Source organism: Lepidochelys kempii, chromosome 9 (genome assembly GCF_965140265.1).
Source record: "Lepidochelys kempii isolate rLepKem1 chromosome 9, rLepKem1.hap2, whole genome shotgun sequence".
In the NCBI taxonomy this organism is placed as follows: domain Eukaryota; kingdom Metazoa; phylum Chordata; order Testudines; family Cheloniidae; genus Lepidochelys; species Lepidochelys kempii.
Genome location: NC_133264.1, coordinates 36719606 through 36791694, shown reverse-complemented (window position 1 = coordinate 36791694; position 72089 = coordinate 36719606). Strand labels below are relative to the sequence as shown.

Sequence of the window (72089 nt, the reverse complement as noted above, 5' to 3'; positions counted from 1 at the left end):
TTTGTTCTACAATGATTCCCGAGTACGTGCTACTGGCCTGGAGTGGTAAAGTGTCCTACCATGGTGGATGGAATAAGGCTGCCCTCCCCAGAAACCTTTTGCAAAGGCTTTGGGAGTACATCCAGGAGAGCCGTGAATGCCAGGGCAAATCAATCATTAAACATGCTTGCTTTTAAACTATGTATAGTATTTTAAAAGGTACACTCACCAGAGGTCCCTTCTCCACCTGGCAGGTCCAGGAGGCAGCGTTGGGTGGGTTCGGGGGGTACTGGCTGCAGGTCCAGGGTGAGAAACAGTTCCTGGCTGTTGGGAAAACCAGTTTCTCCGCTTGCTTGCTGTGAGCTATCAATCATCATCATCATCCCAAAACCTGCTTCCGTATTGCCTCCATCTCCATTGAAGGAGTCAAACAACACAGTTGGGGTAGTGGTGGCTGAACCCCCTAAAATGGCATGCAGCTCATCATAGAAGCGGCATGTTTTGGGCTCTGACCCAGAGCTGCCGTTCGCCTCTCTGGTTTTCTGGTAGGCTTGCCTCAGCTCCTTAAGTTTCATGCGGCACTGCTTCAGGTCCCTGTTATGGCCTCTGTCCTTCATGCCCTGGGAGATTTTGACAAAGGTTTTGGCATTTTGAAAACTGGAACGTAGTTCTGATAGCACAGATTCCTCTCCCCATACAGCGATCAGATCCCGTACCTCCCGTTCGGTCCATGCTGGAGCTCTTTTGCGATTCTGGGACTCCATCATGGTCACCTCTGCTGATGAGCTCTGCATGGTCACCTGCAGCTTGTCACACTGGCCAAACTGGAAACTGAAATTCAAAAGTTTGCAGGCCTTTTCCTGTCTACCTGGCCAGTGCATCTGAGTTGAGAGCGCTGTCCAGAGTGGTCACAATGGAGCACTCTGGAATAGCTCATGGAGGCCAATACCGCCTAATTGTGTCCACAGTACCCCAAATTCGACCCAGCAAGGCCAATTTCAGTCCTAATCCTCTTGTTGGGGGATTTTAAGAGCCCTTTAAGTCGAAAAAAGGACTTCGTCGTGTGGACAAGTGCAGGGTTAAATCGATTTAACACTGCTAAATTCGACCTCAACTCCTAGTGTAGACCAGGGCTTAGGAGCAGTAAAGGTCAATGTGTTCTTCATTGTCTTGCCCTGTAAACCAGCCTCCTTACAAACCCCACAAAAGGAGAGGAAAGGAAGTTTGGATCCAGCTCAACTTCCCAGTTGTGTGAGAGGATGGGAAGAAAGAAGGTCAGTCATTGTCCCACTCCCGACTATTAAGTAGGAGACAGGGCACATCTACACAGGGATAAAAGACCTGCAGAAGAACAGCAGCAGCTGGCCTGGGTCAGCTGACTCGGGCTGACAGGGCTTGGGCTGTGGGGCTCGATTTTTAACCCCTCAGGGAGTCTATAGATCTAAAAGTCCACCCTTGCCTGGTCCCAGAGTTCAGGCTCCCACGCAAACATCTACACAGTGATTTTTCAGCCCCAGAGCCTGAGCCCTGCAAGCCAAAGTCAGCTGACCAGGTCAGTCATGTGTAGATGTACCCAAAGAGGCCAGCCTGACCTCAGACTTTTGAGGGATTTCACAGACCCTTGGGACAGACTGCAGAATTTCAGGACTTCCCACTGCACCAGAGTTATAGCCGCTACAATTTCAAAAGTAACTTTGAACCCAATAGAGGAGGAACCAAGAGATGGGTCCAGTTTAGTCAGGCTGCAGGAAAGACAGTCCTTGAATTAGTGAGCCTCAAGTGACCATATGCGATTAAAGTAGAAGATCTTGTTCTCTAGTGCTTCATGGTTGTCATCATGCTATGTGCCATGGCTGTTTCGAACACCACAGTGACAGTGGGAATAGAACTCAGACCTTGGTGTTCCAAAAGAAAAGGCCTCTGAAGTCATCGGACTTGTTGGCAGAACAGGGCCTATAACCAGAGTCACAGTTGAGCAATTTTCATTCCATTCAGGAGAGCACAGTGGTGTGCACGCATTCACACACAATCCAGTTCGGACATCACATACCATTTTCCTGAGTTTAAACAAACAAAAACAGTATTTGAAGCCAATTTCTGTATATAGCTTCCAGAAACTACAGGGCAGTAAGGCTGTTCAATCTTCCACCACAGGTAACTAGGGGGAAGGATAAGCAGAGGATGAGGAGAAAGAAGTCAACAGAGAAGAGGGAGGATTATTCTTGGTTGGGTCAACAAAACTGTAGAGCCAACTTAGTTTCAGATTATCAGTGGCAGAGTGGTCAGTAATTGCCAACACTGAGTATGGTTTTCAGAACTTTATCAGTCAAGTTTTACTTTGGATCCAGGTTCTGTTTGATCAAACCACAACCTGTCTTCCCTGGGGGCTACAGAGGGAGTGTAATATGCAATCCCCTGAAATAGAGTTAATCTAATAGATTTCTAAAGGTAGTGTAAAAATATTGTACTATTTATTTATAGGTCTTTTCATCCATAAAGCCTACAGCATTTTACAAAGATGAATAAGCATTGTTGATTCCCTTTATTATGAGAGAGGAAACTGAGGCAACAGGAGAGCTGTGGGGCCAGATTTTCAAGTTGTTTTCAGCCCTTGTAACTAGGACCACAGTTTCAAAACTGCTCGGCCCCCAGCAGCTCCCACTTTGACACTTATGGCCAGCACCCAAAACAGTGAACTAAAAGATTTGAAAATTTAGCCCTAAATTTTTGGCCAAACTCAACAAAGAGTCAGTAGCAGTGTTAGAAGTTGAATTCATATTTCGTGACTCAGTCTTCCTCAGACCTAATACCCCTAACTCTTTCATGGGTTTTTTTTATGACCATGCATGGTGAAACTCTCTCCTCTTAATGACATCACTCCCAGCAGCCCAGTGCTCCCAAACTTCAGATTGAGGTGTTAGCTCAGTCCTCAAAGGGAAATGTTCTTAATAGGTCCCCTGTGCAAGGACTAAACGGCGTTAGACTGGGCCAGTTTCCTAGGCCTACAGATGAGCTCTGTGTAAGCTCAAAAGCTTGTCTCTCTCACCAGCAGAATTGCAGAACTACTAACTGTGGTATGTAACTTATGGCTTACATCAGCTTCTGTGCCAGGTGACTTGAGCTAATGTGACACCAATTTTTTTTATAAAGGCTCCAGAGGCAATCCTGGCAATTACAGGCCAGTAAGCCTAACTTCAGTACCAGGCAAATTGGCTGAAATTATAGTAAAGAACAGAATTATCAACCCGATCTGTTGGGGAAGAGTCAACATGTTTTTTGTTAAAGGAAATCATGTCTCAGCAATCTGTTAGAATTCTTTGAGGGGGTCAACAAAGATGTGGCCAAGGGTGATCCAGTGGATGCAGTGCACTTGGACTTTCAGAAAGCCTTTGACAAGGTCCCTCACACCAAAGGCTCCTCAGCAAAGTAAGCTGTCATGGGATAAGAGGGAAAGTCCTCTCATGGATTGGTAACTGGTTAAGATAGGAAACAAAGGGTGGGAACAAATTATCAGTTTTCAGAATGGAGAGAGGTAAACAGTGGTGTCTTCCAGGGGTCGGTTCTGAGACCAGTGCTGTTCAACATATTCACAAATGATCTGGAAAAGGAGGTAAGCAGTCACATGGTAAAATTTGCAGATAATACAAAATTATTCAAGATAGTTGAGGGGTGGGGGGACGGAGAAGCGGGTCCTTGGGTGGAAGGGGCAATGGAGACTTAACATTGTCCATTTCGGACAGGAGCAGAGGTAAGCACAAAGCAGAAGAAACCTCTGAACTTCAGTTACATTACAAAACACAAATCTGGAGGCAGCTGTCTGTCTGCTTCATGGGTACCAAATTTTCAATCACTGGAGGTTATTTACAGGCAAAGACAGAAAAAAGCAGCAGTTCAGATCTGCCCTCAGTTACGCAGGTACTGCATCCTTTGAAGCCAATTCAGTCAAAATAACAATTAACTGTTCATTTTAAAAGTCTACATTAAAAGACATTTGAGGCTGAAAAGTTAGGCGTTTAAGTTAGGGAATGCCCAAATTAATGCCAGAACTTTAATTCTGACCGAGGGAAGCATGTGCATTAACATGTAGTCTCTAATTACATACTATTTTTTCCCCAGGACCTCTGCCTCATTCAGAGCACAGGATGGATGGTGATCATTGAAGGAGCAGCTATTCAATATTTCTTTTGTACTCCTCATTCAATGTGTCCTTCCCTGGGGCTGCACCTTGACATGGTGGAAAGGCCGGTGTAGTCCAGTAATCCTGAGCACTATGCTGGTGGGAGCCCTAACTCCTTGTAGGGTCACCCAAGCCAGACAAGGCAAAGGACAAGGACCAGATGAAAGGCAGTGTGCTGGGATCTCTATAGTGGGGTTGAGGGATAGGTCAAGAACCTGTTGTCAAAAAGTTAAGTTATAGAACACAACAAGATTTTGCCCTCGGCCATGTCTGACAGCACGGGGAGGATTAAGATTCAGGGTGTAGCCCTATGCATTATTTAGTACACACCATCCTGAATTCAGAATTATTCATTTCCCCAAAGGTTTTTCTATGGTGCTGTCATCACGTTACTCAAGTGCTTTACAAACATTGATGAAATTGTCTTCAGGGAGGTGAGTTGAGCTATTCACCTAACTAGAATCTTAATTCAGTCATAAAAGCCCTGTATACACTTTAAGCATCCAGAGCCCTTTCTCTGCTGCACTTTACGTGAAACTGTTTTCAATACTTTAGCAACTAAATATCTGTTTTGGAAGCTGATTAATTAACCAAATACCAGAAATAATAGCTTAGCCTAATGTACTACAGGAATGACGACTGCACATAAATGCATTTGTAAAAGAACAGCCATAGGCCAATTTCTGATATGGTTCTGAACTTCCCCAGGAGCTTCTTGAAAAGTCAATGTTTTTGGGGGCAAATTGTTGGCCTTTAATCCTAGTGGAGCATAGACTGAATCCAGTTTGTGCTACTGATTGAACCAAGATCAAAGGATCAAGAAAATAGCTGATCTGCCCAGTCTCGGTTCTGGTTCTAAGATAGATATGAACTTTAACCATGGGGAAAAAACAGCTGTGGGTTTTTAAAATCTACCAAAGCCCTCGGCTGGAGCTGGGGGTGACCTCTGGTAAACTTTTTGGCATATGTGAATGAATAATGATCAATAACGGCTGTCAAGCAATTAAAAAATTAATCATGCGATTAATTTTTTTAAGACTGTGATTAATTGTGCTGTTAAATAATAGAATACCATTTATTTACATATTTTTGGATGTTTTCTACGTTTTCAAATAGTGATTTCAATTACAACACAGAATATAAAATGTACAGTGTTCAATTATTTTCACTGTAGAAAACAAAATAAATATTTTTCAATTCACCTAAGTACTGTAGTGCAATCTCTATCATGAAAGTTGAACTTACAAGTGTAGAATTATGTACAAAAAACCCCTGCATTTAAAAATAAAACAATGTAAAACTTTAGAGCCTATAAGTACAATCAGTCCTACTTCTTGTTCAGCCATTCGCTCAGACAAACAAGTTTGTTTACATTTGCAGAAGATAACGACGCCTGCTTCTTGTTTACAATGTCACCTGAAAGTGAAAACAGGCGTTCGCATGGCACTGGTGTAGCCAGTATCACAAGATATTTACATGCCAGATGCGCTAAAGATTCATACGTCCCTTGATGCTTCAACCACCATTCCAGAGGACATGCGTCCATGCTGATGACTGTTTCTGCTCAATAATGATCCAAAGCAGTGCACACCAATGTATGTTCATTTTCACCATCAGAGTCAGATGCCACCAGCAGAACGCTGATTTTGGTTTGGGTTCTGTAGTTTCCGCATCAGCGCGTTGCTTTTTTAAGACTCCTGAAAGCATTCTCCACACCTCATCCTCTCAGATTTTGGAAGGCACTTCAGATTCTTAAATCTTAGTTCGAGTGCTGTAGCTATCTTTAGAAATTTCACATTGATATCTTCTTTGCATTTTGTCAAATTTGCAGTGAAAGTGTTCTTAAAACAAACATGTGCTGGGTCATCATCCGAGACTGCTATAACATGAAATATATGGTAGAATGCAGGTAAATCAGAGCAGAAGACATACAAATTTAATTAACGCATTTTTTTAAACGAGCGGCATCAGTATGGACGCATGTCCTATGGAAGGATGGCCAAAGCATGAAGAGGTATATGAATTTTTAGTGCATCTGGCATGTAAATATCTTGTGATGCCGGCTACAATGGTGCCCTATGAATACCTGTTCTCACTTTCAGGTGACACTGTAGTTAAGAAGTGTGCAGCATTATCTCCCGTAAATGTAAACAAACATGTTTCTCTTAGCAATTGGTTGAACAAGAAGTAAGACAGAGTGGACTTGTAGGCTCTAAAGTTTTACATAGTTTTGGTTTTTTACATAATTGCACACAAAAACAAAACAATCATGAAAAAGTGAAATTTACAAATGTAAAGAGATTGCACTACGGTACTTGTAAGAGGTGAATTGAAAAATACTATTTCGTTTATCATTTTACAGTGCAAATATTTGTAATCTAAGATAATATCAAGTGAGCACTGTACACTTTGTACTGTGTTGTAATCAAAATGGATATATTTGAAAATGTAGAAAAATCCAAAATATTTAATAAATTTCAATTGGTATTCTATTAACAGTGCGATTAATCACGGTTAATTTTTTGAGTTAATCACGTGAGTTAACTGCAATTATCGACAGTCCTAATATATAAGTTCATTCATATATTATATATATGCATATGCACACACACACACACACACACTGTAATGCTTTTATCTTAAGAATAAACATGCTTGCTTAGAAGGAGCTGCATGGTAACTAATAACTGTAAGCAATACACTGGTCAGTCTTCAGGGAGAAAGCAAAGCACACAGGCACTGGCATTTTAGGCAGTCTGGCTTGCTGAGCATTTTGCAACGTAAGAACTTTATTATGAGAATAGTGATTGTACCATGATCATCTTTGCTTTATGGTAATAACTGAACCTTTTATCTGTTACCTCCTTTTGCTCGGTGAATTGTCTCTCTCCTCTTTCCTGGTGACATAATCTTTTTTCCTTCTACACTATACTAATATGATTCTCTCCCTACTCTGGCTGTCTGTGTCACTATTTTGGAAATCTGGAACTTTAACATGCACATTTCCAGCCATTGTATATTTAATATAAAAGGACAGACAGCACTTGCTTCCACCACCCTCACCCCTGTAGATATTTCACTGAAACCATGACACATACCAGGCAAAGAATGACACTAACACATTGGTCTATTTTGACATGGTAGTTGCATAAAATACAGAGAGCTGGATTTACCCAGGTTGGCACAGGGCAGAGTCAAACTAGCCTTCTGTCAGCCTAGGAGTCTGTGCCAGAGAGAGCCTCACCCCACACCTACTGCCTTCCCTCAGCATTTCTGCCCATAGCCCTCTTTGTACCTTTGACCTCTTTCCCATGCCTAAACAATTCACCACCCAGTTGACTCTCCTCTGCTACCCCTTGACTCGGTCTTCTGCTCCTGTTCTAGGTCATAGGCTCCAGTCTGCTACTCTCAACTTCCGAATTCTCCCATCGATCTAACTACCAGCTCTCAGGGACGTGGATTTCCTACACCAGTGGGAGAAGCCCTCCCATTGGCATAGGTAGGGTCTTCATTGAAGCATTACAGTGAAGCCAAGCCCTATAACAGCTAAAGATCAATCAGACTTTTTGCTGCTCAACAACTTCCCTAGTCAGGTTAGAACAGCATGGTGAGTAGAGCTAGGCAGAAAATTTCAGTGAAAATAAAATGTGGATGAAAAACCAAGACACAATTTTGGTGTCCTCCTCCTTACATTCTGACCAAATACAGAGAAAAAAATATTTTTCTGGATATTTCTCTGGATAACAAGAATAGCCGAGTTGCAATTGTGACAAAGTGGGAATTTCCTGTAATTTTTTTTATGCATCTTGTGTATGCGCCTCAGTTTCTCTCATATTTCACAGGAGTATCCAGGGTCAGGGGGAAGGACTGTTTGCTCTCTGGGCAGGCTAAAAGACATAGGTATAATTGTCATCTAGCTGTCTGAGCCTGAATGCCTCATTAAAAAAAGGACCGGTCAAGGCAACTCCATATCAATGCAGAATGAGAGAAGACAGTGGCAAATCCAACCAGGAGGCCATAGATACCAAGAGACCAATGACCTAGAGGGATACGGATTTCCCCACTGCTCAGAAAGGAAGTGCAGCAATATCCCCCAGCTGGAGAGGTGTGAAGTTGGGGGCTAAGAGTTGGCTACTGAAAGGAGGCTGGGCTCTCACCTGTGATCTGAGGAAGGAGGTAAAACAGAGAAAGACAGAACTCAGCTGGGTTCCGGGCCAACTAGAAAGGACTTGGGCTATGCTCTAACCTTCCTTCCTCTATGCCAACCTAAGGACTTTCTATCCTGCACTCTGACTTATAGGCACTACTGCTTTGACAACACTGTGAGTGTTGCCGCGAATGCTTCGCGTTAATCCCCAAAGAGTGTACGAGTCTCTTCCAGGAGTCTATCTCAGTTGGCCTTGCTGAACAGAGCTCACAGTGTGAAACAAGAGTGCTGGAGCCCCTGAGCTTCAGTTTAAGGAGGCAGTAAGGCCCTGAAGAGATTCCTCCTAGAGACTGTTCCCCAAAGCTGGGGGCATAGCGCTGATACTATGGCTCCATGACAACAGCAGATAAGAGCTTTGAAACCAATATCCTTCAGGGTAAAAGTCAGCTACTAGCTACTGGGGGTTAGGAGGAACCTTTTCCTGGGGACAGATTACCCCAGAACTACCTGCTGCTAGCTTCTTCCTCAGACAGCTGGCCTGGTACTGTCCACTCTGTCAGAGATAGGATACTAGACTAGCTGTTCCATTGGTCTGATCCATTATAGCAGTTGCACTGCTAACAAAAATAGGATTTTGGCAAAAAATAAAACAAATATTTGGAAAACTGTCACCATTGTTTTTGACCTTGTGCTGTCTCATTCCTTATGGCAGCAGGTACGAATCTCAAAGAGAAATCTAAAAAGTGTTGTGGTTGAATTTTCTTGTATCTTTTTCCTTCTGCACTCATTGTTAGTGCAGAGCAGCTTTAATTTGTGGTTAGGGCTCCATAGGATACAACCCATCAAGGATCTACTATCTATCCTGAAGGATGACCCATCACTCTCACAGATCTTGGGGGACAGGCCAGTCCTTGCTTACAGACAGCCCCCCAACCTGAAACAAATACTCACCAGCAACCACACACCAGAACCACTAATCCAGGAACCTATCCTTGCAACAAAGCCCGTTGCCAACTGTGTCCATATATCTATTCAGGGGACACCATCATAGGGCCTAATCACATCAGCCACACTGTCAGAGGCTCATTCACCTGCACATCTACCAATGTGATATATGCCATCATGTGCCAGCAATGCCCCTCTGCCATGTACATTGGCCAAACTGGACAGTCTCTACGTAAAAGAATAGATGGACACAAATCAGATGTCAAGAATTATAACATTCAAAAACCAGTCGGAGAACATTTCAATCTCTTTGGTCACTCGATTACAGACCTAAAAGTGGCAATTCAACAAAAAAAACTTCAAAAACAGACTCCAACGAGAGACTGTTGAATTGGAATTAATTTGCAAACTGGATACAATTAACTTAGGCTTGAATAAAGACTGGGAGTGGATGGGTCAATACACAAAGCAAAACTATTTCCCCATGTTTATTCCCCCGCCACCTGCTGTTCCTCAGACATTCTTGTCAACTGCTGGAAATGGCCCACCTTGATTATCACTACAAAAGGTTCCCCCCCACACTCTCCTGCTGGTAATAGCTCACCTTACCTGATCACTCTCATTACAGTGTGTATGGTAACACCCATTGTTTCATGTTCTCTGTGTATATAAATCTCCACACTGTATTTTTCACTGAATGCATCCGATGAAGTGAGCTGTAGCTCACGAAAGCTTATGCTCAAATAAATTTGTTAGTCTCTAAGGTGCCACAAGTCCTCCTTTTCTTTTTGCGGACACAGACTAACACAGCTGCTACTCTGAAACCATTTAATTGTAAGTCAAGGCTTTCTTTGAAGTAGTTAAATACAAAGCAAGTTCATACCTTGGCCACAAGAGGGTGCTATAATCATGCCTTGTTCATTATACATACCAAATCTTATAAAGGGTATGTCTCTATACACTTTACAGATGGCAAATTTTATTAGCTCCCTGAAGAGGTGTTAATAAAAGAAGATAATATTAAATACAGAAGTGGATGTTTAAGTACTACCACATGTGATAAAGCCATCAAAGGCCAGGAAATTCACCAACATTATTGGCTCATTGAACCTGGTTCTTGTAGGATGATTTAAAAATAAAAGTTTCGTTCTAAAAAGAAAAAATGAAATGTCACTGAAACTACAGAGCAAATTCTTCAACTTCCCTAGCTCCTTATGTATGCTAGGCATGAGTAGACACTCTGCTATGAAAGATGCTGCTCAGATAGGCATTAATTCTATAAGGAACTAAGCACTATGATCCTGATCCAGCAGAGCCCTTAACCACATGCTTAAAGTATATAATTATTTGTTTCAGCAGAGCTCAGTCCCCAGGAGGATGATCCCATCCTATGGCGATGGGGACCAAAGTTGACAAAATGTGTAGGCTATTAATTGTCAGGTTAATAACTGAAAGGAAAAGGCCAAAACCAGAAAGTGAAAGAGCAGCAGCACTTCAGATATACAGGCAGAGTGGAAATCTGGGGCTGGAGGCAGTTCTGTTACTGTAAAGCCCTCTACAAGTGGTCATCTGACAGGAATTGGATCATGCCCTAACAGTTACAGCCAGGTAGGGTTGGAACAGGGACACTGTAGTGAGGTCTGGCCTGACATGAGTGATTAACACAGGGAGAGAGGCCTCATCTTTTGGAAGACAGGATTAGGGAAGGAAATAAATTAGGCTGAAAACAATATTTGTGTTAAATAAGATAAGTAAATAGGTCGGCATGCTAAGACGACAGAATGTCTGAGCCAACTAAGATAAGAGGGAGAACATGCAGGGATCTATTTATGATGAAATAGATAACAAGGGAAGTTAGGAATGTAGAGATGAGGTAAAGAGCAAGCTGAACCATGGTCAGTGCATGCTGCACAGGGATTGGTTCCTGCCAAGTAACCAAGCCAATCCAAAAATGTGTGATGCAATGTATAGTAAATGCAATGAGATAGGTAATGTATATAAAGGGAGAAGATTTCTGTGCAACTTTGGATCTGTGATGTACCCTGCATCTATCCCCCCTGCGTTTGAGTCTGATCAACTCAGCATAGCATTGCTGTATGGCAAATAAAGATATCTGAGAGATGAAGGCTGGAGTCGAACTGCGTTCTCAGGAAGCAGAGTGGAAAGAGGTCTCACATGGAATCCCAACACGTATCTGGAATGTACTGGTGACAACTTGGCCACTCTGCTCTCACACACTTTTACATTTCATGGGGCCAGACTCTTTCCCCTCATTCTGGTGACCTTTGTGTTTCTCAGATGCCACAAACTGACTAACTGCCCAGCTAAGAATTCCCCTGGAACAAGGGGAGTTCAGGTGGCATAATGCTAGTGGAGCATGTTAGGTATAGAGCAGAGCTGCATTTCAGCAACCCTCAGCTACTGCATGGTACATTAGGGTCTATAGCCAACTGGTGCAAATTATATCAGTGCTGATGCAAATATGGCTTGTAAATCAAGATATCAAAACCAGCTCCTTAGTAGGCACTCCTCTTTCTAGAAAGAAGTGGATCTTGGCACAGGAAATAATCTGGCTCATTAGTATTTGCTTTTGATGTATCCCAAAATGTGTTAAGTGCTTCATAAAAGAAATCTGATGGTCTCATCCTGTTGCATAAACACTCTTTTGGTAGATAGTACACTTGGATTTGATGACTCTGCATTTCAGGGTCACTGAGAAATAGGAATGGAAATGAAAGTTCTGGAAGGTCTTGAAGTCCAGGCAGGTGGAAAAAAGTGTGTGGGAGGATTCCCAGCCTCTCTCACTAAGGAGCTAAAATTGGACCAGCAAGATTTCCAGAGGGATCTGAATGTAGCACGGGCCCACAAGTTTGGGAGGAAAACAATGTTGAGGTACTTTTATTACTCTAGAAGCTAAAAACACCTCACTCAGCCCATAAACACATATCAACAGTGCACAGAGAAGCCTAATCAGCAAACGTACCAATTTAGGGTTGTAGTCCAGAAGTGGTGGTGTCTGGTCTGATCATCTCCATAATGTCACCAGTAGATGGTGCACTTCCCTGGGACTGACAGCGGGATCCCACCAGTTGTATCTCTGATTTGCTATGTGACCTGAGTGATTTCACCTGTCTGTGCCTCTTGTCTCTGCCTAGGTGTGTCTATTTAGACTGAAAGCTCTTCAGAGCAGAGACTATCTTGCACTGTTTGTACAGCGCCTAGACTAATGGCATTCCAGCCACTATGATAATGCAAATCACCACCAGACAAACTGCAACCACTGCCTCAAACCATAAATGAACCATACTTCAGATTAGAGGCCTAAACTTAGAACCTGAATTATTAAACATTTTTTGATTTGCAAGTTTACAGCTAAAGCACTTTCCATTTTTTAAAGTGCGATAAGATGGGAAAATAGTTATTGTTTCCACTCCTTAGTGGAGGTTGCAGCTCTGTTCCTAGATGTGGATCTGAAATTCTTATTCTTTTTAACCTTTATTAGCCTTGGTCTACTACAGTACTATATTGCCAGGTGACAAACAGCATTTTAAGAGAAGTAACTTTCTGAAATTGGTTGCCATGGTTGAACTCTCTGGCCCAGATCCTCAGCATGTGTAAATCAGCATAGTTTCATTGAAATCAATTGAGCTATATCAGATTTACACAGGTTGAGAATTTTGCTTTTTTCCCCATTAATGGCCAAGACTTAAAAAATAAAAATAGAACTAGGTTTAAGTGGGCCAGGCTGATGGCATATGCAGCATGCAAGACCTCAAGAATATTTCAAAAATTTAATAAGATTTAAGAAAAGCATGAGAGAAAATATTTTAAGCCTCTGAAATTATGAAAAACTTTACGATCCACCAGATGAACAAAATTTCCTTTTCAGAAAACAAATGAGTTCATTTCTAGTAGACACATTTAACTATGAGAAATCCTATGTAGCCACCCAGCCTCACTACCTTTAATTGCTTTCTAAAGAGGATGCACTTTCGTATCCAGAGTTTCTTGATTGTAGCCCTTCTTGCAGGAAACAGTCACTGACTGTTCTCCCTCTGTTTCCTTTCTTCTTCCTGCCCCTCAGACTCACCCCAAAAAATGCAGATAAAATTATTTACCCATGTTCATTCCCTGCCCAGCGCACCATCCACATTTGAATAATACCTAGCTCTTATTAAGCACTTTTCATCAGTAGATATGAAAGTGCTTTATAAGGGAACTCTGTATCATCATCTGCATTTTAGAGATGGGGAAAATGGTGGTGAAATATTTGCACAAGGTCACCCCGCCGCAGCACTGGGAATAGAAGCTACATTTCCTGAGGCCCAGGCCAGTGATCAATCCATTACGACACACCACCTCTAAGGAAAATAGTTTCCTTCCTAAAGGATGCCAATAAGAGGTAGGTTGTAATTAAAAGCGCAAGTTCGCTTCCATATGGTCACTCTGTTTCCAACCTCTGTTTTGAATACGGAGGCAGAATTATTTTTCTACCATCACAGGGATGTAGGCAGGCTGGTTATTGTGGGATTGCACACATCTATAGGGCTACAGACAGCGTGGTGCCCCTTGAAGAAAAGAAAATAGGGTACAGAATCCTTTGAGTCTTTTGTGGGGTAGAGATCGAGAATTAGATGGGCTATGGAACAAACAGGGGCAGTGGGAGAAAAAGTGTGATTCGGGCCCAGCCACCTCAATATTCTTCCTTTAAGTGAAGTTAAGATGGATGTCCAGAAACATGAAGGCATCAAAATTCCAATTTCCAGAAGGTCTTGGGTGGATACTCAAAAAGCCTTAAAGAACTGGGAAAACAGCCAGTAGACTGAAGAGACTATGGTGCAATAAGAATTAATGAGAAAAACACAGCACAAAGCACAAGCACAGTTCAGTGCTAAAGCATCACTCTATCAGTGGCCATTTGGATATTTTATATGAAATAACTCACTGAACTCAAAGTCTGTGTTTGTGGGAACAGTATTGTTGCTGTCAGGGGTTTATCATCACAAAAACACCCTTGACTCTGCAGGGATCTATAATCTTTACAGTGGCCAATCCAGCCACTAACTTTTTAGATACATATTTCTCTCCCTTCTCCCAGACCTTCTGCTTATCCCTCTTTTAGACTAAGGGTTTGGAGAAAGTCAATAAACAGAATATATCTTGTTCAGACTCATTTTATCACCTTTGTTAGACATTTCAATCAGCTTTTCAGCCTTGTGTTACTACTGAAACAATTCTACAACGGGGAGCATCAAGAATTGTGGAATTCAAGAAACGAGTCCTAGATACTAAATATTTCGACTGCGGATCCTAAAATTTGTAGGCGGATGGGTAGATTTCACTGACACTGTCTTTGTTTAGCTCTGTGCTGCTGCTTTTACTTGGAAAATTGTTCACTAGTCCCAGTCTGATTCAATAAATGACATGTCACTAAATTATGAACAAAGAGGTCACAGACTCCACAACTAAAGATGAAAAGGTTTCTGTTGAAAATCCAATTTTGACCCCTCTTCTGATTTTCAAAGGAAGCCTTCCGGTGTGCCTGAGGATTCAAATACTTCATCCCATGCCAAGACAAGGGTTTTTTGTTTACTTTTTGCAGTTTTGGAAGGGAAGGATAAAGTAGTTGTTTAAGGGGAGAAGAGGGCTAAGTTAGGACACACAGTAAAGTTGCTGTTTTTCATTTCTGGAGACATGAACACTTTTTTGGTCCCCCCCGTAATTCAAACCCTTCTTATCGTACAAAGTTCATACTGTTTATTCTCACTGATAGCTCCTGCCCAAGTCCTGTTTGATTAAAAAAAAATTGTTTATCTGAAAACCCAATTTATAGCTGAAAAACAGTTTTGATGGAAATTTTTGACCAACTCTTTAACTTCTAGTCAGATGCCTGGAAAAATTGGAAAGTCCCACAGGGAAGAGCAGAGCTAACTTACATTTGTGGGTTTAAAAGGGCTTAGAATTCAATTTTTCCATTTAAGCAACTAACACACGTGAGCCTCATCTGGCTCCTCTCTGTGCTCAGGCTCCTTATTTCCATCCTTACCTTTAGACTGCGTCTAATGGAGGTGAGGCTTGCTGGCCAGAAAGGTTCACCAATACAACAAATTAGGATCAGTTACACAACTAGGCATCTGGAGTAGCTAGACCCAGCTCCTGTAATTCAGTGCATCATGGACAGAGATAGGGAAGAGGATCTGGTTCCTACTGACTTCCCCCTCAACTTCTTTGGGGGTTGTAGGCAACGAGATCTGGCTTCTTCCAAGAGTTATCTACCATCATAGGGCAAGATCTACCTCCTCGCAACATCTTTGGGGTGAATTAAGAGGTGAGCAAAAGAAGGGGCACTCTCTTAAGAGGCAGCTCAGCTTCATTCAGGCCCTCTGGTTTACTGCTCTTAATGTACACAAAAAGAGAACCACATGGGAGTCAAGGTTCAGTGGCACTTGGGGCTGAGCCTAGTTAGCTGCTTTGAGAGCTGTACTAACATACAGGTTTGAAAACAGGTCTGCCTCACTGTAGTATATAGGGACTAAAATTTCAGAGCACTCCTTTCCCCACCCCAGAAACACAGGGCCCTGCCAAAGAGTGAGACTAGTAACAGCTTCAGGGTATGTCTACACTACGAAATTAGGTCGAATTTATAGAAGTCGGTTTTTTTGAAATCGGTTTTATATATTCAAGTGTGTGTGTCCCCACAGAAAATGCTCTAAGTGCATTAAGTGCATTAACTCGGCAGAGCGCTTCCACAGTACCGAGGCAAGCGTCGACTTCTGGAGCGTTGCACTGTGGGTAGCTATCCCACAGTTCCCGCAGTCTCCGCTGCCCATTGGAATTCTGGGTTGATATCCCAATGCCTGATGGGGCTAAAACATTGTCGCGGGTGGTTCTGGGTACATATCGTCAGGCCCCCGTTCCCACCCTCCCTCCCCCCATGAAAGCAAGGGCAGACAATCATTTCGCGCCTTTTTTCCTGAGTTACCTGTGCAGACGCCATACCACGGCAAGCATGGAGCCCGCTCAGGTAACCGTCACCCTATGTCTCCTGGATGCTGGCAGACGCGGTACGGCATTGCTACACAGTAGCAGCAACCCCTTGCCTTGTGGCAGCAGACGGTACAGTATGACTGGTAGCCGTCATCGTCATGTCTGAGGTGCTCCTGGTCGCCTCTGTGAGGTCGATCAGGAGCGCCTGGGCAGACATGGGCGCAGGGACTAAATTTGGAGTGACTTGACCAGGTCATTCTCTTTAGTCCTGCAGTCAGTCCTATTGAACCGTCTTATGGTGAGCGGGCAGGCGATACGGACTGCTAGCAGTCGTACTGTACCATCTTCTGCCGAGCAGCCATGAGATGTGGATGGCATGCAGTCCTTCTGCACCGTCTGCTGCCAGCCAAAGATGTAAAAGATAGATGGAGTGGATCAAAACAAGAAATAGACCAGATTTGCTTCCCCCCCTCCCCTGTCTAGGGGACTCATTCTTCTAGATCACACTGCAGTCACTTACAGAGAAGGTGCAGCGAGGTAAATCTAGCCATGTATCAATCAGAGGCCAGGCTAACCTCCTTGTTCCAATAACGATAACTTAAGTGCACCATTTCTTATTGGAACCCTCCGTGAAGTCCTGCCTGAAATACTCCTTGATGTAAAGCCACCCCCTTTGTTGATTTTAGCTCCCTGAAGCCAACCCTGTAAGCGCCCCTCCCAGCGTCAGAGCAATGGCAAACAATCGGGCATCTGAGAGTGCTGTCCAGAGCACTCACAATGGAGCACTCTGATGGGGCTAAAACATTGTCGCGGGTGGTTCTGGGTACGTGTCGTCAGGCCCCCGTTCCCTCCCTCCCTCCGTGAAAGCAAGGGCAGACAATCGTTTCGCGCCTTTTTTCCTGAGTTACCTGTGCAGACGCCATACCACGGCAAGCATGGAGCCAGCTCAGGTAACCGTCACCCTATGTCTCCTGGGTGCTGGCAGACGCGGTACGGCTTTGCTGCACAGTAGCAGCAACCCATTGCCTTCTGGCAGCAGACGGTGCAATACGACTGGTAGTCGTCCTCGTCGTGTCCGAGGTGCTCCTGGCCACGTCGGCTGGGAGCGCCTGGGCAGACATGGGCGCAGGGACTAAATTTGGAGTGACTTGACCAGGTCATTCTCTTTAGTCCTGCAGTCCTATTGAACCGTCTTATGGTGAGCGGGCAGGCGATACGGACTGCTAGCAGTCGTACTGTACCATCTTCTGCCAGGCAGGCAAGAGATGAGGATTGCTAGCAGTCGTATTGTACCATCTTATGCCAGGCAGGCAAGAGATGAAGATGGCTAGCAGTCGTACTGTACCATCTTCTGCCAAGCAGCCATGAGATGTGGATGGCATGCAGTCCTTCTGCACCATCTGCTGCCAGCAAAAGATGTAAAGGATAGATGGAGTGGGTCAGAACAAGAAATAGACCAGATTTGTTTTGTACTCATTTTCCTCCTCCCCTGTCTAGATCACACTGCAGTCACTCACAGAGAAGGCGCAGCGAGGTAAATCTAGCCATGTATCAATCAGAGGCCAGGCTAACCTCCTTGTTCCAATAACAACGATAACTTTGGTGCACCATTTCTTATTGGAACCCTCCGTGCAGTCCTGCCTGAAATACTCCTTGATGTACAGGCACACCCTTTGTTGATTTTAGCTCCCTAAAGCCAACCCTGTAAGCTGTGTCGTCAGTCGCCCCTCCCTCCGTCAGAGCAACGGCAGACAATCGTTCCGCGCCTTTTTTCTGTGCGGACGCCATACCAAGGCAAGCATGGAGGCCGCTGAGCTCATTTTGGCAATTAGGAGCACATCAACCACCACACGCATTATCCAGCAGTATATGCAGCACCAGAACATGGCAACGCGATACCGGGCGAGGAGGCGACGTCAGCGCGGTCCCGTGAGTGATCAGGAAACAAGCACAGACTGGTGGGACCGCATAGTGTTGCAGGTCTGGGACGATTCCCAGTGGCTGCGAAACTTTCGCATGCGTAAGGGCACTTTCATGGAACTTTGTGACTTGCTTTCCCCTGCCCTGAAGTGCATGAATACCAGGATGAGAGCAGCCCTCACAGTTGAGAAGCGAGTGGCGATAGCCCTGTGGAAGCTTGCAACGCCAGACAGCTACCGGTCAGTTGGGAATCAATTTGGAGTGGGCAAATCTACTGTGGGGGCTGCTGTTATGCAAGTAGCTCATGCAATCAAAGATCTGCTGATATCAAGGGTAGTGACCCTGGGAAATGTGCAGGTCATAGTGGATGGCTTTGCTGCAATGGGATTCCCTAACTGTGGTGGGGCTATAGACGGAACCCATATCCCTATCTTGGCACCAGAGCACCAAGCCGCCGAGTACATAAACCGCAAGGGGTAATTTTCGATAGTGCTGCAAGCTCTGGTGGATCACAAGGGACGTTTCACCAACATCAACGTGGGATGGCCGGGAAAGGTGCATGACGCTCGCATCTTCAGGAACTCTGGTCTGTTTCAAAAGCTGCAGGAAGGGACTTTATTCCCAGACCAGAAAATAACTGTTGGGGATGTTGAAATGCCTATATGTATCCTTGGGGACCCAGCCTACCCCTTAATGCCATGGCTCATGAAGCTGTACACAGGCAGCCTGGACAGTAGTCAGGAGCTGTTCAACTACAGGCTGAGCAAGTGCAGAATGGTGGTAGAATGTGCATTTGGACGTTTAAAGGCGCGCTGGCGCAGTTTACTGACTCGCTTAGACCTCTGCGAAACCAATATTTCCACTGTTATTACTGCTTGCTGTGTGCTCCACAATATCTGTGAGAGTAAGGGGGAGACGTTTATGGCGGGGTGGGAGGCTGAGGCAAATCGCCTAGCTGCTGGTTACGCGCAGCGAGACACCAGGGCGGTTAGAAGAGCACAGGAGGGTGCGGTACGCATCAGAGAAGCTTTGAAAACCAGTTTCATGACTGGCCAGGCTACGCTGTGAAAGTTCTGTTTGTTTCTCCTTGATGAAACCCCCCGCCCCTTGGTTCACTCTGCTTCCCTGTAAGCTAACCACCCTCCCCTCCTCCCTTTAATCACCGCTTGCAGAGGCAATAAAGTCATTGCTGCTTCACAGTCATGCATTCGTTATTCATTCATCACACAAATAGGGAGATGACTACCAAGGTATCCCAGGAGGGGTGGTGGAGGAGGGAAGGAAAATGCCACACAGCACTTTAAGCACAGCACTTTAAAAGTTTACAACTTTAAAATTTATTGAATGACAGCCTTCTTTTTTTTGGGCAATCCTCTGTGGTGGAGTGGCTGGTTGGCCAGAGGCCCCCCCACCGCGTTCTTGGGCGTCTGGGTGTGGAGGCTATGGAACTTGGGGAGGAGGGCGGTTGGTTACAGAGGGGCAGCAGTGGCAGTCTGTGCTCCAGCTGCCTTTGCTGCAGCTCAACCATACACTGGAACATTCTGGTTTGGTCCTGCAGCAGCCTCAGCATTGAATCCTGCCTCCTCTCATCACGCTGCCGCCACATTTGAGCTTCAGCCCTGTCTTCAGCCCGCCACTTACTCTCTTCAGCCCGCCACTTACTCTCTTCAGCCCGCCACCTCTCCTCCCGGTCATTTTGTGCTTTCCTGCACTCTGACATTATTTGCCTCCACGCATTCGTCTGTGCTCTGTCAGTGTGGGAGGACAGCATGAGCTCGGAGAACATTTCATCGCGAGTGCGTTTTTTTTTCTTTCTAAGCTTCACTAGCCTCTGGGAAGGAGAAGATCCTGTGATCATTGAAACACATGCAGCTGGTGGAGAAAAAAAAAAGCGACAGCGGTATTTAAAAAGACACATTTTATAAAACAGTCACTACACTCTTTCAGGGTAAACCTTGCTGTTAACATTACATACATAGCACATGTGCTTTCGTTACAAGGTCGCATTTTGCCTCCCCCCACCGCGTGACTACCCCCTCAACCTTCCCCCCTCCCTGTGGCTAACAGCGGCGAACATTTCTGTTCAGCCACAGGCAAACAGCACAGCAGGAACGGGCACCTCTGAGTGTCCCTGAAGAAAAGCACTCTATTTCAACCAGGTGACCATGAATTATATCTCACTCTCCTGAGGATAACACAGAGAGATAAAGAACGGATTTTGGTTGAATGCCAGCAAACATACACTGCAATGCTTTGTTCTACAGTGATTCCCGAGTACGTGTTACTGGCCTGGAGTGGTAAAGTGTCCTACCATGAAGGACGAAACAAGGCTGCCCTCCCCAGAAACCTTTTGCAAAGGCTTTAGGACTACATCTAGGAGAACCACAAATGCCAGGGCAAAGTAATCCTTTCACATGCTTGCTTTTAAACCATGTATAGCATTTTAAAAGGTACACTCACCAGAGGTCCCTTCTCCGCCTGCTGGGTCCAGGAGGCAGCCTTGGGTGGGTTCGGGGGGTACTGGCTCCAGGTCTAGGGTGAGAAACAGTTCCTGGCTGTCGGGAAAACCGGTTTCTCCGCTTGCTTGCTGTGAGCTATCTACAACCTCCTCATCATCATCATCTTCTTCGTCCCCAAAACCTGCTTCCGTATTGCCTCCATCTCCATTGAAGGAGTCAAACAACACGGCTGGGGTAGTGGTGGCTGAACCCCCTAAAATGGCATGCAGCTCATCATAGAAGCGGCATGTTTGGGGCTCTGACCCAGAGCGGCTGTTCGCCTCTCTGGTTTTCTGGTAGGCTTGCCTCAGCTCCTTCAGTTTCACGCGGCACTGCTTCGGGTCCCTGTTATGGCCTCTGTCCTTCATGCCCTGGGAGATTTTCACAAAGGTTTTGGCATTTCGAAAACTGGAACGGAGTTCTGATAGCACGGATTCCTCTCCCCAAACAGCGATCAGATCCCGTACCTCCCGTTCGGTCCATGCTGGAGCTCTTTTGCGATTCTGGGACTCCATCATGGTCACCTGTGCTGATGAGCTCTGCATGGTCACCTGCAGCTTGCCACGCTGGCCAAACAGGAAATGAGATTCAAAAGTTTGCGGTTCTTTTCCTGTCTACCTGGCCAGTGCATCTGAGTTGAGAGTGCTGTCCAGAGCGGTCAGAATGGAGCACTCTGGGATAGCTCCCGGAGGCCAATACCATCGAATTGTGTCCACAGTACCCCAAATTCGAGCCGGGAATGTCGATTTAAGCGCTAATCCACTTGTCAGGGGTGGAGTAAGGAAATCGATTTTAAGAGCCCTTTAAGTCGAAATAAAGGGCTTCACTGTGTGGACGGGTGCAGGTTTAAATCGATTTAACGTTGCTAAATTCGACCTAAAGTCCTAGTGTAGACCAGGGCTCAGAGTCAGGGAGCTACAACGGCTCTCTGAAGGCCCCCTTCCTACCTCCTGTTCTGCGCATATCTTGGTGCGGGAGAGAACCTGGCCCATGTTGGCAGAAGGGTTACAAATGCTACTGACTATGCCAGCAGTGCTTTATTAAATTTCTTGTATTCTTCTTTAAGCGGACTCTCAGAAGTTACAAGTTTTATTACCCGTTGTCTGCCACACAGCACAGAGCATATAGTGCTACTTCCCTATATAGGTACGACTTCTCCACATAAGATCTCCTGAAAATCACAATCATTTTCTAGACATAAATGATCAGATATTTCCTTATTCCTGCTATTGCAAATAAGCAGTTATCAATGTTGACAGCTTATTTTAATGAGACCCAGTCCTGATATCTCATACTGCTGATAATTTAAATCCGGGACAGATGCAGATGTGCTTGTTATGTGGAACTATCATTTTCTTCAACTGCTAAGTTAACAAACTAGTTCACACAAGTTTTAAATGCTCTTAGGCTTGTGATAAACACAATGGGCCCAACTCTCCACCACTCTGCACCTTATGCAGACAGTTACGCCAATGCACGTGTGTAGGACTCTACTGCAACAGAATGGGAGCATTTTATCCACACTGAGTCTCTGTTGCCTTGCACCAGAGCAGACCCCAAGTCACAGGGATACATTTGCTCACAGAGAGGTGATATGAGGGACTCAAGAATCTGCTCTTTCCATACTTCCAGCCCCACCCCAACTAATTACACAAAAATGCTCTCGAACAAGTAGGAAGGCAACTCAGTGATAAGCAAACCCATCACGTGCTCTTCCTTGGAACACTTTGCTGATACACTGTTCCTAAACGATATCCTCCAGGTGTTGATAATAATACTGTTTAACTTGCATCCTTTGAAGTGTGGGAAAGGACCTCCTAGGGGGGAGCTGAGATCTCCTCCTCCGGTACATTTTTGAAAACACCTGCCATTAGGTGCAATCTGGGGCACTGCAAAGACAAAATATTTGCTTTTCAAACATATTTTTGAAGCCTTAGGGATAAGTCATCCACGGCAGGACTCGTTTAGCAGATTGCAGAGAGGCTTAGCTCCATCAGGCTAGGGAAATCAAGAAAACCATCCTTTCAGTTGGTGGTAGAATTTTAACAAGTGGCTCCCAGGAGTCCTGCCCACAAATGCTCACCAGCACATTGCTGTGATACCTTGGCTTCTCTGACTGTTCATAATGCATTTTATTTTTCCTTTGTACAAAAACAGATATAAAATTTAAATCCAATACAAAGTGAATACTAGCAATGACAAGTTTACATTACAGTAAAATAGGACATCAATGCAAATGTGTTATCAAGACATTAGTTCTTTAAAACTTTACCTCAGTGTTACATGCATTATATAAAATAAACTGCTAGAGCTTTTCATCTAGTTCCACAAAAGATACCCAGTCATCAAGCCATTCAAGGGCAAAAATAGTGTTGAAGGGACATCTACAAACCCAAAGACATTTTCCACAGAAAAATCAATGCTAACAGAAATGGTTTGTTTAGTCATGCTCTTGTTAAAACCCTCCCACAAGAACTATGCATAAAATTCTTAGGACAGAAAAAGCTCAGTAAGTTTGTTAGCATAGGCAACCATTCAGTAGTTCAAAGAATCTTTTAGACATTTTGAAAAGGTATCATAGTTTTCAATTTGTATTTTCCCACAAAACCAGAACTACATTGACTCTTTTTTCAAAATCTAGTCACAGCAGGCTAAAAACTAGTTCTTGAGTGAAGTGAAAGTAGTGTACGAAAATATTTAACGGAACTAGCAAGGATGTATCAAATGAGTCTCTACTTTGCTTCTTAAGGAAAACCTTTTCCGTACTCAAGGTTTGTTTATTTGTCCCATAAACAAGACTGCACCTAAGGGATTAAATAAAGACTAATATTACTACATATATCCAATTTGTAAGTATTGTAGAGCATTCACTGAAAAATACATTTACAGAATGCATTCAAATAAAATCTAGGTAAGAAGGCTGTTTCACACTCCATGAGCTTTCTTTGTTTTGGTTAGGGGAACTGTAGATTAACAAACTATTTGTTTTTAGGTGAGTTTGGAGTGTATACGAATATAGATTCTCCCAAGACCCTCCCATACACTTTAAGGTCAGAACGGACCATCATGATCATCTAGTCTGACCTCCTGTGGAGTAGGTTTTCCAGTTCTTCTGGTTTATTTTAAACAAAGTTAAAAGCATAAGACAGAAGCATCTTTTGTATTTGTTTTAGCAGCACCTACTGGACAGCTTCAAGCTTTCCCACCTAGAAATTACAGTTTGCATGTAGTCATTATACTGTATGAACTCAACTTGCACGCAAAATAATACAAACTTTGCTTACCTGTAGGATTGTGACGGATGAAAAATACAAATGGTCTGTCTACTATAAACCAAGGAGGGGAAGACCTGGCTATTAAAATTGCAGCTTCCAAAGAAAGTGAAAGAAGAGAAAAATGGGATGGAAAATTAAACAAGCCAAACACTATCACACTACAAACAGTGCAAATATGAAGCATCAAACAGGTTTATGATTTGCATTCGATATTTGTTTGCTCCTTTAGATGTTCCATTTCACTATCATGCATCAGTTTATTAATTGTTTTATAATCACCAGTGGCAGCATGGGTCAGCCACAGGAGGCCATTTTATCCAATGCTATCTATTGCAAATGAGCCTTCTTATATTGCTCACCAGAACCACACAATCCATTCAAAAAAGAGAAGAACTAATAATTAACATCAAAATTCAAGATTGTTCCCCTACAGGAAAACCCAGCTGCCATCTTAGAGCAGTGTGGCATAAATGCGTGCCTCTGGAACAGCACAAGGAGGCATATTAGGAGTCAAGGATTTGGCCACTAAATTTTAAACTTGATGCTGTTCTATAGGTAGCTAGTGGAGTGAAGAGACTGTTTACAATTTGTGGAAGGCTATGTTTAACTAATTCTGTATTGACATAAAATTCACTTAAACAAAAACAAAAAACCACCTCTCAATGGTAAAATTCACTTGATTTTTTACTGTCCTTTCTGAGTACGTGCTTCTGCTGAAGTGATCTCAATTTAAGCGTTCACAAAAGGTTTCCCACTTCAGAGAAAATCTAATTAATTTGTTTTAGTATAGTTACTTTTAATTAAGGATTAAATTAAACCAGAGAGAGAACTACATACTTGTTGCTGCAGAAGCTTTGGTTCCATCTTCACTAACTTCAATTTTTGCTTTTTGCAAAATATGAGATACATGAAGGCTCTCTGTTCCTGTGTGACCAAAACAAGAACAGCACTTGTATTAACATGCAGTTATACATTTGTTATACTGTATGTAAAGTTTTCCAAAGTAGTAAGTTTCTTGTATCTGGCAGACCAACTGTATAGCAGAGCATGAGAAGGCTGCTACAATTCTAGCAAAGACTAGGGTTGCCAACTTTCTATTCACACAAAACCAAACACCCTTGCCCTGCCCCGCTGCATGCTGTCTCAGAGGCCCTGCCCCCCCTCTCACTCCATCTCCCCCATTCCTTCTGTCGCACACCCTCGCTCATTTTCACCGGGCTGGGACAGAGGATTGGGGTGCAGGGGATGATGGCTCCAGCTGAGGGTGCAGGCTCTGGTGTGGGGCCAGAGATGAGGGATATAGGATGCAGGAGGCTGCTCTGGGCTGGGACCCAGCGGTTTGGAGGGCGTGAGGGAGATCAGGGCTGGAGCACAGCGGCGGGGGGGCTCTGGGCTGGGACTGAGGGGTTCAGAGGATGGGAGGGGGATCAGGGCTGGGGCAGGCACAGGGGAGGAGGGTCGGGGTGCAGGCTCCCAGCGGCACTTACCTCAATCAGCTCCTGGAAGCAGCGGCATGTGCCCTCTCCGGCTCCTACGCAGAGGTGCGGCCAGGCAGCTCTGTGTGCTGCCCCCTCCTCAGACACTGCCCCCCGCATCTCCCATTGGCCATGGTTCCTGGCCAATGGGAACTGCAGAGCCAGCGCTTGGGGCGCAGACAGCATGCTGAGCCCCTTGGCTGCCCCTATGAAATAGGAGCTGGAGTAGGGACATGCTGCTGCTTCCGGGAGCTGTGTGGACCCATGGCAGGCAGGGAGCCTGCCTTAGCCCTGCTGATCGGACTTTTAACAGCCTGGTCAGCAGTGCTGACCGGAGCAGCCAGGGTCCCTTTTCGACTGGGTGGTCTGGTCAAAAACTGGACACCTGGCAATCCTAGTAAAGATTGAAATCATGGTGTAAGCAAGAGGATTTTGTCCTGTTGTTAAGATGCAGTTGCTGGATCTGATCACTACAGAAGCAGCCAATCTGATGACACCAAGCAGAGAAAGCATACAATATGCTTCATGTAAAGGAATGGATTAGTGGGACTTCTGCGTGACTGTTTCTTATATAACCGTAGTATATCAGTTGTTAAATTGAGAAGTATTAACACAGGCACAATGTTGCTATTAGTTAACACATACATTAGCCAAAGCACAGAAAGAGTGCTAATATGAAATTTAACACACTAAACAAGTCTGCTATGGCATTTGTGTATACATGCCATTGCAGTATTAGCACATGCTTGTGTATATAATTAAAACAAACACATGGTGATGGACAATGTCCAAAATCAGAATCTTTTGCCCTGGCTTTATTTAGTGATGCAGAAATCAGTGGCACAATTCACTCACTGATTAAGTGCATTATGTTTATGATGACAGTAATAAAATAAATGGGATAGAAAATGTCTAGGTGACTGGAGGACATAGTTTACCCTAAAGATGCAGCAACACAAATAATTTTTAAAAACTACTGGTACAATCTTAGATTCTGAGCTTATTTTGTGGTTTTAAAGGTAAAACTGAAAATTTGTAATCAGAGTAATTTTTTCTTAAATACAGAAATTATAGCAACAGGTAATACAATTTAAATTCATCCTGAGTACCTTAAAAACTGTTTAAATAGAACACTTTGCTTCCAATAAAATAAAGGACTAAGGGCTCACAATTAATTGCAGTAAACTCACGTGATTAACTCAAAACAAATTAACTCAATTAAAAAAATTAATCGTGATTAATCAGTTTTACTTGCACTGCTAACCAATACCAATATAAATTATAAATATTTTCTATATTTTCAAATATATTGACTTCAGTTACAACAGAATACAAAGTGTACAGTGCTCACTTTATATTATTTTTATTACAAATATTTGCACTGTAAAAAGGATAAACAAAAGAAATAGTATGTTTCAGTTCACCGCATACAAGTACCGTAGTGCAATCTCTTGATCATAAAAGTGCAACTTACAAATGTAGAATTTTTTTTTTTAAATAACCGCACTCAAAAAAAACAAAACAATGTAAAACTTTAGAGCCTACAAGTCCATTCAGTTCTACTTCTTGTTCAGCCAATTGCTAAGACAAAAAGCTTGTTTACATTTACGGGAGATACTGCTGCCTGCTGCTGATTTACAATGTCACCTGAAAGTGAGACCAGGCATTTGTATGGCACTGTTGTAGCCAGCATTACAAGGTATTTATGTGCCTGATATGCTATACAGTCATATACCTCTTCATGCATCGACTTGTACATTGCACTTTTATTACCGTGCAAATATTTGTAATAAAAATAATGTAAAATGAGCATTCTACACTTTGTATTCTGCGTTGTAATAAAAATCAATATATTTGAAAATGTAGAAAAACATCCAAAATATTTATAATAAATTTAAATTGGTATTGTTAATGTTTAACAGTGTGATTAAAACTGCAATTAATTGCAATTAATTTTTTTAACCGTTCGATAGCCCTAAAAGGAACTTAATCTCTTATTTCAAGTGGAGAAGTGTATAAGAGATATAAATGAGTTGCGTTAACAAGCAAGGTCTTTTTGTTTTGGATGTTTTTTTTTTCCCCCCCGAGTAACTAATCAGAAATCTGATGGTGACATAAAATTCATAGCCACAAGACATCCAGTTCTCTTTTAGAAGTCAGTGCTCCATTGTCAGAAAGAGAAAAAAGTTTATGGATCAATTAGGCAGTTCAATGACTGTTCCATTTTTACTCAACATTACCATCAATTTGGCAGACATCCTTCCTTTCTCTCAAGTCTGTTGATGCAAAGTTTATAGAACAAATTGTAAAAGAAAAAAAGTGCCTCAATTACATCTTCCATTATGGTCTCATCTAACATGATTTTTTTGTAAGCCAAAAGGAAAAATATTGAAGAAAATGTACGACTCTGACTGTGAAAATGCCTCATAACATTTTATTTACTTCTCGCAAGACACACCATATGGTTAACTTTGTTATTAATTTAGATGTTTGCCTTTTGGTGGAAATGTTTCAAAGCAGCAGGTTGTTTTAATAATTGCAATTGTAAAACAGCAGTTCTAGAAAACGTGAACAAAAACCGGAAGAAGAAGAATTTAAACAAGACAACCTACTTGTTATTTTTGCAAAGTTTGCCTTTGACTGCTCAAACATATCTGTAATGCCAAGTACTTTCAGAGGCTCCTTTAAATCTGTTTCTGCTACTGCTGTGAACCTGATTGCAGCATGCAAAATAGAAGAGACATCAGAATTATGACTAAATGTTGCTTTAAGTGCTGAGAAGGACTATAGAAGAATTCCTTATTTTGGGGGTTGGGGGGGGGGGGGGAGAAGAGACTGGAAGATATTAGTACTCACTTGGGTAAAATAACTTGCACTCTCTTTTGTATCATGGTTGTCATCCAGCTCTGTATTGTTTTTGTGCTGATGTGAGGAATGATGGCAGAGAGAGGGGTAGTGCTTTCTGTAGGCAGAGCAATCAACATACTGATGCTTTCGCCATGGTAAGGCAATTCAATTATGTTATACCACAAGTCATTTGGGGTACTTGTTGTGCCTAAGGAGAGGGAGAGAGAGAAGTCATAATTCTCAGTTAAAAGCCTTCAACCTCGGATATTCAAAAGCAGTAGTGAGTAAAAATGTTAAACCTATTGGCAAAGCTTTAATATTATTGTAACTGTAAAGTCTCAATGTCACAGTTGGGTTACCATCTTCCAGTAGAGTTCACTTACATAACAAGCATGGAGTCTATATAAATGTTACATTTGATAATGCAATGCAGATAGAGCCAAAAAATCTACTCTATGGTGTCTCAGATTAGTTTCTACAAGTTACATGAATATTACTTGGTGGATTGTTGGAGTTCCTTTGAAAATATAAATAGCCATGCTGCAGCCTGCTTCAGAGTCTCATCAGCATCTACTGAAACGGTAGTGGGTGGGAGACATGATGGAAATAAAAGACCATCCAAAAGAGAGCACGAGATTCCTTTTGTAAAGCAGGTTTTCTTTTCCTCTAAGGACTATGGTACACTGGGGATCAGAAAGAGTCTTTAACAGTCTCTGCCAACTGCCACAACATCTGCATTTGAACCCCTTTGAATCTTGTGCTGCTTCTGAACTGTGAGTAAAAGAGCCTACTGCTACAGTTCACCAAGGAGACTCCCCTGGAAACAGTAAGGTAGGCAAGTAAAGGACACAGATAACAATAAGAACAGAGGGTAGCAAAAAAAAAAAAAAAAAAAAAAAAAAAAAAAAAAAAGACAAGCTTAGGAACTTAGATATTGCCCAGGATAGGACTGCCAGCAGTTTGTAAGCACATGATGCACAACAGATTGTAGCAGGCCACTGACTATCTGTAATGTGCAGGACCATATTCAGTGGGTAAACATACATGGGGTCTCATCCAAAGGCCACTGAAGTCAATAGGGGTCTTTCCATTATTATTAAAAGATGCAAAATCCTGTTAGTGTTTTAAAAGGCAGTTTTCAGTATGTGATCGTTCAAAAGATTATTGGATTTTTTTGTCCCATGTGATGCTACTTTAGCAGCAGTTTATTGTGGCTAGACATAAATCCAATGGTGCATCCTAATAAAACTTTCCAGCATAAACACCTACATACAAATTATGCTAGCATTCAAACTGCTGCTGGTAATCCACCAGGGACCATAACTACTTTAGTTAAAGACCATAATTACATCAGTAGCATACTATTATGAGCATAGTAGCATACTATTTCCATACCACTTGGAAACAAACAAAAAACCCAGACTATCCTCTTCCTTGTTCTGTTATGGGATATTAGGACATGAAACTGAAAGTACTATGCAATAACACTAACAGGGCTGATGAAAAGCACAACAGGCTTGTTTACCAGTTGGAAAAGAAAGTAGAAAAAAAAAGTCTAGCTACTTGAATGGATCTTGATCAGCAAAGAATACATATGGAGACAGAGTTACAAGAAAATAAGTGGTCAAAAAGGCTAAGGGAACTGAAAACCATTTTATATGTTCCAGGACACAATCTATCTGGGAAATGGACTAAAGTTCTCCTTATTTTATAGTTAACAGAAAAAAGGAAGAAGTTAACAAATTAAGTTAATCACAAACTTGTTTCACAATAACATCTCTTCTCACAAAAAGAAAGCAATAAAAAGACATCCTGAAATTTATTCAAGAGTAAAGAGATTTCCACAAGTAGCTCCTATTGCTGGTAAAGCATTACACACCATAATAGGCCTCCAGCCAGCTCAGCTCATGCTAAGATTCTTAAAAGACCCTTTTAACTATCAAGACACTAACTGGTACTTTAACAAAACATCACAGGTGTTAGTCATGGAGGATTACAGCTAGCAGTTTATCTATAGATGTCCCATCTCAGAGGACTGCATTGCAACTTGAAGATCCATTAGCAATCTGAGAGTCTTTCCTATGTCTAATTACTAGCATTTTATTTAAATTAAATTAAATAATTAAAGCTAATTATTTTCTTTACTTTTCTGGAGACACGTTGGAGGCTGATAGACTCTAATAGGTTGGTTTCCTAATCAAAGAGATTCCTTTTTGTGACAGGGAATCCTTTATCAACTAGAATTCTTACCATCATCAGCTGGGTGGACAGCATGCTGCCTACATATTTAGCTGAAAAGCACTTACTTGTAAGACCACGAAGGAAACTCTTCCCTCAGTGTTATGCTCTATGCATTTAGATTCTGTTGTAACATTGTCTTGAGTGGACAGTCCCTTTATAGGGTTGCCAACTTTGAAATATTTAAAAACTAGACACACCAGTAGGAGTGCCAGAACCTCCTCCGCCCCACCTCTTCCCTCCAAGGCTCCACCCCATTCACTCCTCTTCCCACATCTCCTCATTGTTTGCTGCTTTTCCCCTCTTACCTCCTACTCCCCTCTCCCTAGGTTGGGAGGGACTCGCAGCCATCCGATGCAGGTAGGAGGCAGCCCCAGCTGAATAGGGGTTGGCAAAGGTGATGACCCAGTGCCTCTGCTGCCACCTGTAACTGGACTTTGGGTATCCAGACTGTACTGCTGACTGGACACCAATCAAGTCCCTTTTTCAACTGGATTTTCCAGTCAAAAACCAGGCAGCTGGCTACCCTAGTTGAATAGGGTCCCTCTTCCTGCTCCACCCTTTTTTCAGTTAATATGGCTTTTTAGACAAGTGCCAAAAGAACAAGTTTCATCAGAGCAGACTTAAAGGAGTCTCTCAGATGAGAAGAGCTCGTCTATGTGCACAGATCACAATGTGCTAGAGACTGATATTTGGGACAGAGTCACTACACAGCAGCAACATCTCACTACACTTCCCACTCTGGATCAAAATCCCCATCTGCATGCCAACCCAAATTGATGAGGGATTTCTATACCAGAAAATTAACCTTGTTAGCAGAACTCTGCAACCTTAAGACTGCTTGCATGAAATCAGCTCATTACAGAGATGGTAGAAGGGAGCAGTTACCTTACCTCTTTTTCTAGCTCACCTCCTTTTCCAGCTCAACTAAAGAAAATGTTTTCTGTCTCATTATCTCCTTTACATTAAGCTTGTAGTTCTCAAACTAGTGGTCCGCAGAGAGCCTGGTGATTACATGTTGACAGCTTCCCTCATTCACAATGGCTAAATTACATTTAAAAAGAGCAACACACACTTTACTTTCCCATACTAGGTTTCCAAACAGTTGCTGTAGTTGCCATAGGATGCTGTGATCTTCAGAGCTGAAAATGGGGATGGAGGGTATCTACAAGATGTTTTTGCTCCTCAGATGCTTCTCACACTACTAAGAAATCTGAGAACCTCTGCATTCAACTGTATTAAGACACCTAACCTGAAACATGTGTTTCAATTCTGAAACAGGAAGCTTAATACTTTCCATCTAAAGGCCTTGAAAATAATGGCCTTGATTCTAATCACAGTTACAACAATGTAATAGAAGAGTTACTCCCTATTTACATCAGATTCTGGCCCTATGAATTTTAGGGTAATACAAGAATTGTAAGCAAGACCTGACCGTGACGTGTGGTCATTTGCTGAAGTATAGATCCTAAATATTTCAATACGTGATTTTCATTCACAGCTCTCAAGTTTTATCTGTCTTAAGCATTTAATTTTTGCTTTAATGTGTAAAGATTTTCAGGACATGGCCAAGGTACAAAATAGTTTCATATTTTTTAAACCAGAGAGTGATCTATTTTTAAGCTCCTATGTTGGCTAAACGAGCACATTTTTAACACTGATCACTTATAAGCGAAAAAATAGAGGCAATACATTTATGTTTGCCCTCTTGGCAAGCTGATGGTACATTCCTTTACCAGTAACATTATTTTTTCAGATATATTTCTACATTTATTCATTGTAACTGTGTTTAGTGCATACAAAAGCAAGTTACAAATAGCATGTCTCTCATCTTAGACCACAGGCAGAAAACATGCATACACACTTCTAAAAATGCTGCCAATGCACTGTGAGCCTGACCAGCAAAACCCATTTCAGTACTCAGGTTTCAGAGTAACAGCCGTGTTAGTCTGTATTCGCAAAAAGAAAAGGAGTACTTGTGGCACCTTAGAGACTAACCAATTTATTTGAGTATGACCTTTCGTGAGCTACAGCTCCGATGATGCATCCGATGAAGTGAGCTGTAGCTCACGAAAGCTCATGCTCAAATAAATTGGTTAGTCTCTAAGGTGCCACAAGTACTCCTTTTCTCATTTCAGTACTGGCACTCTTGAGTAGAGGCTGCCAGTCATGTGGGCGTCTGTTCTGGTTTTGTGACAGACATAGAAATTAGGCTGAATCCAGTGAACTCCTTTTCACTTGCAACCCAATTTAGAATTTAAATGCTGGCCTCCAGAGGTAAACAACTAAAATACTAACCCTGTGCTACTCAGTCCCTTGATTTAATGGCTATTGTCTGAAAAGCTGTTTCCAGCTGTCCACTACTTCAGAATCTAAAGTGAATTTAAGCATGCTTTGTTTACACTTATTATGGCCTGCTATTAAAGAACTCTGTATTTTAATTTTTATTTGCAGATTTTTAAAGCATATTCCTTCCCACAATATATGGGTAAAATACAATATAAAAACAAAGTAATTCTAAGGTTTTCTACTTTAGATAGGTTTTTGATTAAGGACAGGACACATTTTATTTCTTATCTATTTGGCCAAAGGTTTTGAACAGGAGCATCTAAAACAATGCACCTAAATAAAAGTCACCCGATTTCCAAAGGTGCAGACCATTCACAGTTCTCAAGGTTTAATCCACAGGAGATACGAGTTTAAAAAGTTTTCCCACTTAACCAACAGTAGCTTTCAACACAAATATCTACTCAAACAGGAATGCTATGTATCCCCCCCACAAACACATACATTAACCTTCTTTGCCTACATTTTGAAAGGAGTACAGTGCAAAAAGTTTTGTGTTTCATTTACAAGAAACTAGCTCCTGAGCTTACCACAGCGGAACAGAGACAACTGGGCCAGCATAGGTACTTGGTAAGTCTTCCCATCAGCTCCATTAAATGTGCGTTTCTTTGTATTTTCAGGTTGAAAACGAGATTTCCATAAGCCTTTGAAATACACCGCATTTACCAGCACCAACCTGGTCAAAGCACCATCAATAATGTCTGGAGATAAGAGATTATCAATCATACCTGAAAATAAAATAAAAAAGGAAGTGGGGAAATTGAGCATTTTCTGTCACAATGTAAGCCAGTTGGTCATGAGGAAACAGAAGTGCCAATGTACTTTGTAATTCACTAGGTAACATTCATTCTGAATTGGAGCAAAGATGGCTGCTAACTCCAGCCTGAAGAATTATAGCTCCGCTCATTTCAGGGCCCGCTGACATCAGTGGAGTCATTTTACTGAGTATAGTGGCAGCTGTATTAGGATCTTAGTTTTCACTAGCAAGGGAACACTCTAGCACCCATCTAAGAGTTGTGCTCAGGTAGGGCGTTATTTAGCAACATTTGTTGTGTGCTTAGTTTAGTAAACAATTAAGGCTGAATCAGCCACAGCCTGGAAATGAAAGTTAAAAGGAAAAATCTCCAACACTTGTTGCCACCCATCTATTGCCTTTACCACAATCAATGACACACTGCAAGCATCCCCATGATGTCACTCATCTCCCAACAGATACCAAGATGCAACACAAGCTAATTATGCTGTAATGTAAAACCCGAACTCTGGCCTCAGCAATATGTAGATAATTTTGAATAATGGGAGTGGTAAGTTTTGCAGTTTCTCTTTGTTTATGAAAATAACATCACTGGAATTAGCTTCATAGAAGTGACTCTTAAAGGACAATTGATACCATGCATCTCCAAGTAGTTAGGCAAGGTGCACCCAAGTTAAAAAAAATATATATACTAGGGATAAGTTGAGATGCTGTAGTGTCTTCCCACCACTTTTAAAAAACTTTTTACCTCTCTCTTAACTTTAGTGTGTATATAAAATAAGTGTTTAACATAGTTACACAAAAAATTCAATACCTACCCCTTGTTTCATTTTTCACCCACTGGTTTATGGAACTGCATGCTGCATTTTTGTCCTCGAAATCCACCGTCTTGACACTGCACTGAAACACCTCTTTGTTTCTTGTAACAAAAGGCACTTCCATTTTAAAGCCACTCTTTACAAACACTGCATTAGCAACTGTCACAATGTCTTTATTCTTCTTTGAGACTATGGCCTTGTTTATCTTCTTTAATACTTTACCAACTCCTAGTTAGAAATAACAGCAAGTTTTATTTAGAAAGGAAAATCAAAGAGAAGCTTTAAAGGAGTTAACTTGTACCAGTAATTACGGACATCCACACACACACTAACATGATGGGGTAAAGAAAGAATACCAATGCCATTGACAGACATTCTTAAACACTCATCTGAGCAACAGGATCTCTGACTTATCTGAAGGACACTACTTCACAGCGAAGAATTTGGCTCTTTGTCTAATCCTTGTACTGTACATCAGAGTCCTGATGTGGTATATTAATCAATAACTTTCTGGCATGGACAATACAGTTAAAATGTTTATTCCTGAATAGGTACAAACAAACAAAAACAATCTAGTTAAACTGTCATCAATTACACTAGAGAGCCACAACATAAATTAGGCTGCAACATCCTGACCCTATGCTGACATGTTTACAGCACTGCAACTTAACACAATACTACAATGTTATTTTGTGGATGAGAGTCCTCATCTTCCCAGCAGCTACAACTGAATAGGAATATTCATTCTGGCCACTCAGAGTAGAAGGACCAGGGGAACTACCCTTATTCCTGTGCCTAAGAGGCAGAAGTCATGGGGGGGGGGGGGGACTAGACCATAAACTGAAAAACTAAGGTAGTCATTTTTGATCCCTCCATTCCATTCAGTAAGGAATAGAGTGGATATAAAAAAGTTTTCTGGAAACTGTGTGCTAACCAAAAAAAGAGAGAGAGACCGACCTTTGGAAAGTTTCCGGAACAAACTAAAATTAAATCTGAAGACTAGGCTACACTAGTAAGGAAATTCAGTATTAGACTCCAACATCTAATCAGAAGCAGAGTATTTATCCAAAGGTATCAACTATTAATAGGTTGCAATATGCTCCATAAAAGTCTCTATGAAAGAGTGGTCTTCCAAGGAAGGTGTTATGACCCCCGTAAGTATAGACATGCCCTTAGAGCAGCACAGGAAAACTATTACATTGGTCACACCTCAGTTCGGTCATTAATGCTTCTAAAAAGCCACACAAAAAAGGAGCTGAGAAGGGAAAAAAAGAAAGCAAAAGATTCAACAACCACCATTTCAGCTCCATGTAGGATAAGTCCTCAATAGTTGGCCCTGCTGGTTACATTACTGTGACTCCTTTAGTAAGACAGATCACATGATCTCCGTGTATTCACAGTCTTCAATATTATGGACATATTCTTTTGGTGAGCATACCATAACGGATGTTTTCAAGTTAGTCTGTACCCCACTAGTCATCCACTGAAATTTGCTGGTGGTTTAGGGAGAGCTGGCTGCGCACATGGTACTGGCTCTCCTCCTTGCTTCTAGATACTAAATTGCATTAAAAGATAGCTAAAAATGCTTTAAATACGTCCCTAGAGTTACCTTTCCAAGTAAGCAACTTTTGTAGCTGTCACAGGGTTATTAGGCAATCATGAACAAGAGAAGAGGAGGTCCATGCAAACATAAAAAAGGTGGTGGTCCATGAGACTCTTTATATTAAGATATGGGTCACACTACAGAAAAGTTTGTCTCATGTGTCTAGGATTGTTAGACTAAGTCAACCAAAACTGAATAAATTCATTAATTTTGAAGCATTGAAACTCTTGCAAATAGCTATGTTTAGAAAACTCAAATGCTTTTAAATTCAAGATTACCCCATAAAAGGATTTGAATCTTCAACATTTGGATATTTTATTAAGCAACACTAAATCATTTAGCTGTACACAACACAGAAAACTGCACAGCAAAGCAATTAAGGAGGGGACAGTGTGTTACAGGAAAACATCAACATTGCTCATTCTTTATAGGTCTGAAAATGTACTCACCTTTTGGAAGGTTTCACATTTCATAAACACAGCTCCTTTAAGATTCTGTAAGTGCCAGCATTCTGTGCTGCTGCTAAGCCTCACTGGCATGCTAAGAAGCAGCAAGTACTCTCACCCTACTCTCTAGAGGAAAGGAACTGGTAGAGGAATAACAGGGATTTATGCCAATGTCAGGAACAGAGACTGAAAGAAAGGGATGTTTGAATAGAAAGGCGGCCCGGGAAAGGCTAGAGAGTCTGGGATCTTGACAGAAGAAACAGAAGCAAAGCCAAAAAAGCATCAAAAGATCCAAAAGAGAGCCCGCCAACTAAATGGGCTCAGAGGCCTATAAGAAACTAAATATAAAAATAATTTTATTGCCCAATAATTTCTGAAATCTTAAATTAAAGGCTGTTGTAGTACAACAGGGATAGAGGCATTGCAATCTACCCATACTATGCTGGCATTGGACTTCAACTTTGTGCTGCAGAGATTATCTGTAAAGCTACAAGGACTGTTTAGTCTCATTCATTTCTTGGCCCCTTGGCTGAAACTGCCAACAAGGTCTGTATCCTGGGACAGTCCCAAAACATGTGAGCCAGTGTGGCTCTACGAGACCCAAATCTCCAGCAGAAATATATTTTGGCAAGGCCACACACTGTAACCTACACAGGAACCAGTATGAACAGCAACAACAAAAATGATCACCTACCTTTCGTAACTGTTGTTCTTCGAGATGTGTTACTCATGTCCATTCCATTCTAGGTGTGTCCGCGCCTACAGCTGTCAGACTTTTGCCTTAGCAGTATCCGTAGGGTTGGCTGTGGCGCCCCCTTGAGTGCTGTGCTCATGTGTCAGTATATTAGACACTGCCGACCCGACACCCCCTCAGTTCCTTCTTGCTAGTAACTCCGACAGAGGGGTAGGAGGGCAGGTAATGGAATGGAGATGAGCAACACATTTCAAAGAACAATAGTTATAAAAGGCAGGTAACCGTTTTTTTTCTGCGAGTGCTTGCTCATGTTGATTCCATTTTAGGTCACTCAAAAGCAGTATCTATGGAGGTGGGCTCAGAGTTCACAGTTTCACAGCTTGCAGTACTGCCCTACCGAAGCCAGCATCATCCCAGGCCTGCTGGGTAAGTGTGTAGTGGGATGTAAACGTATGGATGGATGACCAAGTGGTCGCCCTGCAGATGTCCTGGATAGGCACCTGGGCCAGAAAAGCAGCCTAAGAGGCCTGTGCCCTGGTCAAGTGGGTGGTGACAATCGCCAGGGGCAGCACCTTCGCTTGATCATAGCAGAAGCAGGCAGTGATCCAAGAAGAAATTCTTTGGGCGGATACACGGTATACTTTCATACTGTCAGCCACTGCAATGAACAACTGTGTAGACTTATGGAATGGCTTGGTCCTGTTGATGTAGAAGGCTAGAGCCCTCCTAAAGTCCAAGGCATGCAATCTAAGCTCCGTTTCTGACTTATGCGGCCTTGGAAAGAAGACTGGTAAGTAAAGGTCCTGGCTTGAATGAAACAGAGATCACCTTGTGCAGGAAAGCCAGGTGGGGTCTCAACTGGATATTGTCCTTGTAGAAGACCATATAGGGTGGTTCGGAGGTGAGCACCTGAATCTCCGAGACACGGTGGGCTGAAGTCACTGTGGCCAGGAATGCAATCTTCCAAGACAGAAGAAGGAGAGGACAGAAAGCCAAAGGCTCGAAAGGAGAACCCGTGATAGCACTAGGTTCAAGTCCTACAGGGGAACAGGGTCCTCGACATGTGGGTAGAGGTGCTCAAGGCCCTTGAGGAATCTGGCCATCTGGGAGATCCTCTAAGATCAACCAGTTGATCACGATCAACCGGTTGGTGACCACTGATGTACAGATTAGGTAGAACAAAGGTCTATGAAGAACCGCTCGTGCTCTTGCGAATGGCGAGACGAGGCACTCCAACCTCATGGGAGGTAAGAAGGAACTAAGAGGGCGTTGGGTCAGTGGCGCCTAATATACCAATGTATGGGTGCAGCACTCAAGGGGGTGCCACAGCTGACCCTACGGATACTGCTAAGGCAAAAGTCTTCAACAACTGTGCACGTGGGCGCGCACGCACCTAGAATGGAATCAACATAAGCAAGCACTCGAAGAAGAAATAATTTTCTGCTGGATCAGTCTTAACTGTAGATCAATAGTAGAGCTTTTAAATGGTTTGCAAGGCACTTCCCCACAGGCCAGGGGTCAACAACACACCAATCTTTGTTCCAGTCATGGTACAGGCAATCTAAATTCAGGAGGATCTTTTGGGTCAGGAAGACATAACAGGCTACAGATGTTCAGGTGAACCTAGAGAGCTCTCTACACATCACCAATTCTGGAGTCTCCGGTGCTCCCAAGCACATCCGGATCAAATGTGTCCTTCAAGAGATGCTTAAGCTGCACGTAATGCCATGTAGCTGGACCAAGTAGATTGTATTGTTGTTGGAGGAGTACTTGGAATGGCAGAAACTGATTTTCTGAGCTCAAGAGACTCAAATTATCCCCATATATCTTTCCATATCCTCCACATAAATAGTTTATAGGTCACCCCAAAGCATGGCACCAACATCAGTGAGAAGGGATGGAATTTGAATTTTCTACCTAAACTGGGTCCATGTTTATCTGGTAGCCTATATTGTAGGAGACATTTTAGGAGGTATGGCCTTCTCTTCGTGCTGATCATTGTTTACTAAAACTGGCTTGTGATGCAAAGAATGTAGCAGAATTTGAAGAACCCCCCATTAAAATATATTGTCCTTCCAGCCTTAAAAGTTTATGAATCACTGTATAAAAAACCTGCATAACAACAGATAAAAACTGACCATTTACGCTGTATCTCATCACAGTTGTCAGCTGCTTCTTTGTCTTGCCATCAGCACCCAGCTGAAGTATTCCCAGTACAGATGCAATCCCATGTGGAGAAACCACAATATTCTCCTGAGGTCTAGCTTTGACTATCTGATTGAAAACTTGGATTCCAATGTCAGAGCCAAGTTCCTCAAGAGATAAAGGATTGAACTGGGACCACACAGATGTTAAAGTCACAGCGGTGAAAAGGAGAAGGAAGTGCCAGTTCATGATTTCTAAACAAAAATAACCTAAAGGAGACAAAAAAACAAACAAAAACAAAACAAAACAAAAAAGTTAAAGACCACTTTCATGAGCATAAAAATTCTCTGCTACACTTACATGCACTAAATGCAGTGTAGTTGTAGCTGTCTCTCTAACATTAGACAAAGTCAGGCATATGTAGTGGATGTTTTGTGAAAATTTTACATAGCTTTGCCAATAAGCCTCAAACCTCAAGTTCAGTACCCCTACTATTCCAAGTCCAGAGCCTTCCAGAAGCAGAAAGAATGACAATTGTGCTGAGTCATATGCTTATTTTATGCTGCAGGTAAAACTCCACTAAAACAGACTAAGTCCAAGTTCAGTTACCTGTGTCTTAATAGACTCTGATCCCGGTTTTAAGACATCAAACTATCACAACACTCATACAATTGGATTTAGAGTGCACTACTTCTGATTAAGGCAAATACACCATAACATCTTCACAAGGATAGTTGATGCACTTGTACACACAATAGCCAACTGTCCATCAAAAGCAGAGATGCATGTATGCACACAAGAGAAGGAGGACAAGTGATTTGAAAACAGACCTGACACCTGCAGTTAACTCTGAAATACAGTAGTCCAATTTACTTTACATTTTTATTGGTTAACTTTAGGCATAATTGGCATTTTTCACAGAGAAGAAAGATTACTAATATTTGCTAACTTCTCAAAAGCTGGTATTGGGTTTCTAGTTTTTCCAAATATGATTTTCTACTAAGAGTCACCCAGTTAGCTTATAGTAAAGCATAACTGCATTTGAATTATTCTGTATTATAAATACTACCTAGCTTTTATATAACATTTTTCATTTGCAGATCTCAAAGTGCTTTACGAAAGGATGTCAGTATCATCAATCCCATTTTACAGATGGAGAAACTGAGGCACAAAGAGGGCAAGTGCTCCAAGGTCACCAAGCAGGCCAATGACAAGCCAGGAATAAAAACCAGGTTTGAGTTCCAACCAGAGCTCTATTCATAAGACAACATAGCTCTCCTATGAAGCTTTATTTGTAGGAGCACAGAGGTTATAAAATAGATGTGTCATTGAATACAACTTGATAGTGATAACTTGGTCCAGCATAATTTATGGAGTAATTGATCATCTTTTTTCCTCTTGCATATTTGAAATGCATCATCCTACTTGCATATTTGAAGAGCTCAGATTTTTCGGACGTTAATAATGCACTAGTACATCACCCTTTACTGTCTTTTGAGGTCTTAGTTGTTCCAACTATAAAACCTTCTTTTCCCTCACCATAGGAGACTTGTTTATTATTTGCACTAATATGGACTAGTGTGTATTCCAAAAACTACTTAGAAGGCTCCAAAGCAGTAGCCCTTGAACATACAAAAGTCACTAGTTACCTGGTTTACTGAAGACCAGTTACAAAAATCATTATCTAATAAGTCTTTATAATATATGTATATAAAGGTTATATACACTCAATAAAACTCAGATAATTTGTATAGTACATGCAAAAGCTCTATAAATGGTTTCATTCCTTCTCCCTTTGAAGATCCTGACCTCTGTTGCATTTGCAGTTTCCAGAGAGCACTAATTGTACAAGTCATTCATATACACAGTGACTTTCAGTGCAAATCTGGCAATGTCCAAAATCAGCACTGTACTGAAATTTGAATAGTCATTTACATTAGAGCAAACGGATTACAAAGGAGATGTAAAACTCTACCAGGTCAGAATGGGAACAGTTTGCACCCATCTTGCATGAGTGTAAATGACTGCACAAGGTGCAAAGCAACAATGATCGATCAGTGTACTTGAACTCTGCTAAAACCTTGGAAACGGAAGAACCAGAAATGCTGTATTTGTCAAGGCTATAGCATAGTTCAAGGGATATAATTCAATCATGGTTTCCTCCTGTACCGCAGATGGAACCAAGGCACAATTTAAATGCACCCAAGAATAGCCATGACCCAACCTAGTCCCCCAGCACAATTGTATTTGTAGTGTATCCAGAGAGATGTATCCAGAGAGAAATTCATGGGTCTTGGTTTACTAAGTTATCTAGAAAAGGAATTCAGATTCAGTATTTCACGTATATATGCATGTTACAGTCCTTAGTTTGGAGGGGAGATAGCTTTTTATTTTAGGATTTGAAGAACCGTTTGCCTATGTTCATTTTAAACGTCTTGCCTATCAACCTAAAGTGGTGGCCCTTTAAACTTTAAACTTTTTTTGAAAATTTTTAGAACCATTCTTAAAAAGGATTGATGTAAAAGCAACTATTAGTTTGCAAAACAGTGAGTTGGAGCTCTCTGAGCATAGTGCAGACTAAACTGGATTTGAACAGTAGCAGTTGATAAAGTTTTTAAGGGGAACTACAGAGGTAACTGAGATCCTATCCACATCACAATACAATACAACCACCATGTTAGTTACAACACAGTTGATAGCAAGAATCTAGTACAGTTTCCTTGACCTGTACAGGTAAGATTTTTTTCCCCTTGTCCTCCTCCCCCAAGAACCATGACATAGGCTAGAGCTGGACCAATAATAGGAAAAATTATTCAGTCAATTAGATGAACTAGAAGCTGAATTTCAATCCATCATGTTGACTATTAGTTTTGTTTATGAACATTCTTACTAGTAGGGTTTACTTGTACTAATATATTTGTAAACAAACTTAAGTGTCAAATTTTGTTTTGGGTAGATGAGGAAATAATAGACTTCCTCCTTTTCAAAGTTTGTCCAGTCCAAGAGGGAGGAGGAGTGGTGGTGAAGGTGTTGTTTCTTTGATGTAAGTCACTATGTCCTGCCATTTGTAGGCAAGCCAGGTTATGACAATGAAACTATGCTGGTAATGTCCATGTTAAGCTTGCCTCCTGGCCTACATGCATCTTTTTGACTGACAAACCCTGACAAAAAACAGGAACTCAGTAAATGCACTCGGTACATAGGTGAAACAGTGATGTAAATGGAACAAGATCAAGTGTCTGAACAATACATTGTCACTGAACAATATTGCCAAAACCCTAAACCAAAGCTTTTGCATAACACGTTTAAACAATATTAACAGGACACTGGATTTTACACTTTGCAGGACTAGGCAAAAACTCCAATCAGAGGCAATTAAATAAACAGATAAGGATATTGCTGCAATCTGCATGGCTTGGGACCATGCATGTACATGCCAATATGCAATTACTCTTAAATCGGATCCCAGAACTAATTCTACAACAGGTAATTTTATTTATTTAACAATTATGTGCCAGGTAAGGCCTGACTCAAGGAGCTTGGTAAAGAAAGATTTTAAAATATTCTAAAAATTCCCTAATCCTGTCAGCCTAGTTCCTCCCAGCTCCACAAACTGTCCTAATCCTCTCTCTGAGAGAAGCAAGAGATCAGGATGGGTATAATGAAATCCCAGTTTTCTGCATTCATCCAATCAGGGAACAGAAACAATACCATGTGACAAAAATCACCAGTCTCAGTAGATATGGCACAAGTACAGTTCACAATCAATCCATATGCTGAAATATGTTCATATTGACTCTTCAGACAATTAGAAATGCATAAATACGAAAAAAGTTAGAATTCGCTTGTGAACAGAAAAATGGATTCGCTCATCAGATAAATTGTTATAAATAGCTCACACAGCTTTAAGAGGACACCAATATTTTTCTTCCATACTGTTTAAGCATGAATGTAGCACTGTAGCAGCTTGCAGCAAATATAGAAGAGAGAGCTTAATATTGATTGTCCATGTTCTCAGAGTCAAGTCAGGTTTGTTTTTTGCTTTTATGATTCAGTGAACAATTTACAGTCTCTCTTATGTCAACTTCCCCAGAAGTAACACCATCCCTGCCTAACCTTCCTTGTTAAGACAGACAGACAAACAAGCACTGAAATGGTAAAGGGCTGTGCTTAGCAGGTGCCTGCTGACTAAGTAAAAGTTTGTCCCCTGCCCCCTCCACCCACCAGCACCCCTGGGGGAGACTCAGTGCCCCCTGCCCCATTCCCCCATCAGCATCCCCGGGGAAAACTGGACCTCCTGCAGATTCCCCTGCCCCATCCCCCCACCAGTGCCCCTGGGGGAAACCCAGTGCCCTCTGCCCCATCCCCTCATCAGCACCCTTGGGGGAGACTCAGTGCCCCCTGCCTCATCCCCCCACCACTGCCCCTGGGGGAGACCGGACCTCCTCCAGTTCCTCCTGCCCCATCCCCTCACCAGCACCCCTGGTCTAGGGAGGGATATGGGTCTGGTCCAGTTCGGGGGGTTCAGACTAGGGAGGGATGCAGGTCAGATCCAGTTCGGTCTGGGGAGGGATGCAGGTCAGGTCTGATTTGGAGGGTTGGCCTTGTCTTTTGGAGGCACAGCTGGTCCTGATCCTAGTCTCTGTGCCTCTCTACCTGGGGGAAGGACTAGCAAGAACAGTATGAATAAGGACACTGTAAATAAAATGTATTAAAGTTTTTCGTATTTTTTATTTTTAAATAGTTTTTAAATTTGCCCCAATTTAATACAAAAGTTTAATTCAAGCCCTGGTAGTTCATATGAGAAATGTGAAGGATGAGATAGTGTGATGGTTCCCTTTTAGTGGGAGCAGCACATGGCTAGTGTTTTGTCCAGCTTTGGCTTTTGTTAGTGGTTTGTACCCACACACACACACTCTCACACACAGTCTCCTCCCCAAACACACACACCAGGACTCCCTAGATCCAGGTCACTTTCCCCACCTCTGCTGTGCGGCATCAGGAGCTGCTGCTCTTGTGCCCTCTCCTTACGTAGCCCAGGCGGGGAAAGTGACCTGGATACAGGGAACCCTGATGTTGCTCCTCGCTCCCCTGCCACCCCACATACCCCTAGGGGTGTGCGAGGCAGAGGAGCAGCAGTCTCGGGGGGGGAGTGAGCAGCAATGCCAGCTACATTGTGCATCCAGGTCAGTTTCTCCACGTGGGTGCAGGAAGGGGATGCAAGAGTTAGAAGTGAAGGGGGTGCAGGGATTGGGGCGTGGGGGAGGGGGGAGAAGACCTTTGGGGCAAAGGGAGGAAGAGGAGCCTGGGGAAGCCATGGGGGCCAAGGGCACCAAAATGCAAGTTCACCAAGTGTGCCATTTTCCCCTAAGACTGGCCCTGTGTTAGACTTAAAAGCATGTTGCAATCTTAACTATATCGCATTCATCATTTAGCCCCTGCTGTACCCAGCCTGCTCCAGAACAACTTTAAACAGCGTAATAACAGTAGACTGACACACAAACTAATTTTACTAATGAGCTTGTTTTAATTCATGGCAGAAACGACTTCCACATATTATGAATGAATTTGGCATGGATTTCAGCATTTTCAACTCTGCAATGTTATGGAACAAAAAGTAGAACTGACCATCCTAGGAGACAAAAAAACAGAGTGTAAATAGGATCAAGATGTAATTTTCCACAAAATATGAGATGACAACAACGTAGTCAATAATCCACCTCACACAGAAAGATCACTGCACACTCACTTATGAAGCAAAACACCCAGGACATATAATAGATTAAAGAGAAACTAAAATTATCTTAACTGATTTGCATTGAGGGTCGTTAATTATTTCAATATCTATAGACATTAGGGCTTTTGAAAGGTGCTGGTTGGTCTCAAGGGTCAACATTCTTGTTGATCCACAGAGCTGACACATTATAGGAAGTACAACCCCCCAAAATGCAGACTTCCTCAAATCACTCTGCCAGTCTTAATTAACTCTCATCTAGACAAGGAACCCCATTTAGAGTGAAACTGTCCATGCAGATTCAATACTTTACCTCTATGCTACAACTCTCAACCGAGACACAATTAAAATGCCATAAGCTAGTGATTTTATGAGGGGTGCATCTGCCCCTGGGAATCCTACAGAAAACATCTTTATGTTAATGCCTTACTGAATACCATTATTTAGAATGATCGATAGCATGTTGATTTACTTAATTAGTCCAGACAAATTCAAACTACCACCCACATTTAACTCTAGTTGGAAGTTAAGGTACTGTACATTTAAAGATTAACTGTAAGAGCAACAATGTGGTATGTTTGCTCTTCGGCTGATTAAAAAGATACAGGACATACTCCTTTGAGTTCTCACATCCCAATTCAATACCACACTTGTTTTGTGCGCACATGGCACTTGTTCGTTCTCTCTCACACTAAATGTCAATGTTAATTTCTATACGGATATTTCCCTTCCCCCACTACACACTTGGACACAAGAGCTCAATGGAATTGCAATGTTTTGGAGCCATCAATCTATCTCAGCCTCCTGAGAATATGTCAAATTCACTCATCCTCATACAGTAGACAGCACAAATTCAGAGCTCCCTCCAGTCCCCAAATATTTCTTAACTTAGTTCTCTTTAGTTTAGTCAGAGTTTCCCTATTCAGACAGTGTTAAAATGGCCAAGAATCAAGAAGAGCGTAACACAGGGTAGCCAACAAGCAGATCGCGAGCAAAATCCGCACCACCAGACACTTTTGAATGGACCCCGAAATCTTTTTATTTACTTATCATTGTTTATATCTTGACCAAAAAATTTGGTCCAAGGTCCAGAGTCTTGACAAAAAATAATTGATTACTCCTGTAAGAGCAAGACCAAAAATAGGCTCTTCTGACAGCAGGACATTCTAGGCCTGTTGAGTCTCTGATGCCAACCCTTTGAAGAGTCACACGATGAGTCTGAGGCCATAAAGTACCCCCACCACAGCAGCAAGGAACAAGTCTGACAGCCAAGTATCTTTGGACCAGGTAGGCAATAGTAATGCACAAGCAAATCAGTGCCCCCTTATTTCTTCCTTTTTATTAGTCAGTGCCTTTATTGCAGCTACAGATTATCTGGACATAGCTAAACAGTGGACGGCAAACATAATAAAACAGTTGTGTTAGGATGAAATAAACCCACAGTTAAAATCTGCCATTTAAAGCTAAATACGTCCTTCTGAAAGAACCAAAAAGTGCAACTATGAAACGGGTCAGATCATTGGAGAATGACTTTTCCATCCTAATGTATTCTTGCCATGATATACTAATTTATAACACAAGGGAAAACAGTTCCAACTCTCGATTTAAATCTGCATGAACTACTGACAGGATGACTGAACCCTTCCAAGAAGGGCTACAGAGTTAAAGCCTATAGGAGTTTTTCTTGAATAAAGATTACACAGACTCAAAAATGAATTCTTTAGGGAATCTGAAGCACAATGCTGCTTATTTCTTATCAGAGTGTCAACCATTCTGCTACCTTACAATTTAAATTCTCATGACAGTTGCACTACAAACTTTTGCCAGGATACCAGATATTTTATTTCAAGTTAATATTTTTACAAGGCTCTAATGCCTGAAGCTAAAGACAGACGTTTTACTTTTGCTGCTAACCCTCTGTCCAGTCCTGCAGGAAAAATGTTCAACAAAACTTGTAAATATTGGTTGAGACAGGCTGTGCTACACAGAACAACTGTTCCTTCAAAGCAGTAAGACCAGAATCTAGCTACATGGTGAAGCAAGACAGAGCAGGATGAATCCATCAGGAATATGCTGCCATGACTGCTAGTAGCAGTTATATCCTATTGGCAAGCTCTTCTTCATGCTAGTTAAAGGCTGTTCACAACTCTTCAATTGCCTAAAATTCTCGGGCTCTTATCTCCTTGCCCGCTAAAGTTGCCAGGCTCATGCACCATTAGTCTCCTTCTCTTAGTCCTCTATTTCTGTTCCATCTCTAGGCATGCCATTTACCACCATGGCTCATCAGCTCTACGCATTCAAAATTCCTGTCTTTCACAATGCTCACCAAATGTGGACAAATCCAACCAAACCCTCAAAAGATATAAGACAACATTTATCCTTCTTTGGGGCTTTCCAGTGTCCCCTCAGTGTTATTTCCTCCCTTTTGTCTTTTAGATATTCAATACTCTGGGACAGGCAATGACAAAACAAGGTCTCATATGCCACCCAAAGACATTATTGTTGCCTCACAAATTGTAATTTGTTAAGCAACAATCACCAGCTTTTCAGATTTGCCAGATTTGAAAAAAACTGCTGAGTCAGGTGCAGTATATCTGTCTTGCTGCATCTCTTAAAGTATGCTGTTTACTACTCAGTAGCTAGAAAATTTAGTATGTGTAGAATGTTGCTAAGAAAAGCTGATTGCTAGCTTTAAAAAATAGTTATGGCACTTACTACATTAATCTTAACAGGGATAATATCTTGCTGGCTGCATAAACTGGTCTAGTATATGCAGATCAATATATTTGATTTGAACAATTTGGAAAGTTAGAAGATTTCTGCTTCAGACTTCTTATTGTGCAGCAAACCACATGACATACCGTATATACTTGTTCATAAGCGGAATATTTTTGGTAAAAAAATGATGCATCAAAGAGCGAAGGTCAGCTTATAAATGAGCCTACCCCAAAATCTGATGATTTTAAACTCTATGAAATCATTGAACTGAATATCTAATACATTGTCGTTTTGCTTACCTGGAGCGTCAGCAGGCACTTCCTGCAGCTCCCATTGGCTGGGAATGGCAAACCGCGGACACACGGAACTGAGGGGCTCCATGCCTGTAGACGCTCCAGATAAACAAAACGTCCTGACCCGCCAGCGGCTTACCCTGATGGACTGGGAGCCAAAGTTTGCCAACCCCTGAAATATAAGGTCGGCTTATGAAAGGGTCATGCAGTTTTTACTATTTGTACCTATCCATCGGGGGGGGGGGGGGGTCAGCTTATAAACGAACGGGCTAATGAATGAGTATATACGGTACTATACAGTAACTAAGAATAGTACTGCGTTACTGTATGCTAGCAGGCAGTCATGGACCAGGATCCCACAGTGCTAGGCATTGTGCAAACAAAGAAAAAGAAGATGGCCCCTGCCCCAAGGAGCTTACAACCTAAGTAGAAGACAAGTGACAACAGATGGATACTGACAGAAAGGGCAATATGAGGATAACAATGTTACCTGCTGCATGGGGGAGTTGTGAGGATAAATACAGTAAGAGGTTGTGAGACTCTCATTACTATAGTAATAGCAGCCATACAAGTACCCAGGAGGGATAAAATGGTGTGTTCATTTAAAAAATAAAAAAATAAAGTGGAACAAATCTTCTGAGAGGATGGTTTAGCCAGTTTGGGATTACACTGCAGTCTTGAGTAAAAATCTCAGTTATACGTGAAAGGAAGAGGATACAATTTCAATACTCAATAGGATTTGGAGGTTTATTCAACACACCCGTCTTCCTCCCCTCCCCAAAAAAGCAAGAGACTATTTAAAACACTGGGTGGGGGCTGGAAAATTAGGTCAGTTGGAGAAAGCACTATTTCATTGAACATCAAATATGATGGATAAGTAAATTTGTGGCAAATCTGCACCTGTTATAAATTGTCATACCTCAATTAATTTAAATGGAGCCATGAAAATTTATACCAGCTCTGCCCGTTATATATGGAAACATGTAATTGTCCAATTTTTGCCCCAACAGATTTGAAAATGTAAGTTACATTTAAATGTACAGAGAAATTAAATTGTGTGTTTCCTAATGAACCACACCGTACCAAACATGTTAGGTGTTTATTTCCATGATTCTACACCTTAGGGTTCTGAAATACCTTCTGTTCTTGTGTTTATAGAAACGTGGATTCTAGTGTCATTTCTGTCACTGGCTTCCCATTGTGATGTCACTTAAACTCTATACTAATTTCCTAATTTATAAAATGGAAAAGCTTTCCTACCCCAAGAAGGCATAAAGCTAAATTAATCGTAGAATGAACTAAGATCCTCGTCTGGAAGATACTGCAAGTACAAAATACTATTGCAGTGAAAGAAGCCCAAACTCCGTACCAGCCAAAGGTATGGCAGATATAAAGGAGAATTCTGCAAGAGACAGACAGCCATCATTTCTCTGGCTGAAAGCAGGGCAGGTTACACAAGATTTAGTATGATCTGTGACTTGATATCTTGTTCTTTTAAAACATTTAAGATTGTGTTTGAAACAGTGCTACTTTTCATAGTTGCATAAAGTTATTACTAGTGTTGCGTTACTGCATATTTTAGAATGACCTTGCAAGTTGTATTCCATCACTAAATAACTTTTAAGACAACAGTGACTTGACACAACCCTTGCATATTCTGTTAATGATAAGCAAAAGAACGCTGGTTAGTCAGGATCTCATGCATAAGCAGACCTGACAGTAGCTTTGTACAAACTCATCTGTCTCTGAGACCTATGATAAACAGGACAAATGATTTGCAGCTATAGTATGGCATGCCCTTTCAAATCTTGATCAAGAGAAGCAGCTGTACATACAGGTATGTCAAGAAGGGTGTTCTGACCATTTTCTTTCAGCTTCACTTGTAACAGCAGATCTGCCAAAGTGAAAGTTGACCTGCACCTACACAACTTTATGATCATACCACTCAACATACAAAACTCTCACTGGTGGATTTTTAGAGCCCTTATCTGGAAGTTGAGAACATAATTCATCTTTGTTTGGGATGTAACCCAGGATTCAAATATTTATCTTCAGAGATGAAAGGCTAGCAGATTAGTGTTCTGTAAAACTTTCTGTAATATTGAATTGACAGACAATTCAAGTGTCAAACTCTGCTCTCAGTAACACCAGAGTAAATGCAGACTAACTTCATTGCTAGCAGGACTTTTATACTCAGAGATGCCTCAAACATTGGACTCTAGTGGGATGATGGCATCAACTGAACTATATTGCCATCTTCACTAATGTAATCAACTCCACCAGCACAATGGTATGGGACTTACAACTGCCTCAAACGCTGCTGGTATGATGTGCACAGGGATTAACTAACTAGCTTCTAGACAGCTCAGTGTTTTAAGATGACATGCCAAGGAAAACAAACAAAAAAATTGTGCTTGTGCTCTTTTTGTTTCTTTATGATGCACAAAGACAGTCTGAAATATTCCCTTAAACCTCCATTAGATATATGAAGGACCAGAAAGTCAAATCTAGTCCTTTCTGGTTTTGCTGAAACTACTCAGATGTGCAGTGTTGCTTATGAGCCCTTATTTGAATAAATACTCTCCTAGACCCATGGATTTTAAGGTCAAAAGGGACCATTATGATCATCTAGTCTGACCTCCTTCATATTGCAGGCCACAGAACCTCACCCACTCCTGAAATAGACCAACCTCTGACTGAGTTACTGAACTCCTCAAATCATGGTTTAAAACTTCAAGTTACAGAGAATTCACCATTTACACTAGTTTAAATGTGCACATACCCCATGCTACAGAGGAAGACCAACCCCCACCAGGATCTTAGCCAATCTGACCTGGGGGGAAAACTCCATCCTGACCCCCAAAATAGCGATCAGTTAGATCCTGAGCACGTGGGCAAGACCCACCAGGCAAATACCTAGAAAAGAATTCTCTGTAGTAACTTAGAGCCCTTCCCATCTAGCATCCAGTCTCCAGCAATTCGGAATTGCTGAAAAGATTAGGGAAAGACACCTCTTTTTACAAATGTTTTCAAGATATTTGTGTTAAAAATTTTAAAAAGCACCACACAAGGCACTTGTAAACAGCCCCATTTTAATTAATCTGGCTATCTTGTATGTTATCACTGATGACTTAATCCTACCAGTTTACCATAGCCTCTAAGAAAGGCTGAATTTTGAGTGCAAACAAAAACCTCACATCTTGCAAGACTTCATGCATCATAATAAACCAGAGGCACAAGTCTTCTCTCACCTCCCCTCACTTCTCTGCAGATCCCCTTTAATTAGACCCAAAAAAGGTGTTACTTGGTTCAAAATCCAGCCAGAACTGAAAACCCCCATTTCAACTCTCGTTTCACCTAACAAAGACTCAAAGTAAACTGGTATGTCAGGCTAGCCTACCACAGAAGCGACCACATTAATGCTCACCAGGAAATACTTGTGATTTGATGAAAAATTATTCATCTGAAATCTAACTATGTTTTGACTCTTACCAGGTTACAGTCATGGTAGTGACCAGGCACAGGCCAAGGATCAAAAAAATCTGGCAACCACACCATTCCCTTGAAAGCCAACGGAGCCCTACTATATACACATGACGGAACAAACTACTGAAGCACCATAACCTCATTCAGTCAGGAAGTCTGACACAGTGATCACAAAAATCGTGTTATTTTCCATCTTTTCCGGCTAATCTCCAAGACATTTTTTGGAGGGAGGGGGGGAAATCATGTTAGTGTCACAGCCAATGATGAAGATTTTGGGGATAATCTTATTTAACCTCTCTTTACCACATTCCACACCCACATTGGGGTGGGGATGGGGGAAGAGGTTCTGTTAGTGAAGGAGAAATGCACATCTATCCAGTCCGTTGCCTCTGATGGGATTCCAAGAAGATGCTGATGCTGAGAGCAAGTGGGGCCAGGTTGGGGTTTCAGTCTCAATGATATATGAGGCTTGGTCTACACTAGAAAATTAGGACAACATAAGGCAACCTAATTATGTCAGTATCTAGACTACAGACTTGCTCTCACCAATGTATGTGCCTTACAACACCAACATAGTAACTCCACCTCCACAAGAGGCATAGGGTTTATGTTGGTGGAGTTAGGGTGACACGGTGTTTGTAAATACTGCATTCCTTACATCGACTATTGGCTAGAGCTGTGAAATTGACAAGAAAGCCAGGTCCACAGGTGGGCTGCTGCTGGGTTTCTGCTCCAAGCCGAGCTGCTACCCAAGGCTTCCGGCTGGGGCTAACACCCAAGCGCCACGCTGGGAGCCCTGCTGATCACCAGGGTCCTGGCTCCCCACCAGGGGCACAGCTGCCAACCGGACTCTGGGCACAGATCTCCCTACCTGATGTGAGGAGCACCAGGCAGCAGCTGGGCTTCTAACAGGGAGCTGCGAGCCCCGGCTCTCAGCCCCCCACACTGCTCCCATCAGTCGGTGGAAGCGCTCCTGGTGAGGACGTACACCACTGTCAGAAGGTTAGTGTGGACATCAGCCACCGCTGTAAGTCAACCTAAACTAGGTTTACTTACGATTGTTGTGTAGACTTGCCTTTACACTATATTAAAAACAAAACAAACCAAACAAGACAAATCCAGGGGTGAGGATTCCTCCAGTCACTTGTCCTTCCAACAGTGGAATGATTAGGATGAAAATATGCTGGCTGCTAGATGTAAGAACAAAGAAATGCTGGTATCTCTCTTTCCTAAGACTGCTGGTTGACTTAATAATATTGTGGAGATCCTTGCAGTTAAATAAACTAGGATTTTTTTTTTAAGCTTAATCCAACTGGAGCTTGTAACATTTAGACCAGTCACAAGTTATAATACAAGCATAAATGGCTTCTAGTAACTACATACTGCTCCATGCCAACATGTTAAATCATCCTGTGACTAGTTTTTAGAGAATGTGCATTCAGAAACAAGTGTTGTCGTAGCCCTGTTGGTTCCCGGATATTAGTGTGATAAGGTGGATGAGGTAATACCTTTTATTAGACCCTCGTGTGTCTCTCGCCAATGGAAGCTGGTCCAATGAAAGATATTATCTCATCCACCTTGTCTCATGTAGAAACAAGTTATTTTTAACCTGAATTATGAACAGTCAAAAAAAAAGCAGCAAATTTTTAAGAAGTGGAACAAACTTTGGAAACTACCTTTTCTGGTTACATGCAAACTTTCCTTAATAAGGCTCCCTCTGGACAGACTACACAGTGATTGTCACACAGAAAAGAGGGTCTTGGGGGATGAGGGCGGATATCTTGTTTGTTTTTTAAACACAGATTATTCAATAGATTATCAGGTTTATAAATGAAGGTGGTCGTACAAGGTTAACTTTGGAGTCATGATTTGATTATCTTGACTGCAATGCCTCTCCTTTTGGAGAGTTTATTTTCACTCCATTGTACCACAATGTTCAGTCCTGACTAATCTGCTTTTTAAGCAATAAAAAAAGAAGACATCCAATAATGGGGCTGTCTCCACCAACCCTGTTACTGAAATTCTATATAATGTTGCATAAAAATTTATTAACTCAGGTACAATTACACTCACCCATTCTTCTCGTGACAAAAACTGAGTGGTACCTTACTTGCTCATGAAAATAAAAAGTAAAATAACTTGCCACAAGCAAGCTGGTTTTGGTGGTTAGTTTATTATTGTAAGCAGGAAGAATATTAAATGTACCAAAAAGGGTCCATTCTTGGGAAACCACTGCTATAATTACTAGGTAGAAGACACATGATTAAGAATGCATTGAATTTTTTCTTAAGACCCTTTCTCTCCTCCATTCCTCAATACAGGTACTACTGGAGATTCCTCCTTACCTATCCCTGAGGGATTATAGCAGGCCATTCTTTATTACAGGGATGTAAAAGGTTTTGCAAAAAGGTGGGCCTTGCACCATGCGCCTGGACAGGCTTACAACCATTACAATGGAATTCTTTAGGAAAGTGCCCTCTGCTAAAAATGCTCTGCCCTCTCTTCCCCATCAGATGGAGTATTTCAGTGGTTCTCAAACTGTGGGTTGGGACCCCAAAGTGGGTTACAACACCGTTTTAATGGGGTCACCAGGGCTGGCATTAGATTTACTGGGGCCCAGAACCAAAGTCCAAGCCCCACTGCCCTGGGCAGCAGGGCTCAGGCTTCAGCTCCAGCCCAGTGCGGCGGAGCTCAGGTTTCAGCTCCAGCCCAGGGCTCAGGTTACAGGCCCCTCACCCATGGCTGAAGCCACTGGGCTTCAGTTTTGGCCTCCCCGCCTGAGGCAGCGGGGTTTGGGTGAGGTTTGGAAAAGCAACAAGACCCATCAGACCCCCCAAAACTGTATACTTCCCTCAGGGGACAAGGCTGACGTTCCCTCCAATTCCTCAAAGCAGGAGTTCAGATTTGAGGCAGCTATTTTGCTCTGGTTCTAAAACTTTTGAGATACATGAACGAAACTGGTTACAGAAAGGTCAGTAGTCTCCATCCTAGGTGATTTCCTCCCCCCACTGACAGACAGCTGGGCCAGAGCCATGATTGCGGATGCTAAAAAGAGAAGGCAAGCTATTTGTGCTGTGTAGTAGATCCAACAATTATCGTATAAAGGACCAATCAGTATTGTTTACCCAGTTGTGCCAAGGACTGCACAAACACTCAGGAACAAAGGGTGTCTGAAAAGCTAGGCTCCTCCAATATACTGGTGGCACTGCAATATAGGATATCTCAACTGCTCTAAGCAGTCAAAAATTAATGAAAGCAGGAGATGGGTATAAGCCTTGTGAAACTTCACTAAGTCTTTTGGCAAGGAACTACTCATCACAACATTGTAAACAGTCTATAAGAAATAATCAAAACCAATTTTGAGCTGCAGTTGTGAGAGAAGCACTGTCATGCATGTGATCAGCAGCACCATATGGCCAACTGTATCAAAGGCTTCTGAAAGGACCTGAAGTATAAGCATGAAAGTTTGTCTTGTTCATATCCATAAGAAGGTTCTTAATCCATATCAGATGCATCAATGTGGTGCCTAGAGACCTTCTGCTGTAGGTACTTACAAGCATAACAAAAATATTTTTATTTAGGAGTGTTTTCTATGTACACTAAGATTTTTTTATACCTCTGCTTTGTAAAGTAAAAATCTGCTTTGCTATTTTGTGAAAATGTTATCTGAACCATCCATAACTGAAGAACAGGGCAGGACAGGCATGCATTGATAGAGAAAGCTAGCAGAGCACTTGTTTGTATTATGACATTACTGCCTTGGTTACAAGGCTACTAACTTCATTCACAATGAAAAGCACATTTCTTTCTTTATACCACACTGCAACTCATGTAGTACAAATTAATCCTTTCAAGAATGATTATGGTTTCCCAATATTTTCCACTGTAAGCCCCTGTTTTCAGTTGCTTATAAACTTTGCCAATTTTAATAGTTGGAGCTGATTTATTTATTATTAATTATTATTATTATTTCAGACGCTTCCAAGAATGAGGCTAAACAAAAAATACATTGTTTTGCCCATGCTATTTAAAAAAAAATTGAGTCCTTTTCTTTTAAATGCTCTGGCACCCCCATGCTTGGTAGCAGGGGCTCTCCTTCCTTCCCCCACTCCCTGAGGGCCAAAAATTTCAACTTCCTACTCCCCTGTAGAAAAAAATAATATGATCAGATAATTAAAGATTGTGTCATAATGCATATGAATGCAGAAGCATACGCATGGGCAATCATACTTCTGGCATTTCCTAATTTTTGAGTGCTTGATTTTGAAATTATGGTGTTCTTTTAGCAATTTTTGTGTGTGTGTAATATGTAATTAGTGGGATAAGCATTACTGTATATAATTTTCACAAAAACTGAAGAAATCAGAATATACAAACTAAGATTAGAAGATTTCCCATGTTTGTCCAGCAAGATATTTTCAACATATCTAAACAATCTACACAGATTGTGCTCAAGAACCCAGGAGATTTACAGCTTTACCTTCTCAACCCACCCCCTCCCAAAAAGCCACATTTCAGTTAGCCTTTCAACAGATCTCAGTGCGTAATCAAGTTAGTAGTAGATTTTTAAAATTTTTGTAACAGTTTCAACCGGTAGAGGGCGTGCTTGAACATGCAAGGGAACCTGAATATATCCAGCTAAGTTTCACACACTGAAAACATTCAGACATATCTTACGGAAATATCAAGAAAGTTATTTCTGTAATAAGATTCTCTCCTCATCTTGTAATGGTAGAACTTTCAATAAACAAATACAAAAAAAGGGTTGACTCTTCCATGCTACATTCCACCTCAAAGCCAAAAGAAAAATGTATTCTACATTTTGCTTTTAACAGATTTTTCAGTTTGTTAGTTCAGAATTGGTTTGTGGTCAACGTCGGCTGTCTAATCTACATGTCATTTTAAAGTAGGTATCCTGGCAACGTCTGCTGTGAAGTTATTTCAAATTAAAGTTTTATGACTGTTTGGGGCGAGGGACATCTAATGCAATGCAAAAAACAGCAACCCTTTAAAGATCACTTACAGAGATGATTAATCTGTTATATCCTCTTCTTTCCCAGGATATGTGACCTTTGATAGTGAATTCTACTATTACTTACTCAGTTTAGTATACCAAATTAACAGAAAATTCTTTGATGGTTGCCTTTGGTTTTCCCCCAATGAATACTAAAAGGACCTATGTTATACATGTTTGTGATTAAGCAATCAAAACTGTCTAGACAACCCTAAATAAGATTCACAAGAAGAAAAAGCCTCCACTGGGACTCTCTCTTTTTATCCAATTGCTTAATACTATTTTATCAGTGTTAAAAAGACTGGATGGCTCATGGAACTGTTAAGATACTGAGAGTCTTTCACCTCTAGTTCCACAAGTTCAAATCTAACCCAAGCCAGCCCCCATCCACAGGCATCTGAAATGAATGTATATGTTGTTGTAGCCATGTTGGTCCCAGGATATCAGAGACAGACGGTGGGTGAAGTAATACCTTCACTGGACTGTTCAGAAGTTGGTCCAATAAAACACATTACCTCGTGCACCTTGTCTCTTATTAGGCAAGACATCCAAGTAATCAAAACACAACTGAATCTGGTTCATATTTATAAACTGGCCAAGGATAAAGTAGACTTATCAAATAAATTACTTTTCCACATTCTAGTTGGTGTCTGAATTATGTTTGACTATGTTCTACATGGCTCCCCCTCTCCACAAATACACATACCAGTTGCAAAGCATGATATACTTGTTCTACAACAGTTGTTGAACTGCTGACCACGACCAAATCTCAGGACTTTAGATGTATGCTAAAAAACAAAAAACAAACACCTTTGTAGACTGTTGCGACGTTAACCTAGTTTACTTGTTGTCACTGATAAACAGTAGGAACAGCAATATTTCTGCATATACCCGTACGTGAGATTGATTATTATTTTGAAGCCTTATGCAATTTTCTTTTGTTGTACTGACATGAATTTACCTCATCACCTAGCTAAGGTATGTGGTGTAACATGTAAGCAACCACCCATACCGATTACTATAATCTCCACCGATCTGAGTGAGAAAAAGTCATATTTTTTTGCACTTGAATACCTTAGTAATGGATGCAACAGAAAAAAAACAAAATAGATTTTGGTGGGGGCAGCTTTTGTAACATCTTAAAATGGCCAGTTTTGACCTGTCCATTGTGCAGATCTCAACTGTTATTAGTAGATGCTCATTTTACACCCAAGTTTACTGATGTACCAAACACCTGCTTTCCCTATTTCACACTATCTTTCCATCAGAAATGCTAAATCTTGCAACGTGCAAATTTTATACACACGAGAATTCATTTATTTAATCAATCATCTTTCTCTCCAGTTTGGGCTGTTCCTCATTTTCTGGGTCTTCAAAGTATATTTGGTAGTTCCACAGGTATGCAGCAGTATTTTGATCACCAGTATATGCACCAGATTCTCCCATTCCCCAAATCACACACAGTGTTGCTATATACATCTGCTTACTGCTTGTAAGTAGTCACTTCACTGAAATTCACAGGAAACCTGCATTTTGGAGGGGTCAGAGGAATACTCAGAAAAACATTCTTTTTCTTTGCTATCAACCTACTTTCTCCAGGATTACAAGAGGAATTAATTGCTTGGATTATTTTTGAAGAGCAGCTCAGGATACAAAGTCTGTTTAAGGGGTAACAGAACAGTATGACAGTAAACATACAGTTACAGGGAGATTACATTTTGGGGCCTCAAACTTGAAAGTGGCCCATTTTAACAAGTTAAGAGTATCATCTCAAATTATTTCCAAAACCACGTCAGAGATGCCATTAGGCTTGCTAACTAACTGAGTTATGTAAAACAGCTCCTTCTGCATTTGCACACTTGCTACTCAAGACATTACTGGCTACTATGAACAAAAGCCAAAGGGCCTGATCCTGAAACATACTGAGCATCCGCAACTTCCACCAAAATGAAAGTGTTGAGGATAATCCATGTCTATCAAGATAAGTACAGCCCTGCGCAGATACAAAATTTATATCCACATCCGATCCGCAAACATTGTCCATGGATATCCGCAAATTTGTGAGACTCTAAAGATGCAAAACAAAGGTACTAGTTAACTACAATTTGCTATTCTGATATGCACTCAGGGTCTTTCTTTTGTACTTCATTTTTTAAAAAAGCATCATTTACCCCACTCCAGCCAAGATAAATCCTTGTCTTCTTTCTTCCTGTATTTCTCCCCCACTAGTTCATCACCTGCTTAAGTCAACTTTTTACATAAACATATTGCCACCTTTGGGAAAAGAAAAGTTACTTGAGAAGAGTAACTTTCATGGTTGACCTTTAAACTTGTGCTGCAGTTTCTCCTACTAGTGTTCTATTTCTCACAGTAGAAGATAGTCAGTGATTGAATGACTGCTTATAATATTAAAACTAAAGAAACAATATCTGACAAAACATTCATTGGGGAAACAAACACCACAAAAACAAAACACCCCAGCCCATGTCTGAGATTATGATTAAATCTTTAGGTCTGAAAGGGACTTCCTTCACTGCTTGTAGACACTGTTCTTTAATTGGCTGAAAGAGTTGCTATTGAGCAAGTCAGACCATAAGAACGGCCATACTGGGTCAGACCAAAGGTCCATCTAGCGCGGTATTCTGTCTTCTGATAGTGGCCAATGCCAGGTGCCCCAGAGGTAATGAACAGAACAGGTAATCAACAAGTGATCCATTCCCTGTCATAAACAGAAGCTAGGGACACCATCCCTGCCCATCCTGACCATCCATCCATCACTGAGTTGGACCAGTAGCCGCTTCTGGTTCAGGGAGCGAGATCTGGCATTAAACCCACATGACAGTGTAAAGCATTAGGCCTTATGATTTAATTTAGGGCATTTGATTCCTAGAAGTTTGGTTCAAAAACTAAACAGACACTATCTACTTTAAAAAAAATAAAGCATTAAGAAGTACCCCCGTCATGCTACAGTTCCCTCATATTACTATTGAGTATGTAACAATTTATGCAAGTGGTGGCACTAAAAATACTGGAAAAGACTTTAGAGATCAGGATAATCTATTCAGTTGAACGACATAATATTTAGAACTTGCATAGTACTTTATATTTTCAAAGTGTAAGTCAAACTTCAATCTTTTGTTAAAAGCCCATTTGTTAATACTTGTTCCTATATAGTTTAGTTAGTTAGTTGGTGTGGGTGGGAGTTGTCAAAAATATTTATATTTGTCAATAAATATTCCATGTTGAGAAGACTTTCCACCTATTCCCCAAAACATTTGCTGAACAAAATTTCTCTGGGAATTTGGACAGCTCTATACAGAAGAGGTGGTCATAAATCTTTAAAAAAATAAACCACACATAAAAAGTCCTGTCTGTTGCATAGACAAAGATCACATGGCATTTTTCATAAGATTAAGGATTTGTCCTTGTGTTATTGACCCAAGATTTCCCCCGTGGGCCAGTTGGTTATTGCCCCCCCCATCAGAAAGGTGGCTGCCCAACACTTTAGCTGTATGCATTCAATTTTAAATTCTTTTTAGAGAAAAAAGCTTTTAAATTATTATTGAAGATGCAGATAAATATTTTAGACAAAAATGATTTTTAAAATGATTTTTAAAAGTGTACCAAAGAATAATCACACATTTAGGAACATTCAGTTTTTATCCAGTCTACCATTTGGCACATACAGTACTCCCATAGGTTAACTGAACCGTCATTTTATTAGGGTGTTATCCTGATAGACTAGAACAGTTTCCCATAAATCTCCAGCTCAGATTCTCATCTATTTCCAAGTATAATCAGAAAAAATGTTTCCCTCCCGCTTGTACCTCAGAGTACACCTCTGCTCTCGTTTTTCTATTTTAACTTCGTAATTCTTCTTTAATGGCAATGATAGTGTTCTGAAGACACAGTACAAGCCACAATACAAAGCTGCATTGTAATATTTGTACCAAGTGTTTATCCAATAGCTCCCTCTCTTGTCCTTTCCTAAAGAGGTCCTATTCTCTTCATCCTTACATCTGTTTAAGACCAATATAAGCCCATTACCTTTAGTGGGGTTACACTGGGAGTCAGTGAGAGCAGAATCTAGTCCATAGTCTTTTATGGGCCTCCTTACTGTCACTATTCCGATATTAGCACCAACACAGATGTTCAGCAGTGTCTACCCGAGGCCCTCTACAAGCAATTTTCCACGGTTTTCAACACTGACAGTAGTCACAGTGGTGTAACGTAGACAAAGCTCCCATGTGGCTGCTGGTGCTTTTACCCCTATGTCACTCTAAGGCCACAGGGGGTGGAACTAGGGGAGCCTGGGATGCAGCAGCACCCCTTAGGTTGAAGTGGATTCCGTCAATAACAGGATTTAGAGTTTGGTTCAATGGCTCTCAGCACCCCCACTATAAAAACTGTTCCAACACCCCTGTGTCAGGCAACAGAGGTGACAAAAAGCACAGGCAGCTGTAAGCATCTCCTCTACACTAGGCTCCCACGGGCACAACCCTTAATGCGGCTGACCGAACCTTAGCGCCAGTAGGGAAGAGCTGAGTGTAGAGAAGCCCTCCTGCAGGGCAGCTCCAGGAAAGTCTCTGGCCAGGAAAGGGCAGGGTACGGATGGGAGGCAGGACTCAGACGCTCTCTCCAGCGCTAGCCGCCTTGCGCCAGCAGGGGACGGTAACAGGGGGGATAGGAAGTGGGGGTGGGGAGAGAGGTTCCCCCAGCGGAGGCAGGCGATGGGCAGCCGCGGGGGCCGGACCCCTTACTCCCGGGGCCACGGGGATCTGCAGGGGAGAAGAGGACCGCGCACCAGGGCGGCAGGCTCAGGGGACGCAGGACCCTAGGAATCGGGGGGGGAGGGGGCGCCGGCGGCCAGGAGGCGGGTAACGACCCCCATCCTCGAAGCGGGCTCAGCGCGACTCCAGGGCACCGAGACAGCCGGCTCTCCGGGCAGGACCGCGCCCGCCCCGGGGCTAGCAGCGGGCACTGTACGGAGCCCACGCACTCACACAGGGGGGTGGGGCTCCGGCTGCCCCAGGGCTGGGCCGGGGCTTCCCGAGCGGGACGCTCACCTACTCTCCTCGCTGCGAGTGCCCGGTGTGCGCAGCCCAGGCTCCGCCGCGGCTCCGGTCCCTTTAAATCCCCTCAGCAACTGAGCAGCGCGGCTGCCGCCCTCGCGATTTATCCCCGCCTGAGGGGAGCGGGCGGCGCGAGCAGAGCCCCGCCCCAATCCTGCCCTCTCGCCGAGACCCCGCTCCCGCCCCAGCCAAAACGCTTCCGCCTACGCAAGCCCCGCCCCTTCTGAGGGAAACCACGCCCCCAGCCTCCACGGGTCCACACCTGGCCTTCACCTTACCCTCGCCCCTCTGAGCCAGGTTCGTCCTCTCCGAGACAGATCCTGACTCCTGTTCTCATCCCAAGCAGCTCTTTTGAGACCCCCCCCACCCTTCCCATAAACCTATTCCACTCACTCCCCTACTCTCCATCGCCACCCAGAAACAGCCTGCCCCCTTGTGCCTTACCCCAAACTCCCCCCTCTCCCAGTGCCATGTTAAAATAATCCATACCTCTCCCCCCCAACCCCCGCCTCCCGACCCCCACCATTGCCTTCAACCCTTGTGTGAGGTAGCTGGAGCACAGACCACCACTGCTGGTCTGGGGAGGCTGGGACATCACCCCTCACCTGACCACTGCTCCTGGGCTGCAGTCTGTCCCGGAGGAAGGACTTGGTATCCATACACCCAATGTGAAGGTCCCTGCTCACATCTCCTGCATAGAAACATGATGTGGAGTCAGCAGCAAGCCTTCCCCACACCCCCACAAGAGCAGCAGGTTTCAGAATATAAAACCCTATATCATTGCCCACCCCTTCTCCAAACTCTACCCCTTCCCCCCTGTAGTTCTACAGCAGAGCAAGAAAGAGCAGAGGGATTGAAGCACATGGGCAATATGGAAGCTATGCAATCTAAATCTCAAAAAATTCCCGACACTACAGTTGCTAGGAAAAGTTTGAAAATAGACTCTAATAAAATGAAGAAACTTTAGGAAGTAAAATATTCAATAGTGCCTCCACTCTGTTCTCCTTCCCTACCCATGATAGTGCTATACTCCACCCTTACCAGACAAAGGAAGCAACCACCCACCTTTTCCAAACTCCTCCCCATTCCCTCCCTGCCCCACATTCTTCACCTTCTTGCATGTGTGAGAGGTTGCCCACCTTTACCTCAGACTCACCACTCCACCTGCCTAGGAGAACCCCAATCCAAAATACTCTCCCCTTTTGCCTGGGTAAGAAACCCTTCCCAGAGACTTCTTCCCCTCATGCCTGTGTGTGCAATCACTCCACTCCTGTCCTAAATTCCCCCATCTCTAGCCTCAGAGAATCCTCCTTGCCTGTCCCTAACTGTTCCCTTCTTGCCTTATTAACTTCCTTACTTTATTTGCAGGTGAGATTATCATTTCCCCTCCCAAACCTGTTAGTCCAGCAGTGAATAAAGCATGCAGAGTTGCTGTAGTCATGTCAGTCCCAGGTCATTAGAGAGACAAAGGGGGTGAGGTAATATTTTTTATTGGACCAACTTCAGTTGGTGAGAGAGACAAGCTTTCGAGTTTGCACAGAGTTCGTAAATAGACTTGAAGAAGAGCTCTGTGTAAGCTCCAATGCTTGTCTCTCTCACCAACAGAAGCTGGTCCAATAAAAGATATTACCTCAGCCACCTTGTCTCACACACACACTTTGTCACGCTAAGACACTCACCCTGGGTGTGTGTGTTCAGTCTCATGTGTTCTATGTCACAGGTGCTACTGTTAGTGACGGGAGCTGGCTAATTTCCTGGTTTGAAGGGGCTTTGGCCCTTCCCTTACATTTTGATGCCATCTATGGCAGTGTGACAAGGAGGAAGTATTATACTGGGAAATGTACATTAATCTTAACATTGGCTGACAGCCCTGAGGATCCTGACAGCCCTATTAATACCACGTGGGTCATTTGCAAACTAAACAAATAGGCATCCTATGAGCGTAGTGGAGTGTAGCAGTCATTGTTACACATTAGAGCTGTTTGAAAGTTACAATTTTTTTCATTTTACAGGCTCATCAAAGGAGATGCAGGCCAGCAAGAGAGAGGGACAAAGTTGCTTTAAACCATCTTTATGCTCTTGGATTTCTGTATTGCTCTGGGAGCCAATATACAACCCAGCATAAACTAGGACAGCCAGAGGATGCTTTAATTTATGGCAGCCTCCTCAGGGCTGCTTATGGATTGTTCCACAGTCTGGAGCAGCTCAGAATCTCTGTACCAGTCTGCACTGTGGAGAATCTCCTCTCCCATCTCTGAAATGCCCCCAGTTCCAGAACAACTCATCCAGAACAACTCATGAGAGGGGAGCCAGGGGTGAGGCAGTAAGGACTGGGATTTGGGGACAGACAATGTTCCATAATGTTTTGCTTTATTAGCAGTATCAACCAAAATTAGTATTTTTGCAAGTGTTCAATACAAATGCCACCATTGTTCAATACATGGCCCATTTTTGCTTATTTCCACTCAGAAATGCTCTTCCCCCCTTAAAAATGTGCACACTTTAGTGACATTTTCTACAAAAATGGACCCATTTAGAGGAAAATGCAAAAACCCTTGAATTTCAAGTAGTTTGACATTTGTCACGCACACTGATTCTCAAACTCTTTCTTCATGTGGACCAAATGTTAATATGGAGATAATCTCATGGATGCATTCTTCTCCTTCTGAGTGATCATGCAGACCCTTTCACCTTCCTTTCATGATTACAGAACATCCCTGTAAAAACTATGTGGAAAACTAATATTAGGAATGGATTTTTAGCAACACTTTAATGCAATTTAGCTTCTGGGAATAAGGAGGAGGGGGAGCCAGAACCAAGTGACTGGCCAGCTGTGTGGACCACTAGCAAGTACCCCTTACTCTCTAAAGACAAACCAAAACCCCAGCTTCAAATATCCTCAAACTTTGGCAAAGTTTGGATCTGAATCCAAATTTTTCACTCTAGGTCTGTTTCTAGTTTAAACACAGATGTTAACAAGACCAAGAGTGTTTCAACTAAATTAGCATGAAATGGTTTTCAGTTGTATTTAAAACCCAGTTTGGGTAGCACAGTTCCCAGCTCAGCGTAAGCAAAGCCTTGGACTTATGCTGCCAGAAAGCAGCCTTCTTCCTTCCACTTTCTGGTTGCCATAGTGCACTGTCAGTATAAGATGGTGTAGAAGAGGGCAGCCACCTCTAGCCCAGATAAGTAATCACTATTTTTCTAATACATTAATGGCCTTACATAATTGTACTTGTACCTATTATAAAGTAAATTATTAACACTCGTGCAGGTATGTAAAGAAAACATCATGAATCACTCCTGTTAGTTATTTTGTATTAGCACTGATTGATTTTGTATGTAGGCTAAAATTAATGCACCAAATCCTGAGGTCCTTACTTAGGCAAAAACTCCAGTGACTTCAACAGAAGTTTTCCCTTAGTAAGGATGACAGGATTTTGCCCTGAATTTGTATATAGGTCTGAATTGAATATATGTCTTATTATTATTTGAATTCATTTGTATGAAGGTACTTATGTGCACCAGAATTTAATATAAACATATGTATATAAAAGAAAACTTCATACTCATATCTAATGTTAAAAGGCTATACTTAGAACCAGATAGCTTTGTCAGATGAGACCTAGTCATTTTGAAGGGACAGGGTTAAAGTCACATACAGCCACTAATAAGGCTTCAGAAAATGTCAGTAATTTCTATTTCACTTATAGCAAAATATCTCTTGTCATGATGGAAAAATGTGACATGTTATCAGATTCAAAAGGGAAAAAAATCAACGTAATATGGGAAAATTGATTCAAATACAAGTAAGTCTAAAACTGACAAGATTGTCTGTCAGACTACATCCTGTGTCTATCCACTACCTAATTTTGGAGAATGCCTATTTTTTGGTATCTATGAATGCTGCCATCTGCTGAGGTTAAAAGGTTTAGATTAGTGTTGCTAAACCTTTTCAGATGGCAATTCTTTATTCAAAATCAAAAATGTTTCAACCCCCTTGCATTTGCTATAAAAGAAAAAAAGTATCAATGATTACAATGAAAAGCCTATATAATTTATTTATATGCATTTTGAGACCTTGGTAGAGAATACTTGAATTTGAAGAGAGTGTGTGCAGGAAGTGGGGGAGTGAGATTTTCTGTCCTTTAGACTGTAATAAAATTTTCAGTACCTCGCAACCCCCTAATTGCCTGTAACCCCCCAGAGACATGAACCACTGGTTGAGAAATAACATACTCCAGACTACTGACAAAATATAATATATAGCACACAGCAGCTATTTACAAAACATAAATAAAACCCAACAACAAGTAATCCGATCTAAGACCAAATCCATCATTCATGGGGTATGTTAACTTGAATGGAGTTTCTCTGATTTACACTGGTGTACGAGACCAAGATTTGACCCCAAACCATTTGGCTGAGTTTTGGGTGAGGATAAGATTAAAAAGTTTTCCACTCTGTCCCTTAATCTGTAAGCACAGTGGACTGTTAGCTGCTATGCTTTTGCTCATTGACAGGAATCAGATAACATCACTTATCAGCTAAGTTCTTATTTATCTGAAGAAATCTAACTATTAGTATTAGTGACGTGGGTTATAATAGGCCTGTAAATGAAAACGCCAATGTGGGACACTTAAACGCAGCAATAAGAATTATGTTAACAGAGATAAGAATTTTTGCTTTTTTAGAGTTCATACTCAATACAAAGCTGGAGTGAGCAATATCACCTAGGTTTTTTGAAGGCTAATTGGCTCATCTGTGTTTGGCATAGTCAAGGATCAGCGAGATCCCTTACTAAACAATGGTTTCCTGAAATAGGTTGAAATCCATTAAGGGGTTATTAGCAGAATATGTGTGTATAATTGTGGTGAGAGTACATTTAAAAGACGCTTAGTCCCTTTTCAGAAGATTTTTATGGCTCAATCAGATATAGGTGCTGCTTCAAACCTAGAAGTGATAGAGTCCATCTTGTGTGAGAGCCTCAGGATGGAATTAGAATGGGTTGCCTGCTTGTACCTCAGAATCTGCGGCTGAGTAGAGTTTCTCTCTGGAGGCACAATGAAGTCATCAAACATATTATTTTGGGTGACTTCAGTGTCCACTGGAGATAACTGAAAAGTGATTTCTAGCTTCCTAACATGACATTCATGCAGCTATTCCAGCTGGGTTCCAGCTCAACACGTATAGCTGGCCACTCTCTGGATCTTCCACTGTATTTTCCACTGCCTGCATCCGAGGAAATGGGTTTTAGCCCACGAAAGCTTATGCTCAAATAAATTTGTTAGTCTCTAAGGTGCCACAAGTACTCCTAGTTCTTTTCTCTGGATCTTGTTTTCCAGTTGGGATTAAAGATGTGAGCAGTGGAAGTAATTCTTTTATCTTTGACTGACCACTGTTTCCTGTGATTTGATGTTGGGGCACATTTCTGTCATGGAGGAGAGGAACCCACTGTGGATTAGATTTAAGGATTATATTTATACTTTGAAGTATACTCCACCCATGTCATCCACTGTGTTCACACTTGGCACATTGTGACCTTCTTAACAGGTGTTGCCAGGCAGGAAAGGCCTGCCTACTTCTTTGGATTACTGGGGAAAAGAGAAGGTAAGGGAGCCAACTCCAGACCTAGAAGAAGGTAACAGAGCAGACTTGGCACTAACGAAAAATAATGGGCTAGCTGGCCTCTGTGAAAGAAAGTCAGTGGACCCAGACTTAAGCACAAACAAAGCAAATGGTAGTCCTAAACAGGGCCGTCTTTAGGATTAATGGGGCCCTAATACAGTATTATTAAACTGATGCCCCTATGCCCGACAGCAGCCCGGGCTCACAGAAAGAAATTGGAGCATGTTTTTCACTGCATGCCAGATGGGTGCAGACTGGGCATGCAGAAGGTACCCAATTAAAAACACTAAACTTGGGAATAAAAAATGTCAGTCACAGGTTTCTTGATATGCCCTGAAGGTTGTCAGAGATTTATTGGCAAAAACATTGTAGTAAGGGTGAGTCAGCTGTCTTGCTGAATACAACATTAAATATTATGGAATATATGATGCAACTCTTCTCTGTTTTACATTTTCTTAATCAGTATTTCTAAGCTGATTTTATATTTTAAATGTACTCTTAAGCCTTCATAAAGTAATCATTCCAGATTACTACATATTTAACTCACTGAAACAAAGACATTATTTTAAATTAATCAGTCACAGAGGTTTAGTGTGTTCATAACAATGTTCATTGCTTTTAGAAAAAGGAAACACTAATTTACTTTGTGTGCTCTCCATAACAAGACATGTTTATGAAATTTCACCAATTTTAAAAAATGTTTCCAAAGATTTTAGGCATAACAAAGGATTTTATATCTTACTAGGTACTGATTTTGCTGGAGGGTTCTCTTCAAACTAGTTCATCAGATAGTCAGAAGTAAAGAAAGGGAAACTCTTTGTCCAGCTATCTGGAAGGAAAGGGGTGTTGTCCCTTTAAGGGCTCTCTTCAATGGGGAACGGGCAGGGGGGAGAGGGTGGAGGTGGTGAAGGGAGAAAGGGATGGACAGAAAGACTTTGGAAGCAAGTTTTTTTTACTATTGTAATTAAAATGACAAGTTTCAGAGTAGCAGCCGTGTTAGTTTATTCGCAAAAAGAAAAGGAGTACTTGTGGCACCTTAGAGACTAACAAATTTATTTGAGCATAAGCTTTCGTGAAGTGAGCTGTAGCTCACTAGAAGCAGTTATCAGAGCAAGGACATTATTTCTATGTGGGCTGCTCAACCTAACACAATCTGATATTCAGTTTCAAATAATACTTGAACTAATTAACATGGGCAAAAAGAAAACAAACAAACAATCTAAAAGGTGTAACAAGAGAAACCAAAATAGTCTAAGATGTACTGGTCCCAACAGAAAAGCTTTGTGCATAGTCTTTAAAACAACTCCAAAGGGACATAGAGAGAGGATTTCATAGACTGAATCCCTAACGTGTAAAGGTATTTAGGCATTGCGCCCCTGAGTATTGGGTCGGACTTTTGATTGTCGCCAGGCCCCCATCCTCTGCTGCCCCAGAACCTGCTCGCACCCACTTTCTTTTAGTTTTCAGCCAATAATTTGATTCCAAACCCTTCCACCAACACCAGTACAGTGCAACATCACAGTTTTTAATCCCTATGTCTTTCAGTACCTCATTTCCAGGGCCAGAGGTGGAAGAGAGGTTTCCCTGTCTTGAGAGCTCTTTCAGTCGGGACTCAGCTACCCTCCTTAACACTTTCTTCTTAGCTTTTATCAGATTAGCCAGATGAGGGCTAATTAGGTCCTTATCTCTCCTTCTGATAAGCTAATTTCTCAAATCAGTCATCACTGGGGAAACTAATTGAGGCTACAGTGATCAGAGTGCTGACCCACCAGTCAGGCCTCAGCACTCTGTCACACTGTGATTTATCAGCATAGGTCACACTGTGTTGCTCTGGTTCTTCCCCGAGGGCACAATCTGCACTACTGATTTGGCAGGCTTATTCTCCACACCTGATGTCCTACCTTCAAACTGAAAATGGTGCTATGTGGTAGTTATTATTGCAAATGTGCCAAACAATTCAAGGCCTAATGCTGAAAAAGATGCTTTTCATTCTATGTTAGATGACGTATCTAGTATGTCACCCTGAAGATATCATCTGGAGAGATATAAGCATGCGAACTGGCCATGAAAGAACTGGATTTGAACTGGTACAGGGATCACACAATTTACTAGAAGAGAGATCAGATCATGGTGCATGTTTATTAGAATGTGCTTCTGCACATGGATTATTTTTATAGCTACCTGGTTTCAGCACAAGAATTGCCGTAAGTATTGATTTTGACCTCTATCGAGTGACAGTGCAACCTTGCATCACTTGCTAGTACAGAAATCCTTGACTAAACTCATCTGGGATATACATGTATTTATTTAGGGGGTGCTAATCTTGCTCCGGAACATGATCATTAACTCTGAATAACAATGATGTTCCATTTAATAAAGTTCCAGAGATGGGTATTTATTGTATCAAAACACTACCATATAGATAACTTTCATGGTGAAGTGATTGCTAATAGTCATGTGGTAGTGATTTCAAACAAATATTCCACATTGGATGAACAGCTTTCTATTGCAGAGGGAGAGTTTGTTTCTGGATTCTATCACAGAGCTGACGGAGAACAACTGAGACTAAGGAGAATGAAAAAACAATGTTAGATTCCAAATGGTACCATCAGATTATGGGAGAGAAAAAAAGAGGCACGATGCAGAATGGATGCACTTGAAAGTCAGAGTCAAGTCAGTGAAGACAGGAGGATATGGGCAATAGAGGAAAAAAAACGTCTTGAACAAGCAGTCAAGAGGGGCTGTCAGGAAGACAGTAATCAACGGTGGAATAGTATGGCTCATCGCATTAAGGAAGCCTATGAAAGACATGACCAGAAATGTACATTTGAGACATGAAATGATAGAGTTCATGATTCTAAGGAATAGTAGGAGGGAGAATAGCAAAATAAAGACAATGGATTTCAAGTATGCAGACTTCAGCAAACAGGGAGCTGGTAGGTAAGATCCCATGGGAAGCAAGTCTAAAGGGAAAAACAATAGAAGACAGTTGGCAGTTTTTCAGAGAGACATTATTAAGGGCACAAGAGCAAACTATCCCAATGCATAGGAAAGACTGGAAGTATGGCAAGAGACCACTCTGGCTTAACCAGGATATCTTCAATGATCTAAAAATAAAAAAAAGAGTCCTACAAAAAGTGGAAACTAGGTTCAATTACAAAGGATGAATATAAACAAATAACACAAGTATGTAGGGACAAAATTAGAAAGGCCAAGGCACAAAACAATATTAAACTAGCTAGAGACATATAGGGTAACAAGAAAACATTCTACAAATACATTAGAAGCAAGAGGAAGACCAAGTACAGGGTAGGACCATTACTCAATGCGGGGGGGAAAATAATATCAGAAAGTGTGGAAATAGCAGAGGTGCACTTAATGACTTCTTTGTTTCAGTTTTCACCAAGAAGTTTGGTGGTGATTGGACATCTAACATAGTGAATGCCAGGGAAAATGAGGTAGGATCAGAAGAGGCTAAAATGGAGAAAGAACAAGTTAAAAATTACTTGGACAAATTAGATGTCTTCAAGTCACCAGGGCCTGATTAAATGCATCCTAGAATACTCAAGGAGCTGACTGAGGAGATATTTAAACCATTGGTGATTATCTTTGAAAAGTCATGGAAGACAGAGGAGATTCCAGAAGACTGGAAAAGGGCAAATATAGTGCCAATCTATAAAAAGGGGAATGAGGACAACCCAGGGAATTATAGACTAGTGTGACAAAGCTTCCTCTCCGCCTTGGTGGGTCCCGTGCTTCCATTTAGCGGAAGTCTGGGGTATTCCTCTTTTCCCTCAGAATTTTCCGCATGCCCCGGGGTTTACTGTCCACACCCTGTTGGAGCAGAGTTCCTCCTGGCCTCCCTGATGGGGAGAGGAGCCTCTCTGTCTCTGGCAGCCCTTCCGGGCATGGCAACAGACCAGACACCTGGTTCAGTCTCTTCCCTCAGACCTCCGGGGCCCGGAAGAGCCGTCCACCCTATTGGGTGGGGATTCTCCCACTCTTTACCTCTGTACCTGTGTGGCTTCTCTCCTAATGCTTGTCGGTGTCTGCACTGCTCAGCTCTCCAGTAGCTCACCTTCCTCCCTCAGCTCCTATCACGCACCCCTATCTGGCTGGAGGGGGGGCTTTTAACAGGTTCTGGCAGGCCCTTGATTGGCCCCAGTTGTCCTAATTAACCTAGAGTAACCCCTGTTTAGCTACCAAGGGAAAAGGGACCAGCTTATCCTGGGACTAATATATCTGCCTTCCAGCACTCTTCTCAGATCTTAGGAGAACAACTGAGACTAAGGAGAATGAAAAAACTATGTTGGATTCCAAATGGTACCAACAGATTATGGGAGAGAAAAAAAAGAGGTATGATGCAGAGTGGATGCACTTGAAAGTCATAACTCAAGCCTGACCCCAGATGTACAGTATCTTCCCTCTTAATTTGTGTAAATTTGATTTTAAACATTAGCTTTAACAAAATTTTTAAATCTGTTCTTATCAGTTTAATAGACTGAATCACAGAACTACACTCACTTCCTAAAATTTATTTTCTCTATCATGGACCCCAGAACTAGGAAGGAAGACCACTATGCTCCAGGACAGACAGAGGATCGCTCCCTTGCTGGCTCTGCAGAAACCTTCAGCGGGTGCTGCTCCTGCATCTACTGCCTCCCAGAAAACTCAGGAGGAACCAACCTCGAAGACCACTCTTGCCACTTCTAGGAAGATGTGGACGACCAGCAAGGATGAAAAAATTCAGCGCCTTGCTGAAGAACACCCCCGGGAATACTTCTGCAGGGAGATCTTGTGCCACGAGGATGGCTCTTCTAGACCTCACAGCCAGGAGCAACAACATCTCG

The 72089-nt window shown here is 42.1% G+C and overlaps 2 protein-coding genes across 3 annotated transcripts; both read right to left on the bottom strand.

The window, feature by feature from the left end:
- Positions 1–19322: 19322 nt before the first annotated feature.
- Positions 19323–21962, bottom strand: LOC140917339 (uncharacterized). The gene is made up of 2 exons (XM_073359931.1): positions 20616–21962; positions 19323–20027 (listed from the first exon to the last, which is right to left on the bottom strand). Exons 1-2 carry the CDS (start codon positions 21196–21198, stop codon positions 19486–19488), a joined length of 1125 nt encoding a protein of 374 aa, XP_073216032.1. The 5' UTR covers positions 21199–21962; the 3' UTR covers positions 19323–19485.
- An 896-nt stretch (positions 21963–22858) lies between these two features.
- Positions 22859–61735, bottom strand: SERPINE2 (serpin family E member 2). Of its 2 annotated transcripts, none has more exons than XM_073359930.1 (9): positions 61610–61735; positions 39288–39563; positions 34407–34634; positions 33365–33562; positions 28260–28458; positions 28016–28116; positions 24766–24852; positions 23938–24021; positions 22859–23457 (listed from the first exon to the last, which is right to left on the bottom strand). In XM_073359930.1, the coding sequence occupies exons 2-9, from the start codon at positions 39541–39543 to the stop codon at positions 23420–23422; spliced, it is 1191 nt and encodes a 396-aa protein (XP_073216031.1). In that variant the 5' UTR covers positions 39544–39563; positions 61610–61735; the 3' UTR covers positions 22859–23419. The 2 variants fall into 2 exon arrangements, with proteins under 2 accessions (XP_073216031.1, XP_073216030.1); XM_073359929.1 differs by having other exon boundaries at positions 22860–23457; positions 61606–61734.
- Between the last annotated feature and the right edge of the window lie 10354 nt (positions 61736–72089).

Bases quoted from the DNA above. Each gene is read 5' to 3' on its own strand.
- LOC140917339 (XM_073359931.1), bottom strand. From the start codon at position 21,198: ATGCAGAGCTCATCAGCACAGGTGACCATGATGGAGTCCCAGAATCGC. The intron at 20,028-20,615 runs GTGAGTGTACCT...TTTCTCCACCAG, and splicing joins AGGCGGAGAAGGGACCTCTG to CTGCATGTGTTTCAATGATC.
- SERPINE2 (XM_073359930.1), bottom strand. From the start codon at position 39,543: ATGAACTGGCACTTCCTTCTCCTTTTCACCGCTGTGACTTTAACATCT. The intron at 28,459-33,364 runs GTAAGCTCAGGA...CCCTCTCCTTAG, and splicing joins GTTGTCTCTGTTCCGCTGTG to GCACAACAAGTACCCCAAAT. The intron at 24,853-28,015 runs GTAGGTTGTCTT...TTGGTCACACAG, and splicing joins AAACTTTGCAAAAATAACAA to GAACAGAGAGCCTTCATGTA.